At 34.1% G+C, this 72089-nt stretch overlaps 1 protein-coding gene across 5 annotated transcripts; it reads left to right on the top strand.

Annotated features, from left to right (window-relative positions):
* The first annotated feature begins 245 nt into the window (after positions 1-245).
* LOC118194402 (phosphatidate cytidylyltransferase, mitochondrial) lies at positions 246-30392 on the top strand. 5 transcript variants are annotated; one of them, XM_085808330.1, is made up of 8 exons: positions 246-554; positions 980-1162; positions 1812-1904; positions 12840-12988; positions 20587-20633; positions 22255-22416; positions 27274-27336; positions 30255-30392. In XM_085808330.1, the coding sequence occupies exons 1-8, from the start codon at positions 438-440 to the stop codon at positions 30320-30322; spliced, it is 882 nt and encodes a 293-aa protein (XP_085664456.1). In that variant the 5' UTR covers positions 246-437; the 3' UTR covers positions 30323-30392. The 5 variants fall into 5 exon arrangements, with proteins under 5 accessions (XP_085664456.1, XP_035221452.1, XP_035221448.1 ...); XM_035365557.2 differs by lacking the exon at positions 20587-20633 and adding an exon at positions 19979-20124 and having other exon boundaries at positions 248-554; positions 12840-12990; positions 22251-22416; XM_085808329.1 differs by having other exon boundaries at positions 248-554; positions 12840-12989; positions 20589-20633; positions 22251-22416.
* The last annotated feature ends 41697 nt before the right edge of the window (positions 30393-72089 follow it).

Below are 72089 nucleotides of genomic sequence, written 5' to 3' on the forward strand. Positions count from 1 at the left end.
TCATTAAAAATGTTACGTAAATTATTTATTGACATATTTCATGAAATTAACAAAAATCTTCCCAGAAGACTACACTCAGTCAGTTCTCGCTCTGCTATTTTCTAAGCAAAACTAGTGATGACAAAACTTTCCAGTCATGTAATATACTCAGAAAGTGCGGGACGGTGTGGAGATACGCTACCGGGAAATTTCGAAAAACAATATGGCCCTGTTCCAAAACATGGCACTTTGTTAAGTGAAATTTCTTTCATACATTCAGTTGGCAACACTGTTCATTGTTTACATGTATTTCGAATCCTTCTTTGAAACATTCCAGAGACTGGTGATTATGCCTCTGTGATTTTATTTGTTTATACATTGCTTTCGTTTTTATAGTTACTGAATGGTAACCGACTATCATTATGGGAAAGCAGAATAGTTAAAACAAACTGTTGATAATGGCTGTCACTACAAAATTGCTAGAACAAATTGTCTCCAAATTTCCTCAGCAATTCTCTCTGGTTTTTGCTTATGGCTCCGCTGTTTTTCCTCAAAATAAAGAACTACTTCGTCAGGTAAGAATTGAATAGAGTTAAAAAAATTTTTCTGAAGATACCTGGATGGTTTAATCCTAGTATCCGTTGCACACGGGATTTGGCTACTTTTTGCGACTTTTATGATGAGCAATAAAAACGGGACATATACGATAAGTAGTAAATGGGTATTCAAAGAATATATATAGTTATGCATAGTATATACTATGTATATAGTGTATAGTATACTATCACTATATATACATAGACGTTCTTTTGGTAATTTTTGGTGTTGGCGATAATTTTTAAAATCGCGCCAAGGCTGCACCGTATACTAGGATTTTACCAAATGAATTTTTATAAGATATGCGTTCTGTAATGTTTTCATGCCATTAATTTTTAGTTTAAGGTCTGGATGGAGCATTATGTATAAAAATCTTTAAATGTAGAAACTTAAATTTCTTTAGGGAAATATGATCGATTTCATCTTTTCTGTGGACGACCCTGTTAAATGGCATCAGCTAAACCTTAAAATTAACAGCAAGCATTATTCTTTGGCTAAATTTGGAGGCGCTGAATTCATTCGAAGTGTTCAAGAGAATTTTGGAGCAAATGTATATTTCAATACCATGGTTGAAGTAGAAAATAAGGTATGCTTTTTTCTCCTTCCTCATAAGATTATTAACTCAAAAACTGCATCCATCTATCTGTTGAATACAATATTTTAAAACTTTCAAAGTTTTGAAATGAATGTTCTGAAAGTAGGAATAGTCATGCTCAGGTGTTAGATGCTATATCAGTTTCATTTTTTCTCTTTCCCTTGTCCATTAGTTGATGTTTAATGAAGCAATATAATTAGTCAACATGTTTTAATATACTTTTGCATTAGTGCCTGTAAAGTGCGGCAAGTTCTGTTTTTAAATGATAGCCTGGTTCCCAAGAAGTAACTCACTAAAAGAGGGGGGGAATGAATGTATGCCAGATATGAAAACCATTTGTGAAGTTCGATTCAAGCAAATTTTAATGAAATTTTAATTTTTAATTTGTTTGAAACTAAGCATATTAAAATTTTACAAAGCTTTACATGATTTTCATTTATCGAAACACATATTGTATTGTCTTAATGTACAAAGATAATTGCTTCCTCTTATGTAAAAATTAACCATCATTATAGATTCCATTTACCTTCAGTAAAATTGTTTTTACATTTTACTCGTATGGAATCAACTCTGCAAATCTCCTTCAATCTTTTAAAACATGTTTAAAAGTATTAATAGAATTTATTGTACTTTATTACAGTTGATCAAGTATGGAGTTGTTAGTACTAACCATCTGGTAGAAGACTTATTAGATTGGCAAACATTGTATGTAAGTGGAAGATTACACAAACCAGTGAGTATTTTCTGTTTCAGTATCATTGACAATTATTTGAATCAAAATTTAATTGCCTTTAATTTTGCTGTTAGGATTTTTGATACTTTCAGATTATCCTTACTCCCAACCAAAGAGTGAAGAATTGACTGGTGGCTTTGGAGAGCATTTGCAAACTCATTGCTGAGTTAAAACCAGTGTGTAAACTCCTTGGAGAGAAATGTTTGTCTGAGTATCCTTACATCTATTTCAGTGATACATCTAGTGTCGCTTATTTTTGTACATTCTTTTTCCATAGAAAATGTGAACATTTCTTGAAAGTAATCACACTAGTCAGTAGCTGTTTAGAAATAATGGCAGTTCTTCTACACAGAATTTCACTGACATATATTGCTTTGTCTAACAATAAATAAAGCAAATGATTATTGTACACAAGATAGGCTATCTTCGAACCAGTTTTCAACCACCATTCTAACACACTGCTTGCTATTTTTGACATTGTGTTTCTATAAAACTTGGCCATTTAAGAAATGCAACTTTATAGAATGTGGATTTTTGCATTCTTTATGGTTAGGCAAAACATGTTTCTGAACAAATATAATGCTTTCTTTTTCGTCAGTTCATAAACTCCACAGTACCATGACAATTCATTATGTCAAAAACAAATGTATCCAATGAAAGAAGGCTGACTTTCAAAAGTATAAATCCAAATATACTCAAACACAACCCGGATATCTAGGTTGTCACATAAATAATTTTTGGCAACTTAATTGGTTGCTATTTAAATGCTTTTTGATGACCTGATGCATTGTGTTATTAATACTTTTTCGTGACTCTTCAGTCAGGGTACAAATAATCAGCAACTACTGAATTTTTCAGATTTCCCTTGCTGTATACTAAAAATAAGGAATATCTTAATGCTCCATTTGGTTTTTGTTGCAAAATTTCAGTATCTTGAAAGTCTGCTTTATATGATCCATTCCATTTTTTTAATTATATATTATTCCCATTAGCAATATTGTACTGGTGATATAAAATTTACGAAGAAACTATTGTTATTAAAATATATGCTGGTTATAATTTAATTATATATATTTTTATTATCCTAATTTAGCTTATGTAAACATAGCAAAATTGTAGCAACAGGACATTTTAAATGTAGCCATATAAAGAGACACCAGCTAAAAATGATGTGTGAATCTGTGTGAGAGACTCATGCACACTGGTGCCTGTATAACCTTCTAACCAGCCAGGCTTTTCACTAAGAAAGCACAAATTTCCCAAAACTACTATGAGAAAAATTTAATTTCTTGATTTTAATATAAAAATTACGTATCCAGGTATATCGAGGTATATTTGTGTACTTTTAATATATTGCCTTACTTTCTTTGCCATGTTTTAGTTTTAATACACACACACACACATATATATATGTTCTTAAAGATATTACAAAAAATATTCTAGGCATAAATCTCAGTGCATTCAGTTGTCATTATATTTCCCATATGTAATGTGACAACAAGCCAATTTCCTTTTAAAAGTCATCAGTGAAGGAACCTCTTCATTTGAGCAGATAATCCTCATGTACTTTGCTGTAATCAAACCAAATGAAAACCAAGACTTCAACATGACTAATTTCATATTGTGTTTGGATTTCATCATCATCATTGCAATTTTTAATTGTTCACTGGATCTGTGCATAATTTTTTTGGGGTAGAGTAGACTTTAAAGTACCCCTTGTATTATGGTGAAGTTGTTTGATTTATCGCCAAGTTGTTGTTTCATTTCTGGTAGCCTGAGTAGTTGAATGTTATGGAAACCCTACTGTGACGTAATTGGGTGCATGATTCTGTGAAATTTTGAATCATGGGAAGTTTTGTAAGCGTTTTTGTGGTGTGTGTTGGTTTGATTCTTTAGACGGTAGAATGGCCGAATGTAATAAGATTAATTTGAAGTTTCTGTACGATTTGGAGCGAAAGGGGAAAAGAGCTTTAATTGACTGGTGTGTAAATAAAGGTTTACTTAGTAGCCATTATAAGTGTCCTGTACGTAGTAAGGATATGCGTCTAGTCGAATGTAAAATCCTTTTAGATGGATTTGAATGGGTTTGTAGGAAGAAATGTTCAGATGGTCACTGTATGAAGCATTCGATCGGAAAGAGTACTTGGTTTGAAAAAAGTCATTTGAGTATGATTGATATTTTGATTTTTACGTGGCTCTGGGTGTACGAAGCGAACTCGAAAATCATGGTAAGTGAATATTTTCTTTTGGTAGGGCTTAAATGTATAATTTTTTTTTTCTTTTGGATGTTATTTTATCATTTGGTTTGAAGTGTATTTTATTGAGATTATGTATTTTTTGTTTGCCTATATCGTAGAATTTGGTGTTCCTTTGACTTTTTAAGTGAAAATATATCAATGTGTACATGGACGAAGTAAAGGGAGTGCACAATGCAAGTTTGTGCAATTCTGGGACTTTTTTAAAGTAAAAATAGGTCGACGTGTATGTGGATAAAGTTAAAAGAGTGCGCAATGCCCTTTTTGTGCAATTCAGGGTTTTTTTTTTAAGTGAAAATAGGTCGACGTGTACATGGATAAAGTCAAAGGAGTGCACAATGCCATTTTTTTGCAATTCGGGGAATTTTTTTTAAGTGAAAATAAGTTGATGTGTACATGGATACCGAGTTTGTGCAATTGTTTGTCTTGTTATTTTGGCTGCCAAAAATCGCCGTTTTGCAAGTCAAAATGACGAGTCAAAGAATTGCACAAAATTGGTATCCATGTACCGCCAAGTTTTGCCAGGGGGTACCTTAAACTAAACTTTTCCTTTTTTTTTTTTTAACAAGTTGCGTTAAAAAGACGTGCCACGCACGTTGAGATGCTTTTGTCTCAAACCATGAGCAACGTTAACACCACATCGATAGGCATTTATCGCAAAAAGGAAAATAATGTGGTGCACACGTCACCTAACAACGGATTGTTTATTTCTTGAGTTACAGCTCTGGATTGCACTCACAGACATGGAGTGGTGTAAATGAGACACTTTACTGCTTGTTATATTGTAGTGTAAGGCACTGCAACTGTAAATTTTAGTCGTAGCGCAAATGGTTAATCACTCAAAATTAAAATTTATTATTATTATTTTTTTTTTTCTGTTTTCTGCATTTATCAGTTCTGAAATATCATCCTTTTAGCCTTTCAAACAAGTTTATTAATTTACCATTAGTCAGCATTTCTTTTATCCTTAACACATGTAAAATACATTTTTTACCATAAGGCGAAATAGGAAGGCTGTTAAATGACTTATCGCTTTTTAAGAGAATTCTCTAATTTTACTGATTTTTCCATTGTTACTATATTTTTCCAATCATTCCTTTCAACTGATTGCCAGCTCTTTCCATATTTACTATGTTTTTCGAAGCCAGCTCAGTTAATAGAGATGTTGGTTAATAGAGGCCCAATTAATAGAGCCTCTTTTGTATTGTATCATAATCTAAACAGTATATGTATTCTAAATAATATGTAACTGTGTACTAATATATCCATCTTTTTTTTGAACAAACATGGGCACTCTTTTTGAAACAGAATCTGTCAAAAGCTTCAACCTTTCTAGTCATAAATACTAGAATTTTTCTTTCACAGTTGCTGGAAGTTCCCCTGTTATGTTATCGAGTAAACATTCTCAGAAAATTTAGCTCTCATCTTATTTTTATGGGAATTAAAGTCTAGGCTTCTTACAGGTCATTCTGTAATGTTTGCAGTTTCCATTTAAAATCAGCCTGCAATTAAAAATTATGGCATATTTCCATTCTACTATAATTTTAGTTTAGTCCCCAGCATGTTGACCAGTAGACTTAAGGATTCAGAATGAAGTTATTGTTACTTGAAATATTTCAGGTAACCTGAAATTATCGTTGAATGTCATTAGTAAATGCTTGTAATAGCCTAATCAGAAAGTGTAATTTTATTCTTTTTGTCTAGTATATGGTACCTTTTTAATGCAGATTTGTAAATGATAGGTTGGTATTCATTATGTTATGATGTAATGTGGGGTTTCCCTTTGCCTCATTTTTCCAGGGCAGCCCCCTTTTTTGATAAAATATTCCACTGTCCACTTTTTAAAATGATCTTTCTGGTAGGGAAAATAATTGCTTCTGGTACATTTTACTTTAGTACAGCCAACAGTAATCTTTTTTAGCATAGCCATAGTTAATCCATGAAGAACTCTTGACAAGTTTTCAGAGCCTTTACTTACTGTTCTTCAGTTAATAATTAATCAAATTTATGACCAGTTGTGCATTTATTGTGTATGAATTTAGGAACTTTAATAGTTTTGCAATTTCGTTAAATTTCAAAATAAAATTGTTTTAAGTAACAGCAAGACAAGATGGCTTTCTTCCATGCTTGCAGTCCAGGAAGTTATTGACAGTTTTCTTGTGCTGAAATTAAATTTTCTGATTTAGTTTCCACTAACATCATAAGTATTAAGTATGATATACTAAACTATGTCTTTGAAAATTCACTGTCAGATGCACTCTTACATTCACTTTCCAACCAGTTAAAAACTAGAAAGGGAGCAAATCCTAAATTAATCTCTCAAATACTTCATTGAGAAGGAAGGGAGAAAGGAAAAAGAAGGGAAAAAACTTATATTGGGAATATTGAAAATTTTTAATTAAAGCAAAATCTTTCATTTGTATTTAATAAGAAAATTTAAGAATACAGTTTTTAGAAATACATTTGTGCTGCAGTAAAAGAAGTTCATAATCAAAATTATGAACCATCTTAAGGTTTATTTTCTCCATATAAAATGTTAGAGTGAAGTTCAAGTTTTTAAAATTTTTTCAGGCTTTCTTACCAGCAAATGTAAATGGAAAAAAATTTTAAAAATTAAAACAGACAAACAATACTTCTTATGGATTGCTACTGTGTGTATGCAGCAAAACCATTTATTATAGTTGCATTAAGTAGATCTCATTTATTGTCCACAAATCTTAAAGCATGGAATACTTAAATACTTAATTCTATCCGTGAAATTTATATCAGTCAGTTTTTTTTCAACAAATGAGGATTTCTTTTCTTAACAAATACTTTCTTTAGACATTAATAAAGCTGATCTTCCTAAAATTTTGATTTAAAATATAATTTTTTTTTTTTAATTTTTTTTTTTTTAGCATAGGATTCAAGAAATTTTTATACTGTATATTCATGAAAAGAGCATGATCAAATTTTATTGTGAATGAGAACTTATTTGATATGTTTTCAAATGTAAAAAATATTGCAAAAGCAAATTTAAAGTGTGGTATAAATTCAGATATCAGAGTGTTAGTGAAAATGGTGTGAAATATTCTCTCATTTTTATGCAATATTTAGTGGTATGCAAAAATAACTTCAGTATGTGCTGCTTTTGGTGTTTTTAATGAAAAGTAATAACCAAGTTGAATAAAGTCACCATGAATTTCTGTAAATAATCAGAAAAAACTGTCATGTTTTACTTTTGATCCTTAAACTGTGTATATTTGTTACTTGCATTAATTTAAAACACTGTTAACCTAACTTGTATACAAAGGGAGAGATATTATAATTGCTGTATCTTTATATATATAGATATATAGATATTATAAGCAAAGTTGTAAGTACAATGTATATATATATATATATATTATATTATTATAAGAAAGGTTGTAATATATATATATATATACTAAAAAAAGAAGCATTGAACAACAAACAAGAGGAATAAATGAAAAATCTGCGTGGTAGAAATATCTGGTGTTTGTAACATTTGGTGCAGCAGCTGCGACCTGGTGGTGTTTTCGTAATGCTGTGGCATAGATAAAAGGAGATTTTGGACCTGCTCATAAAACTAAACCTGATTGTTTCCCATAAGCTGCATCAATCTGTAAGATTTCTTTACTGATATTTCCTGATTCGTCATATTCCAAAACTTCTCCGTAGGTCTGGAATCTGTATTAATGATGCCACATCAGTATATACATATTATTATCCTGTAGACATTTTTTACCTAAGAAATGGTAAGTGGACATAAGAATCAAAACACATAAACAATTGTGCTTTATTATGGATATGTAGCAATCATGTGTTTTTACTTACTGATTTGACTGTGTGGCATGCAACAAATTTATCTTAGAAAGGGCCAATACAATCCTTTTTTCAAATTGCTGTTGTATAGTAGTCAACATAAGCCCTAGAATGTTTGTTTAAACCAAACTGATTGGTAAATAGAAATCCAGTAATTTCTGGATATGAGAAGTATTCCCAAACTGTCTGGGACACTGTTTGTTTCCCTGTAAACTTAATGATATAATAACTGAGTTCTTTGATTCATCTTTAACATATTATCTGCTGATCATCTGGAACATTACACTGGAGAGGTGGCTTAGACCTGGGCAATGTTACCATACATGGATCATCTCAAACACTCAAGTTAAATTTCCATTCTTCAGAAAAAATAATTTTCCCCATTGTTTTGTCATCAGTTTTGCATATTTTTTTAGCCTACTTAAGACACTGTAATCTTTGAAAAACAAAGGCTTTTGGATCATGCAGTGACCCCATAAGCTTCTTTGAAATAGATGCTTGCACACAATACTGCTGCTTATATTCACTCCATACTCTGCATCCCATGCAAGTCTAAAATCTTCTGTTGCCTCTTTTCTGTTTCTGAGTGGCAGACAAGAAAGATATTAGTTTTATAATGGTGTAATTTATTTTTTGTTTCTCTTTCTATCCAAGGTTTCACTTTAATGGAATTTCATAAAACATTGAATTGGTCATAAAAAGAATGATTATTGTATGGAATATAGTATAAATAAATACAAATTGTATTTTACCAGATTAACCCTTTGACGCGCGCGATATTGTTTTTATAATTTTTTTAACTAAAAACTCTAGAAATTGAATATTATGGTCCTAGAGACAAATAATATATGAATTAGAAAAAGTCTACTCTTGTCCATTGTTCTGTGGATGGTGGTCGCACTGTGAAACCACCGCGCGTCTAGGACTTTGAAACTTACTGAGGTAGTAGGGTGGGAAAACTTACATTTATCCATGGGTGTTTCTAATAAATGACGAAATTTACGAATTTAAAAAAAAAAAAAAAAAAATATGTAAGAATTGCATTATATACAATTTTTTTACATTATTTTACAAAGTAAATCGTTAGAAAAATTAAAAAATAAACATTTATGTAATTTTTCTGTAGCAGTGAAAATATAAGTACCTACATAATAAGGCAGTTTGGCTAAACGGATAAAAACGCTCGGTAAAATAAGGATAAAAAAATACTGTTTTTTTTTTTTTTTTTTTTTTTTTTTTTTTTATTTCAAAAAACAAATTTTTTTCGTGACACTGTTCAAAGCATGTTTTGTCTTTTTGGTACGTTGCATAGACCCATATTGCATGTTTTTTCGTCCATGTATCTTCTATGAGGTTTCTTCCTTGTGCCACAAAATATACACTTCCTGGATCTAAATTTCACTTGTATATGGCCAGCATTATTTAGTTTCTTTTCATCTGGCACATGAAATTTGTGGTTTTTTATGTTAATGGGGGGGGGGGCTTGGTCTTTTTGGCTTTGGTATGGATCATTCGTTTTCCATTCATACTTATTTTATTCGTATTTCGTTCCAAAATATTCAGAAAATATTTTTAATTTAAATAAAACTTTACATGCTTTCTATTTTCAATTATAGCAAAGTATAATTGCATTAAATTTAAACTACAGGAAATAATTTATAAAATCACAATACTAGCTTGGGGAGCAAGTGTGTTGAGGTCAGAGAAAAGTGTCTGGAAAAAAATACTTGGCAGGTGCATGTATTGTTTAGTAATAAAATAACTGTGTGGTTTCAAAACCCCTTATCTATATCTGGGTAAAAATAAACATTCCCATTTGAGAAGCAAGGACATGCCATTGTAAAGAGCAGTGGTTTCAAGGCACAACCACTGAGCCTCTAGAGCATTGTGACACAATGCTGTAGTGGCGCAGTGGTCGCGCCCTGAAACCACATAGCAAATGCCATACATATAGAGGGGTATTTTTAATATGCAGTTTAATTATTGGTATTTTTTATTGTTTATGATAGAAATCATGATGTGCGATGAATAACTTTTGAAATTTAAAGTTGCTTATATTAATAAACGGAAGTTATTTTGTCTCTTGAAAACGAATTTTAAAAGGCATCCGATTTGAAGTACTAAGACCTAAAACATGTATGATTCTGTAGTCATTTTGTGTTATTTAGAGGTAAAAGATCAGTAATCAATCAATCAAAAATTTCGGAAAGAAGAGGAGAAAAAAATTTGATAATTGGTGGTTTCAGGGCGCGAACACAACGTGTGAAAGGGAACTTCAGTTTACACATTGCTGATTTCATTTAACTTTTTCGAAAAAATTTGCTGGAAACCACGTGAATTTGACTTGGTAGGGATTTGGCTGTTCATTCTTCTCGTATATTCGCAATAATATCACTGCATAGCTATAATGATGTGATATAAATAGGTATCATATTTGGCACACAATTACGACTGGCACTTGTTAACCAAAAAGAATTGTTTATTCATTAATGAATGGACTTTGGCTAGGGGGGAAAAAAAAGAGGAGCAGGCTTAAGCTTGAACATATTGGAAACTATTATAAAGACTTATTTTAAAGATTCCCATTGTCCTGAGTTTTGTATCCAAAGAATGGTTGTCTCCATGTGTAATGTGGATACAAGCTAGTTTTCCTTAGAAAATCTGCAAAGGTACCTCTCCCCTTAAGGCAGGTTGCCCTTGTGTACTTTGCCATAATCAAATAAACCAAACCAAATGAATATGTATCCAAACATTAAAAGAAAAAGAGGAACTTATTAAATAGGTCTATAAATCTGAGAAATGCACTGATGACTCTAAATTGTGAATTTTCTGTTATATATATTTTTATATGTGCATTTTTTTAATTGAGTACATTTGTAGTTTATTGTTACTTTTTAACAGAAATTTATGATATGCATGTTTATTATATCTGTAACTTTTATTTAAAGGTCAGTGTGTCTTTTTAATCTATATAATTTTTAATATTTGCTTTTTTCACAAAATGCTTTGGATTTTGAAGTAAAAATTTGGACATGTCCCAGTTAAACGGGAAGAAACTTTGGTAACCCCAGTTTAATATTGACAACTCCCTGACAGACACTATTGTATTGCTTCCGGGATATACCTTTGTTAATCCTTCTGATATTGCCCTTGCAAGCAAATACAGGCAAAAGTCGTTAATCCGGACTCATCGGGACTTCAGCGATTCCGGATTATCGATTTTTCCGGATTATAGATCATCAATTTAAATCTGGTAAGATGGCATGCAGAAATTATAAAATTAAAAATATGAAACCATAATTTATGAAATAAAGAACAATTATGATCTAAAGGGTATCAAAATTTACAAAAAGAAAAAGCTTAATATTTATTTGTTTACTTTATTAAACATTTCTTTCAATGTAAGTTGTTTAAGTTGCTTCATTTCATGTGATAATACTTTCTCTTTAATTCTATTAAACAGACATAATTTCTTGTTTAGTTACAAAGTTCCGCTGTTCAAGTCCTATAACTGCTGAGTCGAGAATACCAACTAATTTTTCGATCGAAATTTTTTCATTTTCAATAACCTCTGCGTCACTTTCTTCACTATCGGAAGCGAATTATAATGACGAGGAACTTGATTTAAATCATATAAAAGACGGAGTACATCGAGATGAAATACTACATTTAGTAAGAAATTATAAGCCAAATAAAATAAAAACATCTGCCGTGAAGATAAGGATAGTGCTGACAGATGAACTTCCAATTCATTGCACGCCGCGTCGTTTCCCTCCCCTCGCAGAGCAGCGTGAAATTGATAAACATATTTCAGAATGATTAGATAATCAAAGGATATGCCTTTATCCATTTTTTGCAGCAATTCCACTTTCTGTTTAAGGGACTTCGAAACATACTTTCGCTTTGTAGATCCTTCACATATTAGTAAATATATATCGGAAATTCTATTTGACATAACCGAAAGTTCAAGCTTACTTTTATAAAATTGCTCTAACAGTCTGCAAAAAATAATAAGCCGGATCCAATTCGAAGATTAAGGAACAATGCAATCTGCAACATTAACTGAATAAGATAATTTTAGTTTAGCTTATACCGTCCGTTATACATTAAATGCGCATTTGTAAACGTATTTTGCGCACGCGCACATGCAAATTTGCAGCCGTAAAGGTCTTACGCGCATGCGTGTCCGGATTATAGATCATTCCGGATTATGGGTGTCTAAAATTAACGACTTTTGACTGTACTTCATACTTCATACCAGAAGCACTTTTTGACCCTCTCTCCTACTTGCACGATCCATTTAGATAACAGTGCTAATTTGATAAGATGACTTTTCTCCTGTAATTTAACATTGCCATGTATAAAAGCGGTATGCAAATTCTTATTTGAAGGACATATAAATATTTTGAGGAAACCAACTTTTTTAATTATACCTCTTTTTCCTTGCTGTTCATGCATTTGTGTGTTTCAATTTTAAAACTCTTGAGAATCAGTATAGTTTAGCCTCTGATTTTTATTTACATTATCTTTTGTGCAATATATCTTTGACAGTGAGTTTCATTGGTTTTTCAGAGTCCTTACAGTTTTGTTACAAAATATATATTAGGACAACTTAGAGCATTTTTTCAATTATTAAAAAAAAAAAAAAAAAAAAAACATAGAGTTAGTTGTTAGATAAATATGAGACAGTAAAGTTGTGTCTTTTAATATGTGTAATATATTCAATGTATCTTAATACATGAGAAACAGCCTATAGTAAGTGTTCCAAAAGCTGAAAATTTATATAAATTCAGGTTTACTCAAGAAGTAGTTTTTAAAGCTTTTTATAAAATGCTAATAATTTTGTTTTTAACAGGTAAAAATCATAAGTAATTCAAACAATGAAGATTTAACGAGGGCTTTACATACTAATCTGCAGAGTGCTCTTCATGCTTCCCTTCTTTCTTTGCCAGAAACTTTCTCTGAAGAACAGTTATACCATAAAATCAGTGAACTATCTTATAATGGTAAAAATTTATTTGTGAATTCCTAATTATATGTGTGTATATATTGTCAAATCTGTAAATTTGTTTTTGAACAAGAACATTAAAAATGCACGATCATATTATTTTAAAGATGCTTTTTAAATTTATCGTATATCATTAGAAATTAAGTTAGTAATCCACTGGTTTATACTTTACAGATGCATTTTGTTTCTTTATGCGTATTCTAGTGTTAATTGCATATCAGCATTCCTTTTGCATGCTGCATGCTTTAAATTGGCTGTTTTGAATTATCTTGTTTCATTGTAAATTATGCCAATTTGAAAAGCATCATTTTAACATAGATTAATTTCATTGCTATATTATTAAATTATTTTTTACTTTCTATTTGATATTCAGTTGAAGTTAAGTGAACAGATGTCACCACCAGGAATGGCTAATTCCATAAAATGCTTCTTTATTAGAAATCCTGTCATAGATATACTAAAATCATTTAGAAAATAGTTTCCAAATGTATTTAGTGCTCTGAGAATTTTTGCATAGTTGCAAATATGGAATCAGTTAGGAATTTTTATACATTAAAGCTTAAAGATATATCTTTGCTTTACAATATTTCAGGAACAACACAATGTATAGCTATGATATCTGCAGAGCATGTAATTGCATCTAAAATTAGTAAAGCTTAATTAATTCAAAGCTTTGTTATACTGAAAGACATAAAATTTATTTGTGCCAAAAATTTAATAATTTTCCTTCATTTCAGATAATAGGAGTATACATGTATGTATGCTAGTGTATTAGCATTATTTAACAAAAAAGATTTTATGTGTTTGTTAGGATATTTTTCATAAGTATTCACATTCGGAGGTGCATGTATGTTTTTATATCATAAACATAGTGTATGGATACTTAATTTTTCCCTCTAGATTATTAAAGAATTTCAAGCCTGTCTTGATGTTTATTATCTTGGTATCACAGGAAATTCTTAGATAATTTTTTTCTTTCCAATTGCCAATTTTCTACTTATTGATTATAGAATTAGACTGTAAATTTATATTGATAAGGGTTGAATTTATCACTTTTTTTTTTTTTTTTTTTTTAACTACGAGTGTAGACTACATATGCAATGTTCAGAGCTACGTTCAGCATTTATAAAAAAAATTCAAAGTGCCCTGCATTTTATTTTAGAAATGAACTCGTATTGTGACCCATTTAGTCAAAGGTATTCTTAGTAAAGTTGCAATTATCTTGTTCTTACCAAAAGGAAAATAAATGAAAAAACAATTTGGAGGTGATTTTATGCTTTACGGTATAGTCAATTAATGCATTTAGTCTTTTCATGCAGACGTGCCAGTGTAATTTTTTAAGCTTTGAAATGTTTCAAAAATGCAGCATTAATGTACAAAATCTTCTTTGTTTGTGGAAACATTTTGCATGTAGTGAAGCTTCATGCTTGCTGTACATGATTAATTTCTGACTAGTGCAATGTTTACATATTTTATTTTTAAGGCTTTAATCTGATCATGTTGTCTGTTAAGGCTGTAAATTTATATGTTAACAGGCGGTCTTTATTCGATTATGTCAATTTCCCTTTGATAAGTATTCTAAGAGGTGTGATTTCAAAAGTGATATGTTAAATGCTATTTGAATTTCTAAAAATGTGATTTTGAAGTAAGCTTAAACTTTTTAAAGATTCTGTATGTTTCCTTTTCTACATTAAAAAAAAAAAAAAGAAGAAATTAATCAAGAGTAATCACTATTTCATGTCTGTGATTTTTATTTAAGAGCAGCAACACAATTACAAAACAGATCAACACTATTTAATGTTTTTATCATAATTCACCATCAGTTGTAGTTGTGGAATATGGGGACTTTTCACAATTCTGTAATGTTGTCAGAAAAGTACAGGAGTAGAAAACAGAAGTAGAGTCAAACTTTTCGATTCGTGAATTTAATTCATTCCCAAAGACTGTTCATAAACTGAAATAATTTTCCTTTTAGGAATGGATGTAAAATGGACTTAATTTGTTCCTGACTCACAGATGATGTCGTATTTAAATTTTATAACAGTACTTTCTGCACAAATTGATTACACAAAATTATAACCAAACATAAAAATGTGTATAATCCAAAATGGAAATCATTAAATATAAAACAGAAAAGATACACATAATATTAAGCAGATAGAAGAGTTGAAAATTGAATTTGAGTTTACTGTATCAGTGAAGAAGAGTGGACAGCATAAATGGAAAATGATGAGGAAACCTTATCATTTGAATGAAAAATTCTCTTCCGTAGAAACATGAGATATTATTTTTAAGAGGCACCTTTGCTTCTCCTCTCTCTTTTTTATTTTTTCATCTTTTTGTCTCTACATGTTACTTGAACTTACTGAGTCTCTGTTTTTCCAGCATCTCTCCTATATGATTTGTTTCTGCCTATAGTTTTTAATGTTCCCAAACTGAGACAGCATTCTCATTAGAAATGCTTATGCTTTAGCTTGCTACTGTTTTGTCTGGATGATGTCATTACTTGAAAACTTTGCATCCTACCTCCCTTTGTACAAATTTTCTGATGAGAGAACTATGATCATTTTCTTTATTTATTCTTCATTTTAAAACATTTTGTCTACAGTCACCTATTATTGCTACTTTTGAAACTGTAGTTCTTTTTTGTTATGCCCATTTTTTATGCTGCTCTAGTTACTTCTTCATGTCTTTATTAACTTCCTAACAAATTGTTTTGCCTAGATAATAGATCATAGATAACAAAAGACGTCTTAAATTCTCAAATGCTCACAGTCTCTGCCTGCGATGCAATCTAACAATTTCCTTTAAGGTGAATTTATGGTGTTGTGTGTCACATGTTTGTAACAGGCTTTGTTAGGGAGACTTAAGCAACTGAAAATTAAAAAATAAAGTTTCCTAGGGACTCTGGATGCCATTACATGTATTAAAAGTTAATTAAGGTTAATTATATGCATGAATGTTTATTACATTACTTTAAAACACCTTTGAAAATCGTGTGTTGTGGACTTGAATGTTTATAACTCGAGACTGTTCATCATCTGAAGCACTTCTCCATGAAGTGAGGCATTTGTGATCCGAGGTTTTGCTGTATTCTTTTGGTAAGCATACAAAAATCTGATGAATGCAGGCTGAAATAGAGTTTCAGTGAACATCTGTAGAAACATCTTAATTGGTGAAAGGTTGTTCACTTTTTTGGGGGGGGAGGAGGCTAAATACATCTTTCTGTTCACGTTCTGGTGATTTATCTACTTATGTGACTTTGACATAGCACATTAGGGCTACACATTAGCTTAAGAGGTGAGATGTTTTTATGAAGGTATTTGTAGGTGAAACAGGCTCATAATTATGTTACACATGGAAAAATCTATGAAAATGCACATAAGACCACTTCCTTCATTGAGATTTGAACCAGGGATTGAACTACCAGTATTCAGTGATCTTATCCACTCAGCCATTGGTGAACTTTTTTTGAGTAGTGCTAAATGAGAATGAAGTTAAGGATTTTTCCTAGTCTGAAAGCAGTTCATTTATTTTGTTTATATATAGTTGCAGATTTCTCTCCCTTTTTCATGTTATTTTGAATAGACAATGTTTGACAATGTTGACATGACAATGTTTTGAGATATAAAACTACACAGTATGTTACAATATATCATTGCAAAATTCTTCATTAAAAAAAAATTGCTTTTTTTTAACCTAATCTGCTTTTGACATAAAAACAGTTACATAGTATGATTATCTTTATATTTGTCAAGACAAATTTGATAAATCATCGTCATTTAATTAATTATGGTATGTGAATTTATTTAAGGATCAGAAAAAGCTTTGGATGTAAATGATTATCTAAAAATTGTTTAGTTATATTAGCAGTGTTTACAAACTGCTTTATGCCCATTTTTTATGCTGCTCTAGTTACTTCTTCATGTCTTTATTAACTTCCTAACAAATTGTTTTGCCTAGATAATAGATCATAGATAACAAAAGACATTTCATAACATTTGATTAATTAACATAAAGTATAATTGAAATGGTTTTAGGAAAACAGGTTTCTTTTTCTCCTAGAATTGTTCAGACACCATCTGCATTTTTGCCCTTCTTAGGAATACATCAGTTTAATTAGCATTTGGCAATCAAGAAACAAACAAATAAGAACTGTCCAACTTCTAGGTAGATATTATCTATGTTCTGTTGCAGTTCCTATTGTAATCTCATTGATTAGCTCTCAAGTAGAGGAAGAAATGGTTTTCAGGCTTTTACCTGATTCTGAGTCAGTTTCCAAAATGAGGTTAAACATGCTGTAGATTCAAAAAGACATTTCTGAAAATGTCTCCTAGGAAATTTCACAAAGTTCCAGCCAAAAATGGTTATTTTGGAGGGTTTCAGTATCCTTTAAAACTATGTGTGGTCTATCAAATTGGGCATATAAAATTATCGTTTAAAAATCAGGCATAAAATTATCGTTTAAAAATCAGGCGTTAGTTTCAAAATATTTTTTAACAGTAACAAGGTATTATTTTAAACTGTTCTTTCAGATAAATGCTCAAAAATATATTTTTATGCTTGATGAGAATTATTATTGATTATTTTGTTTTATTTATTTAAATATTTCATACATTTTTGCCAAGAATGGCTTATTTTTAGAACTCTAATATTTTTTTCTAATTTCCAAGTCCAACCTCTTAATAAGGTTTCACTATAGTACTCATTGCTACTTTCTAAATATTTGCAGCCTTAGTTTCAACACTTAATAAAACTGCCAGGTTCTTAGCATGCTTTTGATTGTATACGTGATATTGGGTACATTTTCAAAATTGCATTACATGCGCATAGGACATACATGATTGAATAAAGATTACACTCTTGACATTTAACCATCATTTCAGTAAGTAATATCTCTAAAGAGCTCTAAAAATATAAGCATTGGCCACATAATTTTTTTGTTTCTTTTAAACTGCTTCTTTGTATTATTATTAATGAAGAGAACAAACAGTACTCAGTAATAATGATCCTTAAATGTATAGTTTTCACTTAGTTACAAACTATGAGTTGGCAAATTTTCTTGGGGTGCAGATAATCAGAAAGTACTTATTCATTCTTTATAAAAGAAAATAAGGAATTTTAAATCTTCAGAAATGAATGTATATAAATAAAGCACATATTATTTTCTTAAAGTTTAATATGCATAATTTGAGAACATTTAATTTTCTATGAAGTTCAACCATGCAGAAAAGTTAAAAAGTGCATTTTCCCTCCTCACCATGTCTTGAGAACTCATCATAGTCAGATGAAAAGGAGAAGCATTATACATTTACATTAATGTATATCATTTTGATGTGTAGTTACCATTCTGCAGTTATTTTTAAGCAACGTTTTATGTAATTCATTTATTTACATTCATGCACTTGTTTATAACTTGAGCACAATTCTACATACTGTTAACATCTCAGAATATTAACACTATTAAAAGTGACCACAGGTAGTCTGACCATTCAGTGAATATATTATTTTTATGCTATAATCATAGCGATAAACTATTTGTAAGCATTGTGAACTCTGTACTAATGATCTAAATTTCTAATTCAAAACCAGTACTATCAAAACTGTGCCCCTTACTTATCCAAACAGTAATTATATCATGGTACTAGTTCTAAATTATTACCTCAAATGATATAATGATTGCAATACAAGATTTTGCATGTCACATGAACTAACATTCTGATATCACACATTAGAATGGCATGAAACATTGTAGCACTTGTTATAAAAAATTTTCTAGAAGGAGGAAAGACCCAGAATCATATATACTTATCTTTATAGCATGAAACATATCCATAAATCAGTCTTTAGCCTTTTATGCATTTTTAGCTTGAACAAACTATGTAGCTTTTAATACATCTTTTGAAATTATGTTTCTGAAGTGGATTTGGCTATCTTAAAATAGTAACTATTCTAAGTACTGATGAATCTACTCACTCATAAAATATGGTCTACAGATTATTCCCAAAGGGTAAAAAGTATTACAAGCCATATAATTCATTCATTGTGATTATTTGAAAACAAAAGGAAAAAAATTAATAATTTTGCAAATTTGTGCCTATTTTTTTATATTTTTAATGTTGTTTGCATTAATTATATATATAACAATGTGTTAATTACTAATGGGAAAACTTGGAAATTTTTGTACTTATGTAATAAATGTCATTGAGTAATGTCTAAGCCTTGGAGCTTTTTGTTATGAATTTTCTCCTTCAAAGGATTTTATTTCATATAGGTTATATATTTTGATGATTCAATTTCATTTCAACCTCTAAATCATTATATAATCTGATTAAATGATTCATATGCTATTTCATATAATATTTATATACTATTTCTTTCATAAATTTAAGCTAACATTTTGTGTGCTATCTGCAAATTTTAAAAAGGCTGATAAATTTTAATAATTATGTACCCTTTTTGTCTGTTTTCAGTTGAGATATCTATTTTTTAAATGAAATGTGGTAATCATTAAAACATAGTTTTAAGCATTTGTAATGTTTATCTCACATTCTTATTTGACACTTTGATTGTTGTTGGCACAAGCTGGCACGCAAAGTTTGTTCACAGTACACTGCAATCATCGTTAGGTGCTTTAAGTGAGTATTGTTTTGATGTTGCTGGTGCCTTTAGATATTCAATTTTTCACAGTCAGTTATTCAAAAGCTTCAATAAATGTCTTTAGGTATAAGGCATTTATTTAGTTACACTTTTAGTTATTTGTACTTTTACATGAAAATTTATGTGGAAAAAAACATATTGTTTGGTGCTGAAGGTCCATCTTTTTCATGTGTTTTGTATCAGATTTGACTACAATGAAAATATTAGTTCTGTATTAAACTCTATTAAAACTCTAGAAAGCATGCATATTGAAAACTGTTAAAATACTGCAGACTTAAAACCAGTTCTGTATGGGTGAAAATTTTTGTGTAATTTTTACAATGAAGGTGATTTCAGAATGTATTTTGGAGAAGACAAAAGGAAAATTGAGAACATAGTGAAAAATCAGATTTCATACTTCCATCATTTATACTGTGATCATTTGAAGATGATGCCTCTTGTTCACTGGAATCAGACTCAACATATATTTGAGGTGAAACCGTGTTTTGTTTTTCTCTTTTAAATAATATTTTGCTTCTTAATTTTTATCAGATGTACATGTATTGGTACTTACGGAAAATCCCGTTGACCGTTTTTGCCTATTAAAGGAAAGATGCCAAACTGCGCAATTTTTCGGCAAAAATGGAAAAGTCTTCTTCAAACACGGGTTCGGTGTAGCCTTGATTACATCTGTTAGTTATTATTCTTGAGTAAAGACTCCTTTTTTCCCCTCTATCACGGATTTTTGAAAAAAAAATAATTAAACTTGGGAACCTGCTTATTACAGAATAGCATGCTGTTAAATATTTCCAAAGTTATAGAAAATTTCATTATAGTCATTTTTATTTATTATTATTATATTCATTCTTATTTATTCTTTATAATAATGAGTTTGAAAGAAAAATAAGAATAGAACATTTTTTCTTATATTTAGTAAATGTTTTTTTTTTTTTTTTGGTTTGGTGCGAGTGGCGCCATCTCTTGTGGTCGACGAGATTTTCCGTAAGTACCTATATATTTAAATTTGGATTCAGAACAAGTTATTTAATCAAAAAGTTAATATAATTCTTAAATATTAAAAAATTGAAAATTGACTTTTAAATTTGTTTGCTAATAAATTATTCTAGTTGCATATTTGTAGCATAATAATTGAGTGATCAGTATGTGCTTGAGGCTCATTGAAATTAAAAAATATGTCAACTTTCGATTAACCAGGCCCCTCTAAAAAATTTGTTTATTTGTTGAGGAACAACGGACAAATTACCATAGCACGCCATCAACATAAATGAAATTGTTTATGAAAAATATAAAAAGAAAAATAAGCATGTATAGAATAACAGCAGTGATAATAGGTTATAGATTATATCATAATGTTTAAAAATTGTTTCTATTCACAACTGTTCCTCTTCTGGAATATATAAACATTTTTAAATAATCTTTTGAAAGTAAACTGCTCAAATTTTAGAATAAACCAATTGTAAGGCATAATTCCTGTGTTTAGTGGTGCACCATCTTAAAAAAGTGTAAGTGGTAAGTACTCTTATATTGGCTTCAGCTCATTCATCCTATCCATGGTTTGTTATTTCTGACACATCTTCCTCAATTCCTGCAAATTTTCATCTAAATTCAATGTTAAAAAAAAAAAAAAAACTGTCAAAAAACATAATTCCCTACTTATTTGTTCATATGAGTTAAAACTTGATATATTTTCATATTCTCTTGTAAATATTAGTCTTTGATGCCATTTATAACTTAGCTTTATTTTTGCTTTGAATATTGATTTAATTTATATAACCAGATGAAATTTTCTCCAGATTAATGTGCATGAAAAAGTTAATATTAATCTTTGTATGATAGTTTTTGAAACAAAGGGCAACACAAAGTAACCTGACATTCTGTACCTGTCTGATACCTGACATTCTGTACCTGTCTGATACCTGACATTCTGTACAATGGTATCTGGTCTCTTTTTCTTACTGGCTTACCTCTGGAATCTCTATTATGGGAGCACAGAGTACACTGTCTCGTTGGATTTGATTTTTTTTTTTTTTTTCAGTAACAGGAATAACATCTGAAAAATGCTTTGAGGTTAACCTGAGTAGTAAAGGACTAATGCTAGGTCATCCTTATGTGCCAGAAAACTCTTATATTCCTTTTTTTTTAATGCAATTATTCTTCTTTATGCATTACTCAACCACAAGCCGACTTATACTATGAAGCAGGGAAAACATGTGACCAGTCCTGCCAAAAGAACTGCGAAACCAACTAAACTTGGCAAACTGCCAATCAAAGCTGAATATTTCCTTTCATTTCCTCCAGGCTGAGTAAAACCAAGATAAAACAAATCGTACTGACAAATTCTGATTCGCTCGAGTTTTCTCGGGACAATAATTAACTGTAATATGTACGAACCCGAGATAACTCGGGATAATAAGGCAAGCGGTTAATGATAACTATTGTAGATGTGTAATACTCTACGTGTGAGTATATATATTGTTCCTATGTCATAAAATTTGATAGCTTGATTATGGACTTAAAAATAAAAAGACCTTCATTGTAGTCAATGTTCAATCACCATATTTAAATTTTAGTGAGCAATAAATTCACTTTTTCTTCCAGCAAGATTGTAGCTCTACTACTACACTGCATCATTTAAACTTCTTACCAAAGAGAGTTCAACACAATTTATTACTGAGATGGAACAGAGATGGTAGATACAGAGATATGGAAGATGTTCTTCAGGTACTTGCATGTGCTTCAGAATGCAGTGAGATAGTAAAGAATGGTATGTAATAGAATCTTTTAAATACACTTTGTACAATATTTTTTCAAAAGTAACTATCCGGTTATGTATGGCAGTAGTTTGATAATGGGTTTTTATTTTGCTTGGTTTTGTTTTGCGAAGCTTTAAAAAATATCTTGTGTATCTGATCAAGCTCGTCACTGACAGAATATTCTTTATTGTAAAATACTTTTTTTTCCTTCAAATTTCTGAAAAATATGAGTTTTTATTTTGTGTAATAGCATGGGCTTCTAGTGAAGTTTTTTATGTCCAATATCAGGCAAACGGATGGAGGCACTCCTGTTGCAGAGAAGTTTTCCTTCTTAATAATACATATTCTTTGTATAAAACAAATTCATTTTGATATGGTATACACAGAATTTGATGACATTATGATGAGCAGTAAATGGGTCATTTTGGTGTTGGCGACAATTTTCAAAATCGTACCAAGGTTGCAGTGTAAACTAGGATTTTTAATAAGTGCTTTATTTATCATTTTGCGGCAAAATAAAAAAATAATAATCAGTCATATAGCCTATTCATTTAATATAACTATATTCACCAAAATATTGTTGATTATTGTAATTCAATTTTCAAGTAATTAGCATTGTTCATACCTTTTAATGTGGCTTCTTCCCTCTAAATTTATTTGTTATTAGTTAATAATACTTCTAAATTTCAGATAATTTTCTCTGGCATAATCCTGAAACTAATCCTAGCAGTATGATGACATAATATCATGAAATTGAATGCACATATTTTTTGCTTATGTATGCTGCTAAATAAATATGAAATACCTGAATTTATTGTAAAATATCATTAAATATACTTCTATCTAGGTTCGATGACTGAGCTACCCGTTGCAAATGGGTTAAACCTCCCAGTGTTAAGGGTTTGGCTTTGAAATTTCTGAGTTCGACAAAATATCATGAATAAATGGTATTTTCTTGTTTGTAATTCTATAACGACTGTCTCACTTTGTACCTTGACTTGTTTTCTTCCAATATACATCCAACCTGAAATTGAATACATTAGAAGCAGGCAGAAATTTTCATGTGTTGTGAATAGGAAAGCCATCTTTCTAGATCGAATGTTATGTCTATAACCCTTAGAGGGTCAAATCAAATTTTTGACTCAAGAATTAATCTAAAACTTTCACTATCATTGTTAATGAGTTAAAGTGCTTTTTAAAGTTTTTAGCTTACTATATGCTTCACTGAAACTAAGTTATGAAATAGCTAAATTAATGCATTGTTCAAAATATTCTTCATCACATTCTTCTCCTCCTCCCTTTTTTTAGTTTGTTTATAATGAAGCGTGTTTTTTATTAGTCCAAAGGGACTTTATCCCTGAAGGACTATTGTTTTCGTTTTTGCGATTTTGCGTTGAATGTCCATTTCACTTTTCAAACTGTTGCCAGGCCCACCAGCGGCCGAGCGGTAAAGACGCTGAACACTGGTAGTTCGGTCTGAGGTTCGAATCACGCAAACGGGCTGGCTGCATGGGCGTTTTCGTGGTTTTCCCCATGCGTAACGTGTATACAAGCCAGTTTCCCTTAGAAAGTCCTCCACGAAAGGCATTCCTCCCTTTAGGCAGATAGCCCTCGTGTGCTTTGCCATAATTAAATACACACTCAAACTGTTGCCACCAACTGTTAGAGTTCTGCAGTCCTGTTTGTATTTGAAGAAATTAAATAATAAAAAATCTGCATAAATGTATGTATATTTCTCACATAGAGCCATCGAATTTTGAATGACGTAATCCTCCTACAAATATGGGCATGTGGAAAACCAAATTTGAAATTTGTTTCATTATCGATTTCATATTTTGTAAAACTTTAACGAATTTTTGATTAACAAATTGAAGAATTTCAAAGCGAGCAATGGGAACACTCTACGAGGGGGGGGGAACCTTTTTATCTCAGGCGCGCGGAACTGTGTATCAGAAATTTTAAAGATATGCTCATTTTAAAATTATTTTGCGACATTGCTATTGAACTGAATTTTATGATTTAATTGCAAAGAACATGATATTTAGTAAATAAAGGTAACGCATAAAATGTTAAAAAAATGCCACTTTGGACGTAATTTAAAATCTGAAACCTTTCAGATTTTTTTATTTCTGTTATGTTTGATTCATCACAATCTACTCCTGGTATCTCCAGATGTGTTCAGTAGCTAAACTAGTATTTGGATTAAGTTTATTTTTAAATTTTTGTAAATTAGTTTCAAATTCATTATCAACTTTAATATTTGATGCACTAAAGTAAATTTTGTAAAACATTTTATAATTATTTCCTGCTAAACTTCTTTCCCTACAGTTTAATTTGCTGGATTGTATCTGAAATAGTAGTTTCTGTTGCAAATATTGAAGCTTTCATTCTTAAAGTTATTGATTTTTAAAACTTTTTTCTTATAAGGTGCCTTAAATGAGCAAATGATACATTGATCTAAAAGCTGTATTATTGATATAGTATTGTGAGTAAAAGAATAATTTTTGCCTTTATTTTTTTAATCACTTAATATAACCTATCAACCACTGTATCTTTAAATCACCTCAGATTTATGATTGTGTGTCCAGTGAAGTGATCATTTAGGTAAGTTGAACTCTTAAAGCAATGGAATCGAGATGTTTTGGTAGTCAGAAGTGATTTCTCTTTATCGTCAGCTATATTAACACTATGCAACAGATATATTGCTCTGTAAAAAATTTACCACCTTTAACATTTTGCATGGAAGTTTGAAGCACATGGAAGAATTAACACTATTACACATATTTATAAAGCATGCGCTTTATGCTGAAAGGTTATTGTGCACAAGTTCTAAAGCAGTTTCATGAGCTTTTTCTTGAACTGTGGATCCCAAAACAGAAATGATTTTTCTCTTTGCATTAGAAAACCATTCATACGTTACTATATCAACTGCTAAACTTTTTGGTCTGAGAAATTTGTTTTTTCCATTTCCTATTTTGCTGCATTCTTTCATTTGCCAATGCCATATTTTATTGCAAATGTCTTTATGCTGTGATAATCTTTACTAGCTGTTTCAATAGCGTTTTTTTTTTTTTTTTTTTTTTTTTTTTTCTGATGATAGTGCTTTGCACTTTGAGTTTATATTTACTCTTTATGGGAAAGAGCTTTTTAAAGTTTTAAAAAACCTGAACTAAACTGCGGTAATATCAGGTTTTGATGAAAGTTTCCCGCCACCACAAATATGGTATGCTCAAACAGTTCGCATTGACGTGTTTTATCATATTTTGTCAAATGATTTTTGGCAGTTGAAAGAAAGAGACTAGCTTTAGAAGTTCTAAAATTTGTAAAAAAATATTGTTATCATTATGTACAAGGTGTCTGAAATGGAACTATCATGGTAACAGATTAGAACCATCATTTAATTCCAGTTCTGTTACAAAAAGTCAGCTACAGAATGTCACCAAACCATGTGGCCGGCTTTAGTTACTAATGTATATCATATGACACTGTGAAGGATCGGTAAAGTTAAAAAATAAGGACTATTACATTTAAGAAGCAGAGCAGTCTGGCTGGCCTACTGATGTTGATGAGGCCTGCTTGAGAGAACTTGTGGAAGATGATCGGTATGCAACCACTTGAGAGCTTGCTAAGGAGTTAGACGTTTGTGCCATGTCTATTAGTCACACTATGCATCGCATAAACTTGACATACAAGTTCAATTGCTGGATGCCTCATGAGTTAGTTGACTCAAGCAGATAAGGACAGACGTGTTCGAGCCTCCACTAATCTGCTGAAATACGAACACAAGGACAAAATTTGTATTGGATCGTCACTTGTGATGAAAAATGGATTTACTTCGACAATACAGGCAAAAATGGGGGGTGGTTGGTCTGTGACCAGTGAGGCATTGGCAATGTCGCTAACCACAATTTGACTAGCAAAAATATCATGCTTTGTATCTGGTGGGAGTGCTATGGTATTATCCACAAAGAGTATCTGGAGAAAAGTAAAACCCTCGACAGTAAGTGTAAAGCGAGATGCTAGTCCGTTGTTGACACTACTATCAAGGAAAAACATCAAACTGAGTTCAGTACAAAGAGGTAATGTTCCATCAAGATAATACAAAACCACATGTGTCTGCATTCACCAGCTGGACTCTGTATGGACTCAAATGGGATCTCGAATGCCACACCCACCATATAGCCCCAACATTGCTCCTAAGACTTCTTGTTTTCACATCTATATCTTGATGATGCTATCTTTCATTCTGCACAGGATGTCCAAAATGAGGTTGATCTGTTTTCGGACTCGCGGCCACCAATTTTCTTTGTCGAAGTCTTTGAAAAACTACTAAAACGTTTGCAGAAAATCATAAATTTGGGTCGTGATTTTACCTGCACTAAAAGTACTGCTTTCATGTCTGAAATGGAACTATTGTCATATCAAAGTAGAACCATCATTTACTTCCAGTTCTGTTACAAAAAGTCAGCTACAGAATGTCACCAATGTTTTTTGGCAGAAAACTTTCATTACAACCAGATACTAGCATGTCCTTTTTTAACCATAGAAGCATTATTTATGCTGTATTATTATCAATGAGCGGGCTACTGTTTGAAGGAAAACAATTGTAACAATTTGCAGTAATGTAACTTTTAAATGAAAGGTTTTGAGTTTTTTTTATTAATTTGGAAAAATCTAGTTAAATTGAGGGAAATCCAGTTATTGCACTTTCTAAAAAGTACTGTGTTCATTTGGATAGTAAGTAGAAGTCAGTGTCATTAGTGGGGGCAGGGATTCGTCACTTTTCTCAACTCAATTTGTAAAACTTATTTAAGGATTATTGTCAGTTTGTTATATTGTTATAATTATTTTTAATGTAATATTTTCAGCTATTAAAGACATTGTCTGGTGGCCTAGTATAACCCAATCTGCCAAAGGAATCATAACAGCAGGTATGCCTTAGAATTTTGCATTGAACCAAAGTATAATTTTATATTATTTATTTATGAATACTTGGAACAAGGTCCTTTCATTAAAGAAAGCAGTGGTTATGATAATTATGGTGCTTTATCTTAAATCGGCTCCTTTTTTCTAGAGTTCAGTTTAAAACTTTTGTGTTTTTAAAACTTTTCTCTCAACCTCAAGATTTTTTTCCTTTTTGTATCTAAATTAACTTTACTTTCCTGTATAAAATATCTTTGTATAATAAACTGTATACTATATGTGCAGTCAAGAAATGATTATATTTTTGAAAAATCTTTTAGTCTATTGCTAGCTTGCAAATGGTTTCATGGAGAAGTAAGTCAATTCAGAGTACGTAAATACAGTAATCAGTTTTACACGGTTCCTTATAAAGTATTAAAATGTCATAGCAAGAGAATATAAACAATTACTGTTATTTTATATACACATAAAAACTCACTTCTGTGTTATATCCCTCCTTTACAAAGCAACAATTAAATCTTCCAATTCTTCCATTAAAGCATCTGGTAGATTGCATCATTGATAGTGTAGATAAAAAGGTTTAACCAAATATAAAATTACCTCAGAGCAGAGTATTTGCAGAGTAAAGCTTAAGTTACGAAAATGTTTCCAATGAAGAAAAAAATTATTTTTGAATAGTAAAAAAACAAAAATGTGTAGTATGTTGCATAGATAGTTATTTTGTATATATTGGATGTTTTTAACCTAATACAACAAATATTAAGGGGTGAAAGAACACACTTTTTACCACAGAATGTCTGGGCACAAGTGCTGTGGTGATGCACTAGAGGGCACATACCATTTTGGGATGCACATTTGATGCAAGAGAAGAAAGGAGAGGCACAAAACATTGAAACAAAGCTTTAATGAAGACAGACAAACATCAATAATAGCTTAACATGATGAAATAAAACAATTAGAATTGCATTAATAACAGAATAGTACAATGAATGAAAGGTACAAATGAAATCATATGTTCACACATAAAAAACTATTGAAATAAAATACACTTACGAAAGCTGTTCAGAATTGTGACCAGATCTATGCAAGTCATGTATTGGTGATATGAGGATTCCATTGTGGTCAGGAAATTATCAGGTATATCATAGTCTCCAAGTTTCTGCATATGCTTTCTCCAAGTTTCTGTAGCAGCTACTGAAAATCTGGCAATGAGATTTTCATTAGACTCAATGGGAGTCTTATATATGAAGGATTTTAGCTGTCCTTTTAGAATTGCCACCCAGATGGTCTAGTGGTTAGTGGAGCCAATTATGATACCAAAGGGCGTAGGTTTGAATACCGGAGAAGGCGTGGTTGTAACTGTCCATCCCTTCATAGGAGGTAATGGTGGCAGCCTGTTAGGTGCTTTCATAATAAAATGGCCACTGCTTTTGACCTTAGGATTTGCCAATGTCAAAAAAAGGCAAAATGGTGCCTGCCGTTCGAAAAAAAAAAGTCTCCTTAGAAGTAAATTGAGATTAGACAAATTGGGTAGTTGAGGATAAGTTGATGTGTTCCTTTCAGCCACCTGCATGCATGAACAGAAACATGGCATGCATGTAATTATAAACCACCTTGCTGAAATGCATTGATGGCTATCATGCTAGAACCACATTTTTCTGGTGGATGGAAGATGGTGCATGCTGCTACAGTTCTGGCAGCACTTGGAGGAATACCTAGTAACTCATCCTATTTGGGGGCCCACCAGCGGCCGAGCGGTAAAGTCGCCGAACACTGGTAGTTTGGTCTGAGGTTCGAATCCCGCGAACAGGCTGGCTGCATGGGCGTTTTTGTGGTTTTCCCCATGTGTAAAGTGTATACGAGCCAGTTTCCCTTACAAAGTCCTCCACGAAGGCATCCCTCCCCTTAGGCAGATAGGCCTCGAGGCTTTGCCATAATCACACACACACATCCTATTTGGATTCTCTGAAAATAGGTATGGGCCACTGATGTAGTAATTAGAGATACTTGCCTACACATTCACTGTGAGGAGTAATTGTTAGGAATATGGATATGATTGCACAGATTACCGCTGGCCTGAGTATGCACATTGTGTGGGTGCTGAAAATGCCATCATGGGAAAATGTGGCTTCATCCATGAGCAACAAATTTGCTGGAAATTCCAGATCTAATCCACCCTTTTTTAGGAACCTTAAGGTGAATTCATGCACAGAATAATTTTGCCATATGTGCAACCCTTGCATGTGTTGATATAATCACTGAGTGCATTAAGCTCAGTGTACCATGATTTGTGATATAGCTGTGTGACAGCCTACAACTATAGTGTTAATGTCAGGCTGCTGCCCTACCTGATGGATAATCTCTTCAGATATGGTTGATAATGAAACACTTCTGGCATGATCTGTGTTGACCATGTTAGTATAAAAATTTTCACTTTCAGAGAATTAGCAGAGCAAATACACAAACATCCCATGATTGGGAATGCACCTGTTGGAGGAGCATTGTCTTTAAAGCCTTTCTGCATGCCATTTTATTACTGTTGGCCACACTGCATAAAATGCACATCTACTTTTTCCTCAGTAATATATTGATTCATTCCCAGTAGCTACTGAACTTGTCTCCAAAAACCTCAGCTTTTATATCACTGCTCTTATACTTAACTGTGATATGCACTTGAAATTTTACATTGTGTAACATTCTTTACGTTCTTGGAAACTTTACATTCTGTAACATTCTTCACTGCACTTGAAACTTTACATTCTGTAATGAAAAGCTTTTGGTGTGTTTATCATCCATTAATGTTTCTTACATTAGTTTAGAAACATCCTGTGTGTTATTAAACATTAATGTTATTAGTATTTTTTAATGCAAAAATAGATTTCATGTGCTATTTTGATAATAAATTGATGCTGTTTTATGTTCATAGGATTTCTGAAGTCTGTAAAGTACAGCACAAGGAAAGTGCAAAAAATGCTGAAGTCATTGAAAAAATAAACTTGTAAAATTAAAATAACTATTATTTATTGTATATTTGCTAGATTTTATAAAAGCATCATATTTATTATTTTTCAGTGTCATATTTATTATTTTAGCTGCAATATTTTTCAGATTCCCTTTTCTTTCTATGAAAGTAGATTCTTCATTAAATAGTTTATAGGATCTTAACTGTGTAATATTAAATGAAATGTCCTTCAAAACATAGTAGACCGACAAGCAAGATATTATTCCTTCAAATGTAAATACAACAAATTCCTGTGAATGTTTTAAATAGATCTTGAATTTAAACAGAAGGTACCCCTTGTGTGTACAAACCAAATTCCATCATTTGCAGGTAGTGAAATAACATAAAACTGAATTTACACTTTAAAAGTATTGCAGCCGGACAGTGCACAAATTTGTTCTAATGGTCATGGTTTAGTTGATTATAGCAAGGCACACTTGGGCTATCTGCCTTGGGGGAGGTATGCTTTCATGGAGGACTTTCTAAGGGAAACTGGTTGATACATGTTACACATGAGTAACCATGAAAAATGTTCATTAAGGCAGCCTGTTTGCCTGCAGTCAAACCCAGGTCTCAGCCACTGGTGAACCACATTTGGTCTAACTAAGCAGACTCAACCTTTAATGGCATCATTTAATGTTGGCTGGCAAGCAGCTAATGGCAGAATGTTAATTGGTATAAACCTGCAAGTATCACTGCCAAAAGCCATACATCTAAAAAATTGTAAACACTCATTAACCTCATTTGTATCCTGGTGAGGACTAATGGAAAAAAGATGTTATAGTAAACATTGAAGTATTAAAAATTGGTTAATTAATATACAATATTCCTATAAGTTTGTCGAAACATTAAATTCTTAAGAAACTGAAAATGAACTCTTTACTTGATTGTTGTGTAGTCTCGTGTAAGTTAGTTCTAGGTTTCATCTTACAGAAATCTCATAATGGATAAATTAAATGGAGACTGCCTTGTCTGATTCAAATATAAATATTAGAAATATTATTAATAATACGAGAACCTATTGATCAAAACAGCAGAGTGTAAAAGAACTGGATTAAACCAATATATAAGCAGAGTATGAGAAGCCTTCAATTAAAATCATTTGTTAATTAACCTTGAAAATAATTACATTGTAATGCAGGGTAAATAAAAAAACTGTATCCAGCTGCAAATTAAGTTCATGATTTTAAAAAAAATTAATAAATTATGAAAGATTTTTAAAACATGAAAAATCCAGTGTTAATTTAACAAATGATTACTATTGGAGAAGTCAGACGACAAGGATTGGCATAATATTTGTAAATTTTTGTAGGACTAGTTTTGATGGTGTAACTAAGAACCAACTGCCTCAGCTGCCTAAGTGCAAATAAACAAGATAAGAAACGGTGATAAGATAAGCTACTGGTGCCATCTATTGCTAAAACAAGAAAATTAAAACATAATTTTCTTAAAGGCTGAAGATAAAGATGGATTAGAATTAAGGTCGTTAACTAGAACAGAAAATCTAATTCACCAATGGAAGATGTTATTTGAAGGATTTTAGCTGCAGAAAAATAGAAGGTGTGATTTTCGGACCAATGGTGCTGGGCAACAGAGGATTTGAGGAATGTAAATTAAAGCACATTGACAAGGAATCCTGTAAATACCCCAGGAAATCATATCCAGATTGGGGTCCTTAAGTATGGAACTGGGAATTTTATTGCTAGGTCCACTTCAAATCATGTCATAAGATTAAACAGAAGTTAGCTTCATTTTATTAGTTTGTTTTCCATACACTTGAGGTTTGCTCCTCCAAATTGGCTCTTGATCAAGAACTATTTCATTTAAAAGTAGTTGCTGTAGACAAAGGCTTTTCACCTAACATTATTAACCAAGCAATTAAAAAATTCCTATTTTTCAACATGTCAAATGGCACACTCTTGTTTTTAAGAGATTATGAGAATTCTGTTGTCATTCCTTTCTTTCCATCGTTTAGCTATAAAATTCGATGTACTTTACAGAAATTTAACTTTCAAATCTTTTTTTCTCCTATCAATAAAATTCCCAGTTCCATACTTAAGGATCTTATTCTGGATATGGATTCCTTTATTATTTACAGGATTCCTTGGCAGTGTGGTTTAATTTATACTTTGGACAAACTAAGAGAGCCGCAAAATTTCATGTTAAAGAACACAAGGCATCTAATTCAGAAGTCAAACAACAAAAATCAGCGTTATACCTACAAAATTTTCACAGGTATAAAATTTTGTAGGTATAACACTGATTTTTGTTGTTTGACTTCTGAATTAGTATTTATTCGGCGTGTTATTGTGTCTTAATTAACACAAGGCATGTATTAGGAAAAGGAAACAGAGAAATCCTCTGTTGCCCAGCACTGTTACTCCAAAAATCAGTTAATTTCTGAAAATCAAATCATAACGAACTTTTTTATTCATTATTATATTTTCTGTTGATTAAAAAATGAAAGTGAAGTTTGTGAGCTTTAACTTTTAGCTTTTTTTTTTTTTTTTTTTTTTTTTTTTTTTTTTTTTTTTTTTAATTTATTTATTTATTTGATAACTTATTGAAACTATAAGTGTTTAAATCCTATTCATTAAGTCCTGGAAGTTACAAAATGAAGCAACTAGAAAAGGCAATAAATGAAAATAGAATTGCTGAAATAATGCTTTTTGTGACAGTTAATGAAATGACAAATATATACAAATTAATTTAATATCATATTCAGTAAGAACAATTGTATTAAATGCTGTATTCAAAATAATGAATCTTAAAATTTTAAATCCAGATAACTAGAAGTATTGTTTGAGACAATGTTCCAACAATTTATAGGAAACATTTTAGTGTGGCACTAAAATTATTTAAATATTATTTTAAAAAACAGAGATGATGCACTAGCCTAGACCTTCAATCATGTATAGAAGTCTGTACTAATTATTTTGGGAGTTAACCTAAAGTTTTTAGAAAATGCTTCAAAAATATTTTGTATTTATTTGTTGTTTCAAAAATAAGTTTCCCATTTTTGTTAAAAAGTGTGATTAAATTTTTTTAACATGAAAGTTTAATTAAAATCTTATATTTGTTATAATGCATAATACGTTATTCTAAAATCTAGTGTACGCATCTAAACATCTCAGACAATATATATTGTGTTGTGGTAAATGACAGAGTAAAAATGTCTATAATATTTTACTGTGTGATTTGCTATAAAACAGAATTTAAGTTTAGTAAAAGTAAAAATGTCTATACCATGATACCCATTCTGTGATGTAAATAATATGTTGTGTAATAAAATGTAACATAACTCAGTAAATGGTTCAGTTGGTGTAAAACTAACTATTAGAGGAACAGGCTTGTTTAGTTAAGAAAAATATTAATTATTTATTTTGTAAGAAAAACACCTATGATTTTATAGAATCTGCTTATGACTTTAGCAGGTGACAGGACACTCAATTTAGTAAATAAAAAAAATCTGCAGACATACCCTTAGTTTTTCATATAATGGGTCAGATTGCCCACTTTCCCAAAAATACTACAGTACAAAGTCTGTAATCCAGACTCGTCGGGACTTCAGCGATTTTGGATTATAGATCATCAATTTAAATCTGGTAAGATCACATGCAGAAATTATACAATTAAAAATATGAAACCATAATTTATGAAATAAGAGCAATTATGATCTAAAGGGTATCAAAATTAACAAAAAAAAAAGCTTAATATTTATTTGTTTACTTTATTAAACATTTCTTTCAATGCAAGTTGTTTAAGTTGCTTCGTTTTTTGTGCTAATACTCTTTAATTCTATAAACAGACATAATTTCTTGTTCAGTTACAAAGTTCCTTCTATTGGAAGCGGTATTTTATGGATTTAGAATCATACTACAGATTTCGTCATCCGTCGATTGATGATTGGGTCATTGTCGTCGCAATGAAAAACTTCTGTTATATCATCTTCATTTATTATCACTTCTCCACATTTCTTTACAAAATTCAATAACTGTAAAATTTCACCTTTAGTTTGCGATGTCTGAAAACCTTCAAATTCACGGTTATCATCTTCATCGCCCCCTCACCAAGAAATATGGTAGCTGGCCATAAATTATGCCAAGTATTTTTTAACACGTATCTGGAGACACATCCTCCCAATGTGTGCGTAAAGCATACAAAAAAAAAGTTTGTGGCTTTGATGTCCGGATCATAGATTATTCCAGATAATGGACATCCGGATTACAGACTTTGTACTGTATTACCAAAATTTTACATGTAAGGTTCACAAAATTTATATAAAGGTTGTCTTAATTAAACAGGTTGCTTCAGTTCTTTAATTTCAGTTTTGTCAGAGAATGTTTTACTTGTATGTCGAAGAGAAATTCTTTTTGCGGAAACTTCTATTTCAAGGCTATTTTCCAAAACCACATCTAAAAAGAGAAAAGGGATTTAGTTTAGAGAATATAGTAGATGTGACAGTGTTCAGGACCTGTCCTTTTCCTCAGGACATCAGGATGGTCAGTCATAGCCATCTAATTTACCTTTTTTCTTCTACAGCCAGCATAAAAGCACATGTTCCAAAGAAGTCTTCTAGGCTTTGAATGTCCCCCCCCCGATCCTCTTCTGCTCGGCAACATTTTCTTTCTCAGGGAGGAAACTGTTCCCCATTCTCATCCGGCAAACTAAAGAGGGTCACCAAATAACAAAAGCATCAGTGGTGCCTCTTTAGGAAAGCACTTGACCAGCCCCTCAGCCAACTTTCCATCTTTTTTGAAAATAACACATTCCTTTCACTACCCTAGTCACCAGCCTTCAATTACTAGGAAGACAAGCTGGAAACTCCAATTTTCAACCCCCTCTAATGGTGGTTCCTTTGCAGTATAGCAGCATACAATTTCTAGCCTTTCTTCAGGGTCCTATTTCTACCACACAATAATATTTTTCAAAACATTTGGAAATAAAAAGTCACCTTGAAGGGAATAACTCCCCTTCCAATGGATGACAGATAAATTCAGGAATTCAGACGCTGCTTACAGCTTAGGTAAAATATTTTTGAACCATTTTATATACCAGATAAAGTTACAAACTGTTGAAATTACCACCTCAGTCAGAAAATAAAGATTGAATAATTTTACAGGAAGGAGGGGGGGGGGGGAATTAAAAAAATTAAATTAGCAAAACAATTAAGTTTAAACACCAATCAGTGCAGCATAAAATCAAAATTTTAAATTAATAAACCTTAAGGGTCATACCAAACAAACAACAATTAATCAAAAGAATAAAACCAGACTTAAACTAAAATAAGTTTTCAAACAAAAGTTAAATTAGTTACTTAAGTTTCTCCTTAATCTATTAATCTTTACCAAATTTCAGTAAATCAGTTACAACTGAATTCAAAACATTTAGTAACCACTTTAAGCAAAATGATCTACAAAAATTGAACATTAATTAAATTAAGTAACAAGTTACACTGTAAGGATCTTAAGTTTTACTAACGTTTATTTTATTTTAAATCTTTACTATCACTTCTTATTTTCTACTTCCGGCCAGAATTATAAGCGTGAAGGAGTTTATGCAAAGTTGTCTGGCGAACGCCAAGTATTTAAGTGTGGCCTTTTTGCCAAGCAGGAGAGAGGAAGCCGTGAGTTCGAAGCAGGCCGCTTACCTTAGAAGTTACGCAGTTGCTACTTTGCCTTCCAGGCCAGAGGTTTTAATCCTCTTGATAAATTAAACGTATTGTAGTGTTCACAGTCTCTGTGCTACATACGCTTTCTGTTATTATAAGGCCAATCTTATTCTAAAGTTAAATTAGAGTTTAGTTTTATTTTGATATCTTTTAAGTTAGACCCCGAGTGGAGGGTCATTGTATTCCGAAGTACGGAAGTCATTGTATATAAAGAAAAAAATAAAGGGTTTTGTATACCCTTCGTCTGTATCCTGTCTACTTACTACAATTAGTGAACATAGCTTTAGTAAGCTCTCTGTTCTAGTCAGGTCATTGTATGTTTCCGAAGAAGGTAAGAAGAAACATTGAACCTGATAGTGGCGCCCGACGAAGAATAACCATGGCCGAGTTTCAAGAAGAACCTGTGCTGCCTGCAGAAACAGCTCAGAATCCAGAAATGCCAGCTGCCGCCCTGGAAGGATTTGGGTATATTGTCCAGACCATGCGCGCTTCGATGAAACCAGAAGCAACGTTTAATGGAAACTCACAGGTAACCAGTTTTTTGGAAAAATTGGATGACCACTTCATGCTCTACCCCGTGCACGAGTTTCAAAAAGTTACCTTAGCTACCAGCGCTTTGAGGGGCCAAGCGCTTAACTGGTTCAAATGTATCGGCAGAAGTCTCTTGGGTCAAGCAGGAAGTCCCACCTATACCTACGAAAATTTCAAGACTGCCCTACTAAAAGCCTTCCCTGTTGTAAGGGATCGTGCGAAATTAGAAACAGAACTTTTCAGTATATATCAACAAAGAATGGAAAACGTGTCGAGTTTTATTTTAAGAAAAATTCACGTTTTCAAGCTCTTGTATGGAAACCGTCCGGATCCTGAAATAATTCAAGTGATTTTGCCGAGGTTACTACCCCAAGTGCAAGACTTTATTGAATTGAGAAATCCGACTACACTGGAAAAATTATTTGAGCTAGCAATCCAGTTTGAAAGTAGAAGAACGGCGGACGTCGAAAGAAGACGCCAATATCAACAGCGAAACCAATTTGGTACGCCAAGACTACAGCAAACTCAAGCACATGGCTACGGTGAAAAAGCGAATCAGTGGGCAAGGAAACCCGAGCATTCAAAAACAGCCGGCGAACGTCGACAGTTCAATAGCAACCCAGGAAAAAAGTCTCAAGGCCAGTGGAGAAAGAAGGAAAGCACCGAAAGGAAAAATAATTTAAACTAAAACGGATTTCTGCTGACGAGAGGGTGCGGAAATCCGAAGGCCACGAAAACCCCTCTTCCTACAAGTTAAATACAGTAATGGTGAAAAATTTAACTCTTCCGAAGATTGAAGTCTTGGTAAATAATATCCCGGCCACCGCACTCCTGGATACCGGCGCGCAGTGTTCCTGTGTGGCAGAAGTCTTTTTTAGAAAGTATTTTCGCAAATACCGCATATATAATGCGGATAATACAACAGTATTAGCGGCGCAAGGAGAACAATGTAAGTGCGTAGGTAAAGTACCTTTGTACATCCGTATCAAGGACGAACAAGTAAAGGTGATGTTTTTTATAGTAAAGAATTTGCAAGCACACTTAATACTAGGAATAGACTTTCTTTCAGACGCACAAGCTACACTGGATTTTAATGAAGCGTCTCTTAAGCTGACGATGAAACCAGTGCGTGTAGAAAAGGTTGAACCGCCAAGGGTAAATCTCGACCACCTGCCTAATGACGAGCAAGATAGAATCCGACAAGTGGTAAGTGAATTTGCTTCCTTATTTAGTGATATTCCAGGATTTACCCAGGTTACTAACCATAGTATTGACACCGGAGATGCATTGCCGGTTCGTCAAAAACCATACCGGTATGATAAGAATAAGGAAAAAATTATAGAATGGCATATTACCGATATGCTACGTAAAAAGATCGTAACGCCTATCTCAAGTAGTTATGCTAGTCCGGTGGTTTTATGTAAGAAAAATAATGATTATCCTTTGGAGCATCCAAAAAGGTGGAGATTCGCTATTGATTACCGTAAATTAAATTCCATAACGAAATATCCGGTATATCCGTTACCGATTATAGAAGAAATTTTAAGGAACATAAAATCAACCAAATTTATGACAACTTTAGACTTAACGAATGGTTATTTTCAAATAGGGATCAGGCCTGAGGACGTGCCTAAGACTGCTTTTATAACCAAGTCTGGCACTTATGCATTTTTGCGAATGCCGTTTGGCCTTTCAGGCGCCCCAGCAACATTTCAGCGATGCATGGACATTGTGTTAAGACCTGTTCTCGGAAAGTCCACATTTATCTATTTAGACGATATCATTATTACTAGTGATAATCTAGACCAACATGTACAGGATTTAAGACAGGTGTTTTCTTTATTAAATGAGGCCGGTCTAAAAGTTAATGTCGAAAAATGCAAATTTGCAGCCCCTGAATTAAAATATTTAGGTTACAAAATATCGCAAAAAGGGATCGAGACAGATGAATCAAAAATAATCGCTGTACAAAAGTATCCGACTCCAAACACGGCAAAGAAGCTCTCTTCTTTTCTAGGACTTTGTTCATATTATAGGTCCTTTATAAAAGATTTTGCGGCTATCGCTGAGCCATTGTTAAAATTAAAAAGGAAAAAGGCAAGATTCTCGTGGACGGCCGAAGCCAATAGTGCTTTCGAAAAATTAAAACAAGCATTAACGCAAGCCCCTGTGTTGAAATTTCCTGAAAAGGATGAAAATTTAGAAATTTCAGCGGATGCTTCGGATTATGCGGTAGGAGCGGTACTTTCGCAAAATCAGCAGCCAGTAGCATTTTTTAGCCGAACTTTAAATCAAACACAAAGAAACTATTCCGCGACCGAGAGAGAGGCACTTGCAGTTCTGTTAGCAGTGCAAAAGTTCCGAGTCTATTTTGGAAAGGCGCCGATAACAGTATATTCTGATCATGCGGCGGTAACTAGATTGTACTCTGGAAAAAATTTATCCCCAAGGTTAATAAGATGGGCACTCAAGCTGCAAGAATATAATCTGGTAATCAAGCATACCCCCGGAAAGGAAAATATCGTAGCAGATGCCCTGTCACGAATTAAATTAGACGAACAGGGTAATACCGTAAAAGTTGCAATGCTGACAGCGTGTACAATAAATTCCCGAGAAACTGTAATAACCGAACTGGGTAAGGATCCTGAGTTTGGAAGTATTTATGAGTATTTGAAGGATCCTGAAAATTTTAGCCACCAAGATATTGTGGCGATAAGAAATAGGGCGGCCCATTACGAACTAATAGATGGTCTATTATTTTATACAAAAACTACGAATTCCAACAACGAATTTCGACCTGTTATCCCAGCTAGTCTTAGATTAAATATCCTGCAAGAGCTCCATGACAGCCCTTTAGCTTCTCATGCTGGTATTCGAAAAACTACTCAACGCGTACGCGAGGCAGTCTACTTTCCTGAACTGCAAAAGTTAACAAGGGCGTATGTCCAGTCCTGCCCAACATGTCAAGCCGTTAATTATATTAATTTCCGCCCGGCCGGGTTTCTAAATAGTATTAAATCCGAATTTCCAAATGAAATAATCGGTATCGATTTATTGGGCCCTTTCCCAAAAAGTCAGTTAAACAAAAGTCGCTATCTCCTTGTTATAGTTGATCATTTTAGTAAATGGACCGAAATTGTTCCCTTAAAACGAGCCTCCGCGAAATTAGTTACCGATTCTATTTTAAATAAATATATTTTAAAATACGGGGCGCCCCTAAAAGTTATATCGGATAATGGTCCTCAATTTGTAAGTAATATATTTGAAGACATGTGCCAAAAACTGGGCATACGTCATTTAAAAATGGTCCCGTATCGGCCGCAATCAAATATAGCGGAACGGGTCAACAGAAATATAGTGAAAATTATCCGTAGTTATGTTAAAAATTTTCATAAAAGCTGGGATAACTATGTCAATGAATTTGCTTTCGCCCTTAGGACCGCAAAACATGATACAACGGGAAAAACTCCTGCTGAGTTATTTCTAGGCAGAAAGATTATAACACCGTTAGATAAACTATTTTATGTGCAACAAAGAGCCCCAGAATTTAAAATGGGTGATATAGAAAAACTAATAAAAGAAGCAAAAAAGAATACAGAAGTAGCACAAAGAAAACAAAAATTGTATTATGACTTGAAACGACGGGGAGTAACTTATAAAGTAGGGGATGAAGTACTAAAAATTAAGCATTCACTTTCTTCAGCACCAGAAGATAAAACTGCCAAATTTTTCCCACGCTTTGAAGGACCATATGTTATAGAAAAAATAACTCACGCTGTTGTAGTATTAAAGGCAAGAAATGGTGAAACCTGTTCCGCAAACATTGACCAGATAAAACCATTCTATGACCGTAATAAAATGCAAATCTTTTCAGATCTTTTGCAGGATCCGGTACGGCAGACACCGCAGGTACAAGTTCCAGAGGTGGGAAAACGACAAGTACAAGGGCAAGCCAATGAGAGACAGAAGCAAGTGAAAAGAAAATTGCCCCGCGGAAAAATTGAAGGTACAAAGAAAAAGAAGCCGTTCCACCGTCCAAAAAACAGAGTTCACGAACACCCCCAGAATGAAGAAGGGAGAAGGACGACGTATGTGGAAAAGACCGGGAGAAAGGACGGCAACTATAACCCGGCTGTGAAACGGAAGATTGACTCATCCGACAGAACTCTCCGCAGCAAAAGTCGCCGAACTGCGGAAGGGCCATCAGCGGCGGAGGAAAAAGTACAAGAAAAATTTGAACGGCCAACAACGAGGTCCAAGCAGGATCACGACAGAAGTTTCCCGGTTCCACCAAGACCAGCTGCCTTCAAACGGCCAAGACCACAAGCAGAGGACAGAAGGAAGGTGTTCAAGGGTGGCCGTAGTGGTGAAAAACGGAAGCTTCCAGAGGAAAGCACTGAAGGGCGAGCCCGTACAAGAAGGAGGATCAACCAAGCTACGGTCTGCAGCACCTTTAAAGACTGGGCCCAGAAAAGGATGTCTGAATATTACAAAGATAAGTAAAATTTTGTGTTACTTTACAAACTTAAGTTAATCTTTCATTCTTACTGCAAGTGGCAGATTTGAAGAAGTTTTACCTCATGCGAGGTCTACCTTTATCGCCAAAAGGGCGAGAAATGAGTTGTGACCGATTTTCTTATTATGTTTTTCAATTACTCGCGCGTAAAACTAAAGTTGATGTATAATAGCGTTGTATAAAGACTTAAATATTGTAAAAAGTTATTGTATAAATTTTATTTAAAACATTCTAACAAGAAAGAAGTTTTAGTCTGAAAGACTTTTTGAAATGTAGTATTATTTCAATGTAGAAAGAATTGGCACTTGCTTTGAAAAGAATAGAAGTTAACAATGTACTACTAATGTATGTTTTCAAATGTGTAAAATTAACGGCATCTTGATATGTTCTTGTATACATGTGAACTGTTATTTTGAATGTTTAGAAATAACGTGATATGGTAAAAGTGAAAGTAATGTTAAAAAATTTGTTATTCGTGTGACTGTAAAGATTAAATCATGGTGAATATGTGTTAAAGGTTGAATGATGTAGTTAGGCTCTCTGACGCTACACTTTAGAGTTAGCCACTTTCAGAATAGTACCTCAGGGTCTAGAGTTGAAATTAGGGTGTGTTAAGAGGTCTCGTATGTTGAATTTTAACACGTTAGTGTTTTGATTGTAGGAGGAAGTGTTGAACACATAGACAGAAACACATTCGTGTTTGGTGTTTTTACAACACATGTCAGAGAGCACGGGGAGAGATAATTAAAATAGTCATGAATGAAATAAGAATGTTAAGAAAAGTATATTCTATATGTTATTTGCAATGTCATTCTGTAACATTTCATTAAACTAGTTTTCCTTCCAGATCTCTGGAAGGAACCAGAATTGAATAAAGCTCCTGTTTTGATGCAGTACAGATGAAAAAGAAAAAAGATTGTTGTATATTCCGGGAGCTGCTATTGTAACAAATTTCTTTCTTTTAAAATTTTCTAGTTTCTAGCTAAGTTATGTTTGTAAAAGTTTGGCCTCGCGTTAGTTTCTAGAGCTAAAAGTTTTCAACAAGGTCGTTTTAGACCTCAGTTTCAAACTAATTAACTCTGGCGGGAAGTATGTAAGGATCTTAAGTTTTACTAACGTTTATTTTATTTTAAATCTTTACTATCACTTCTTATTTTCTACTTCCGGCCAGAATTATAAGCGTGAAGGAGTTTATGCAAAGTTGTCTGGCGAACGCCAAGTATTTAAGTGTGGCCTTTTTGCCAAGCAGAAGAGAGGAAGCCGTGAGTTCGAAGCAGGCCGCTTACCTTAGAAGTTACGCAGTTGCTACTTTGCCTTCCAGGCCAGAGGTTTTAATCCTCTTGATAAATTAAACGTATTGTAGTGTTCACAGTCTCTGTGCTACATACGCTTTCTGTTATTATAAGGCCAATCTTATTCTAAAGTTAAATTAGAGTTTAGTTTTATTTTGATATCTTTTAAGTTAGACCCCGAGTGGAGGGTCATTGTATTCCGAAGTACGGAAGTCATTGTATATAAAGAAAAAAATAAAGGGTTTTGTATACCCTTCGTCTGTATCCTGTCTACTTACTACAATTAGTGAACATAGCTTTAGTAAGCTCTCTGTTCTAGTCAGGTCATTGTATGTTTCCGAAGAAGGTAAGAAGAAACATTGAACCTGATAACACAATGTATTTCGCTCACTGATAGCACTTGGCAAAAGCTGCTTCTGGGTTATTTATGTTCATTTCTTCCATCAGTTTCAAAGGCATGATCATGTCTGCAAATTTTGTTTTCTGATGACAATATTTTATACCATAAGTAACAATAATGTGTCTTCCTCAAGGTGTAATAAACGGTGAGTATTAACAAGCTTAATTACAATTATATTGTAATTCTAGTTAATATACATATACAGTATAATTATAACTACAGGTATAATTTTTATTGTAGTTGTTATTACAAATTATGCAATTACAATTACATCATAATTATAGCATTTATAATAGACTTACTTTGTATTTGAATTAATTGTGCTTGCAATTCTATTGTAAACGGTATTTTTAATGGAATGCTTTGCAATGAAAAATGTAGGAAAAAGAAGAATTTTGGGAGTACTGTTAGGTTCCTTGTTACATTATATATTATTGTTTTTAGTTTAATTATCTCTAAAGCAGATAGCGTGTTCAACTTCCATCACTCCATTACATTGCTAATTCATAGTTAAACGTTAAAATATTAATGTTATTAAAATACTAGTTTTCTACTTTGAATTAAACAGAGTATTTGATTTTTAAATAGCTAAACAGTAATCGACTGCCTTTGAAATCATCCTCAATGAACTGAAAAATGACGCTATGCCAAATGTTCCTCGAAAACCAGCAAAAAAATATCTATGAATATGCCACTTCACCAAAACATTAAATAGCCAAGGAATTAATGAATAGGATTTCAACGCTTGGATATAGTTTCAATAAAATATCAAATAAATAAATTTTAGCTAAAAGTTAAAGCTTTCAAATTTTACTTTCATTTTTCAATCAATAGAAAATGTAATAATGAATAAAAAATGTTGTTTATGACCTGCATTAGAAGACCTCTTTTTTGATAAAAACAATCATGCTTGTAGACTAGTTTCAGACTGCATCATGAATGTTGACTGTGTCTTCAAGTATAAATTTATGCGAAGTTACATTTTCGCCACGGAAGAAATTTCGCAACACCTCCAGTTTCATTTATTTCTCTTTTATGCATATGCACAGATGTTCTTCACTATTTTAGGCATGGTGAAACTACATGTGGCTCTTTGCCTGTCTAAATATGGCTCACATACGAGGGTGACACAAAAGTCTGGCAAAGCGGAATGAAGCCATGGACTTATTTCTTATAAGGTCCATGAAGGAAGCATGGTAACGTCACCCCGCTGCTTGTAGACACAAGTTTGAGGCAAGGAACTGTGCAGCAAAAGAAACTGCAGGTTTATATTTTGTCCGTAATAAGGGGAATTGTATTGATGTATCAGCGGAAAAGTGTAGTTAACGAGAACGTAATTTCTAGTGGTGATCTTGGGGGTTGGTCTGTGCCCACAGTAAAGATATGTGTAAATCCGATTTGTACTTCAGGCGGAAACCCAAGGTCCTGTTACTGCTTTTAATCGGTTTACTAAGTTCCGTCATAGACAACAGCGTTGCGATTGTCCTTTTACGAAGTCAGCACCTGAAAACTTGAGCAGAGAGTTCGTCGTATAATTGTAGAGAACAAGTTGACGATATGCGCCAAAATTCATGCCTCCATGGGGATTGGCATGAGTGAAGTACAAAAGATGTTGCAAAGTCACTTGACTGTTTGGAAATATTTGGCTGATAGATTTTCTCCCACGAACTGACAAAGGTGGAAAACCAGGCCTGCGTGTATTGGTGTACGAAAATGTTTAAATATTTCATTAAGGGCATTTCGATGGAGTCTACGATATCGTAGCAGGCGTAGGTCTCTTGAGAATGATCTCCACTAACAAAAGCCAGCAAGGGACATAAATACTAACAAACGGTTGCCTCCCTCGTTCTTCAGTTTAATTAACTATGTTGTGACGATATTCCTAGATAGGCGTCTTACTGTGATTGCCGTACAGCACAGACAGTGCAAAGGTTTGTTTACCTGTGACCTTTGGAAGATTCGAGTAAATTGGCCGTGAAGTCAAATCATTGTTCGCTATGACATAGCACTAAGTCATACCGTAGTACGGACAGTGGAGACTTTCCTCATCTCGAAAAAAGACTCATGCAAAAAAACAGTTGGCAAATACCTCACAACTTGGGACTTTTTAAAATTTTCTAAACTGAAGGAACTGTTGAGTATAGCGGTAGTTGTTATTTCTTGTCTAGTGCATTGAGAATATGCCTTCCGACACTTGGAACCACTGCATTCAGGAATGTGTGAATGGATATCGAACTGTATCATATGCAGTGGGATTTTCCGGCGTATAAGATGCACTTTTTTGTAGACATTTTTGAGAGATAAAACTTTGTTACTGATCATTCTAATGAATTTGCAGTATTTTAAATATAAAGTAATACAAATACAAAGTAATACTTTCTGCAAATATCCAATCTATCTGGGAAAGAACACCTTTTAATCTCCTTCGTCAAAACCCAGACACTCATACACTAAGTGAAGAGTCACCTGAAACCTTCTAAATCAGCATCTGAGTCGTCATACAACAAACTGTCCTCTGTACCATCCAGTGCATTAATAATGCCACACATCTTAAACGATTTAACCACTGTCTCTGTTTTCACAGCATCCCATGAAGCTTTGACCCATTCACAAACGACGTATCGACGCAATAAGTATCGACTTATAAGACGCAGTATCGTCTATAATCGTCTTATAAGACAGTATCGTCTTATAAGACGCATTTTCGCCACGGAAGAAATTTCTTATAAGACGCACCCCGATTTTCAGACCTATTTTCAAAGAAAAAATTGCGTCTTATACGCCGGCAAATATGGTACTTAAAAATATATAATGTGCAATCTTCGGATCTGCCACGTTTCATTTTTTGCTTTTTCAAAAACTTTCAGTATTACTCATACAAAACTCCATATTAAAACAAACTTCACTTCGCTGCGGCACACCATTTTAATAATTAGTAATTCAATTTTCTGGGTTTCTTCGGTTAATTCCAGCGACGCTGCTAGACGATATCTGCTAGTCATAAATATCCTGATAAGTCTGCAAAATATTATTTGCTTATGGAAAGAAGTAAAATTTTTTGTTTGATTTTATTCAGGTAATATTATATATACTGTCATAGATACAAATATTGAATTTTGAAAAGCAAAAAATTTTTCGCGCGTAACTGTCATCCATTATTTTGCGGCAACTAGAAATATAATTCTTTCTAATAATTCTCGTATTTACTAGACTGAAACTCAACGATATACACTCATGTCCATAAATTAAGGATAATGCAAAATCAGGCAAAGGAAGAGTTAGAAGCAAAACAAATTTGACTTATTTTTAAAGCTTATTTATTAAACAAAAGGTAAAGAGCAAAAAAAGATGCTATACGTGTGATATTGTTAAAAAAATTAGCGATTTTTTCTCCCTGGAGCAAATTACAAAAAAAAAAAAAAAAAAAAAAAAAAAAAAAAAATTACATGGTTGGTATGATTGTTAATACATTGTATGTCTTCCAGACGATGTAATACAGTCCGTACAACGCCTAGGCATGCTGAGTATCAAATTATCGATCTGATCTTGGGGGATATTACACCACTCAAAAAGCAATGCTCTCCGAAGTTCCGGTAGACATGTAGGAGGAGGTTGACGGGCTGCAACTCGTCGGCCAAGCATATCCCACACGTGCTCTATTGGACTCAAGTCTGGTGAGAATGCTGGCCAATCCATACGGGTGATATCCTCCGATTGAATGCATCCACTTACGATGTTTGCACGGTGAGGACGGGCGTTGTCATCCATAAACACAAATTGTGCGCCCCGAAACAAGCGTACATGTTGTTCCAGAATGACGTCCCGATAGATTTGGCTTGTCATGGTTCCAATTTGAACATGCAGGTCAGTTCGGGAACCCAGAATAATTCCACCCCAAACGAGCACTCCTGCACCACCGTAACGGTGTCGTTCAATGATGTTTTCTTGGTATTAACGGGTACCTGGAGCTCTCTATATGAAAGTCCGGCGAGAATCAGACTGCAAGCTAAACCTGGACTCGTCGGAAAGCATCACACAAGCCCACTGTTGCGGTGTCCACAATGCATGCTGTATACTCCAGGCTAACCGCAGGCGACAGTGAGTTTCAGTACATGGAACGCTTCTGACAGGTCTACGAGCATATATACCAATCTGCCCTAAGCGTCTGTACACGGTCTGCCTTGATATTGTCGTACCAGTGGCTGAAGAAATCTGACGAGACAGGTCTGAGGCTGTGCTCCGCCTGTTTCTTTTGGCAGTAACTGCCAAATACCGGTCCTCATTCGGCGTTGTAACTCTGGGGCGACCTCTGCTGTTACGTCTACGCACATTATCATCATCTTGGAATCGTTGCCAAAGCCTGGAGATGACACTCTGGGCAATTCCAAGTTCGTCTGATACTTCCAGTTGGGTACGCCCACATTCCAGACGGCCGATAATTCTACCACGTAAAAAATCATCCAAATGCCTCCTTTGTGTCATAACTATTCGGTTATTGCACTGAAATGCTTATAAAGCGCCTGCGAACAATTTTATTTCTTTGCCTGTATTCCTTATATATCACTCTCTTACACTCTCGTCATTGTGACGTACCATCGGTATCATCTGGTTACTTCCTGAAATTTGCATATGATTCTTGAAGATGTGTGTAGTGATTTTACAGGTGATATATTTATTTTAGAGTTCGATTTTCGCGTGACTCCGAATCATCCTTAATTTATGGACATGAGTGTACTACTGTGGATCAATGTTTCAGCAGTTGACACTGCGACAAACTGACCTCTTCCTCAGCGCATATGTTCACGCACCACGGGGCCTTCCACGGTCAAAAAAGCAGATATCAGGGCACTTGCAGGCCATGGCCCACTCAGGCTGCAGCGTCACTGAGTTTAGTTTAAATTAACGTTCTTTACAACGAGTAAAGCTGGTTTAAATTGTATAATTTAGGCCAATTTATCCGCTCTAGTTTTGCATGTTACAGATGGTTCTCTTTATCAAAAAGGTCTTTGAAGAATAACTTCCTAATTGTAACCAGGAGAGAGGATAAGCATTTTCTCGTCGTGTGAAATCTCAACCGTTATTGTGACTGATCTCATTTGCCTGACCTCATCTTGAACAAGCCCACGAAATTCATCGTGGCAAGGAGTACAAGATTACGCCTGTCGTTGGCTAGAGCCTTGGGCACAGTACGATTTTGCTCAGCTCCACCCCAGTTTTGAAGGAAAACACCCCAGGGTGGATCCGAGGGTTCCCTCCTCCTCCATACGAGAAGACATTTACGAACACCCATGCCTTCTCCTGGAGTCGAACCTTGATTCTGCGGTTCGGTCGTCAGATTCACTAACCTCTCTATTCCGCCCAGTTGGGCGCCGCGACCGTTCCTAACTTCTGCTATCCGGTATTTCTAAAATATAACTCGCTCGACGCGACTGCACTGCTTAAATTTTGATTAATTTCCTAAAGAGGAACATCAGTCTGTGACTTGGGCCGGCTACGGCAATTTCGGCTCTCTATGCGATCAATACAGCTGTTGTCTGTTAAATTAAATATATTAATAATTCAAGTGAAATTATAGCTTTATTTAGTTGTAATTTGCAGGAAAATGTTAGTTGGTGCCCTTGGGCGCTGCTTATGTTATCTATGCTAATGGGCCTTACACGCCTGGGACCAATTTAGAATCGCGCACACTGTGTGCAACATCTCGCATAGTCCCGTATTTTGCATAATACAAGAACTGTATCTTTAGCTACTTTAAAAAAAGGGGGAACTATAAAGTTTGATTTCGGCAGCAAAAATTTACGTCCGTATGTAACAAATTTTTGCAACATGCTAAATATTAGTTAAGAAAATTTTCTCATTTCTATGAAGCAGTTAGTAATTTCTTTAGACGGACTTTTCTTCACGTTAGCAATTTAAAAACGTTGAAGCGTATCTAAACGGTACCGCCATCTATTGAACAAAAGATCAAATAAAAGTATCGTCCATTTATCTGCCCTTTCTTTCAGAAGAACTGACCGTTTTTTTAGGTTACAATGGGGTAATATTCCTAACGTGACTCCGTCTGCCAATAAGTTATTTAATGCTGCAAATAAAAATAATAAAATTGTATACCTGGAATAGTAAAAAATTAATTTTTCCATGAGGTTTATTTATAAAAATAGTTTTAGTAATTATAATTTCTATCATTAAAAATAGTTTTAGTAAGTATACTTTTTAACATTAATTTATATTTCATGTAAATTTTCATGACTATTTCTTTCGGTATCTCTAATAAGTAATCTGTGTTACTTCATATGTATAAATACTGGAACTCAGCATAGATTTTAACGTAAAATATAAATTGTTGGGCAAACACAGCAGAATTTTCTTATATTTTTTTCATTGTCCTTCCCCCTTCCCAATTTTCTTTTAATGAATTTAAAAGTATAAGCCAGGTTTGATGCACAAATTTCACTTTTGTCAGTTTATAAGTGTTAAGAATTTTAGTTCTTACTTTTGTGTAAAATAGAATATACTAACCACTTTTAAAATTTCTAAGTGGGCCCAACTGTATAGGGGTTAGCGTCGCTGACTGCGTGCCGAAGGGCCTGGGTTCGCGTCCTGGAGAAGGCATTCTCGGTGCGGTATGGCGGCACTCCATAATTATGTGGCGAGCCGAAAGTCCTTTCCTGTGGTTTGCGCTCTTTGCCTCGAGGATTTCGTGGGCTTGGTCTTATCTTACTATTAGACAAGTGAGCATATAACCAACTTAATTTCAACTTAATTTCTTTTCTTTCATTTCTTAAGAGGCATTTATGTATATATATATAGAAAAATGAAGTTCAGTTGTAAACGGAAAGCTAAACCACGCGCTGAAAACTGCAGTAATTCAGTGGTAAAAATTTGAAATCAAACCAAAAAGACACACTCTGTAATTCTTGCAACTTTGTCCAAAAGCATTGTTTTGGAGATGGCGGAATTGTCCTTTGGAGAGTGATGGGCATGAGAAGCCTTGCACGTTTTCCAAGTATATTCAGTTACTCATGATCGTTATTGTGTCTACGTTTCCTTCTTTACATGCATTGTTTTTGGGTTGCTGTGAAAACTTAGCGCCTGTTAACACTTTACCGAACCATCAGAATAGAAATCGTCACTTAGTTAATGGCACTAACTACTTAGAGTTTTTTCTATTAAATCAAATTGCGCCATTGGCATATCACGTATCATTTTAAAATTTTAGGGGCGCATGAGCACCGCGCCTGCAAGCGAAATTCTGGTCAAGGTGGCAAATGTTGGAGAAGATAGAGAAATACATTAAATTGGTCAAAATTAGTATTTGAAGCACATAAAGCCGAATTTGTAGCTAGAGTAGGTGCGACGCATACATGCAGCGAATATAATGAGAGGCACAAGACTGACTGGTAAGAGCAATGAAACGTGTGAGTGCAAGTCGTACAGGAGGGCCCGTGATCTTGAGGTGCTCTGTGATTGGTGCATGATTTCAAAGTTCGCAAATACACAATTCAGGGAATTGTAAACAGTTCAAAAAGTAAAGTCCTTGGCATCATAACAGTCCTTACTCACAAACAGTAAGACATGAGCTAGATAAAATACGTAATCTATGTACATTAATTAACTTTATCACTACCACCACTTGGAATTGTGGTGTATGGTCCGTAGTCTCTTCACAACACTATCTTGGGTTGGGTCGTAATTCGCGAGAGCTCTGATTGCATCATAAGAGGAATTTTGAATGCTTGTAAAGAAATTACGAGAATTCATAAGAATCTGGTCGTGTATTGGCGGTAATTTGCTGGTTTCTCACAAACCTAGGCGCGTCAGTCATAGAACGGAGAATTTTGTTCTGCAAAATGCTTCCTTTCTGTTTTATTTGCAGTGGCCGATACCGGGACGGCGTAAAGTAAGATCGGTCTGATCAGAGTTACATACAGTGTGCGTTTAATTCTGAGATCTAGCTTCGACTTCCTTCCCAGGAGAGGATAAAACGCCGCAAACGCAGCATTAGCCTTGTTGGCGACATAGGTAATGTGATCTTTGAAGGATAAGGTCGAATCAACGTGCACTCCTAAATATTTGTATGAATTTGCAGAGGGGATGGAAATATTATTAATTCTGATGTCCACATCCACAGGAGCTAGTCGACCCATCGCCTATTAATCGGCTTTTTATCGCCAGTGCCTATCAACCGATAGCCTATTTAATCCGCTTCTTTTCGCCAACGCATACCGATCAATAGCCTATTAATCCGGTTTTTTTCGCCAACGCCTACTGAACGGTAGCCTATTAATCGCTTTTTTTCACGGGGCTACCTAAAAATAGCCTATCAAACGGTAGCCATGGCGATAAACAATTGCCATTTGCTATATCATCTGCATTTTATTATTAGTATTGAGGTACATTACTCACTTGCGTTAAGTGCGTTGCTTCGTAAATCCCACGTTTTCACACAAAAGTAGCTGCGGAAATCAAGTCCTAAGAAACAAAACGAAAATGAGCACAGAATTAAACCTGGGAAATCGAAGTCTCCTTTTCTTAAAGTTTGCGACGGTCCATAAGTCAGAATTGCACAGTGGGTGGGGCGCTGCAGGTCACATGACTATTTTTCTTCTGTAAAATTTATATTACTACTAAGATCTTTACTGCTTCAAAAAGCTGCTTTCAGTTTATGCATCGGGGATTTTGCGTTCTGAATTTTAGAAATACACTGAATAATTTTTTCCATGAAGACGATGATATTTTCGTCGGGTTGAGTATTGCAGATGATTTTGTGAGGTTTTGTTTTTTTGCTGTAGGATTGACTTTGTCAATCTCGGGAATGCATTTATGCTGGGAGGTGGTGGGCGCTTTTCTTTACGGACCTCGAGGTTTCTTTCAAATTTGGAGAATTTCTTCTGGTATTCCTTACAGCCCCTGTAACTGCTGACGTGGCTTTCCCCACAGAAAAAGCACGTCGGTTTCTCCTCTGGCTTCTCGTCACAATTACTTATTTACAGCAACGTACTTGGCTGGAATAAGTGCTGCGTATGGCCGTAAGCCTGACATCTGTAACACTGAGATGGCCCTTTTTCTTGGGGAGTATTTTTCTATGCGAGTGTTTATGCTGAACATGTTGTTGAGATGCATTTCCATCCTTATTTCTCTTAAGTTCCAAGAAGAAAATCGGCAATTTTTCTGTTTCGCCTCGTCTAGTTCGTGAGAAGTGCTTCACTTTGATAATTGGAAATTTGCGCCTCTCAAGGCCCGCGAATATCGCTTCTTCAGTGATAGTTTCTGGCATGTTCTTCATAACTGCACGTACAATCTTTTCGCTCGACATCTGGTACATATGGAATGGGACTTCCTGCGTCTCAAGCCTTTTCATTACGATTCTGTAGTCATCTACTGTTTTCGTATAAACATGTATGGGATTCGATTTCATTTAGGCCTCGTGCTCTTCTTTACAGCTTTCTCTGATAATTCTATTTAGTCTTAGCCAATCTACAGCTTTGTGAGGAATTACAATAAGTGGGGACGTCTCCGCTGGGGAAGTTCCTCCTTCAGCAATTTCAGCTCCGGTGGCTTCTAAGCTTTCTTGAATTTCTCGATTTTCTTGAATTATGTCCATCGGTCCAGGGCTATTTCTTGGTTTAACTGGGTTTCTGGGCATTTTCCATTCGCTTTCTTCAGGCTGCTTCATTTCTTCATCCTTTTCATTCGGTTTGATTTTCCTAGCGGCTGGTAAATCCTGCAGGTAAGGTTTTCCTGTTAGAATTGCAAGTATCCTATCAACTCCATGGATACTCATCATTTACAGCATTTTATCCATGTCAGGTTTTGCTTTTTCCCTCGTTACTTCCTTGGCAGCGAGCTCCGTCAGACAAGGTTCTGACGGATTTCTTTTTACTTTTCTCCTTCTTATGGTCTGCCGGGCTTTTCAGAAACTCATTTTTTCTCGGGAAATTCGGTTGTGATTTTGTTGAAAACTCAGAATCCAGGTAGTCACTCATATCATCATCATTGAGATCAGGAGGCCTGTAAAAGGACATTTTGTCACCCGAAGGTAACGCTAATCAAAGGTATCAAACTATTGGAATGTTCAGTAACACTGCGCTGACCGCCTACTGCGTCAACCACTGAACGCACTAATAATAATGATGTGCGTAGCGCGGTACAGAATGTTTATATGCTGGCGGGCCCTAACCATCCATAGACATTGGCCACTACTAAGGCGGAAAGCGGTGGTCACTTAATTATGGAAGCACCTAATAGGTGGGCCACCGTTGCCTGCTATCATGGAGATGAACAAATTACATCTATACCTTCGGTACGGCAGTCAGTTCGAGTCTAGGCGGTTTGTAAAATACACTGTTTCGTTAATGATGCTGGTATTCCCATAGCAAGCAGAGGCATAATTAAAGAAGAGACGACAGCAAGCAGTTCATTTTGTTTGAAATTTCTAAATGCTAAATAAAATCGATGATTCAATGCAAAGCCCTGTATTTAAAGTAAATAATAAGGATTTTATTATTCAATTGTTAAAAAGTAATAATTCCTTTTTTTGCTATTCCAAGTTTATAGAAATGCGCCACATGCATGCCATGTACTCTTTATACATAGGAAACATTGCACTCCTTACCGCGTGGAAGCACGTCCGACTGGCAATCGGAAGGTCATAGCTCGTTTTCACGTTTTGTGCACCGACAAGCACCTAATTCGTTCGCAACATAATATGACTTACAAATATGAACAAGCAGGGGATAATATTAACGTTAACTATATATTTCCCTTTCTGTAGTATTGTATATATTTGATTTCTAATCCTAATCGCATACTTTTTAAAGTAAAACAAAATTTTATAATAGTTTGCAAAAATACCAATACTTTGAAAATAATTAGAGAGAATCTGCGCATTGAGATGAGTTGTCAACTTCATTAAAAAGTGTATACTTTCTCCTCTTAACCTTTTCACCGCATTAATCGAATTAAAGTTTCTCCCCTCCTCCCAAAACTTAAAAAATATCTATGCAAATCATAAAATTAATATTTTGTCTCCATCTTCTAAGCGCATCCAAATTATCTCCATCCTATGAATCATTTGAAAGCACTGTGTCTCTGTTTTATTAGAATTAAATAAAGACTGAATTTAGCCAAATTAATAAACACTGAAGGTATTTACTTCTCGCTTAACATTTGAGATTAGTGGAAAGCTGATCTAGGGATTAATTATTGAAGTCATAGGAATTGTGCGGTAAAAGTTAATCAAAGCTCCACGGGAATATCTCAAAATTCGGTAAAAGGTATTGAACAGTAAAGGGGTAATTTTCTTATTTACCTATACTAACGGGCAATTACTTTTTATAATTTATTCTTTAAAATAAAAAGATTAAGTACTGTAATACATATTTTGAAGAATATGAATTCTGTCATCAACAAAATGCAATGAATCCTTGCAATGAATTTAATATCCAAACTAAATTACATATAAATTTAAACAAAAGTTACTTATTGTTCACCGTTGCTTATTTTAATCCTCAACAGCACTAGAACAGCCTTGTTTAAAACTCAGAAGGATTAAATGATGTCACCAGAGTTTCATACTGCAGACGACTGACTTTGTGTATTGTTATATTCAGTACGTTATGGAGCTTAAAGGAGAGTCAGGAAGATGAGACAAAAATAATCTTATTTGCTGTTATTCCTAAGCGATGTAAAAAGGCCTATATGCTTCGAAAATGTTAAGCGCTTTATTTAACTTTTCCCAAATTACTGCAAAAGCCAAAATATTATAAGAGTTCAGATTACAAATCTCCTCCGGAGAAATCGTTGTAGCAGGAATTTGTTTCCTGTTTTGATACATAGAATTCTAAATACGTCATCAATCTTCTCAGATGGCGCCTTGTGCGTCATCTTCTTCTCATTACGGTAGCCATTTATAGCCTAGTGGTGAAATTTAATCGGTTATGCCCGCATTATTGATTGTTTGAAGTGTTTTTTCTCCTTTTTTCTTTTCGTTTTTACCAAAAACATTATTATACTAATATTAATTATAATATTACTAACAATTATAAAACATAACCGTAATAATACATTAAACTTAACCACACAATATAGGAGTTTAACAAGTCGCTTTGTAAAAAAGCGTTAAGAATCATTTACTTTCTTTAGATTCTTGTCCGCAATGAGTTGTTAAGAAGCTGTTTCAGTGAACACAAAGTTTTGCTGTAAATTGCCTAAATAAATATTGCAGTTCATTTTGAATAAAATCGGTTTATAAAACTAAAACTGTTTTAAGATGCATCTTTATGGAAGCAATGCAAACTGGCTGCATCGCAGCCCTGTTTATGATTCTTCTGAGATTCTCAGTTTTAAGTACAGAAGGTGTTTCTCGTTTACATTTCTGACTGGAATCTTTTCGCATAAAATGCTTTACAATGAGGAGAAACGGTGATTAAAAATAGAAAGATTAGTTTTTCATTTTGACCTTACCCGCTCCTCCCGATTGTTTAGATTTCATAAAATAGGGATTAAAAAAAAAAAAAAAAAAAAAAAGAATTACGTAACAATTTACTTGAATTGAAATTAATATAATGTTTCGGACTTATGTGACTTGTATAAGAGTAAAAATAGAAGGATGATAACCAGCAACATAGCTTGAGTTTTTGTCCGAGACTTATCTAACTTTGAATTAAATATTGGATGAAATCATGAGGGAAGATAGCGTATTATTGTCATAGTAATATGGTGAAAAAAATGTGGTTGAAAGGAAAGGATGGAGTCTTTTTTTTATTAATAGCACCAGGCCCGTTCCTGGGGGGTGTCTGAGTGCAGGTTTTTTGAGCGCCCCTATATAATTTGAAAGGTATAATTTAATCTTTTATTTGGCCTTCGGACAGAAAAGGCCTTTATTTCCGCCTTTTGGACAAAAAATCATTCGATAATGTAATTGTGCTTCCACTTTACAGGATACCGACCGAATTCGGCGCCCCTAAATTTTGCCGCTCGGATGCGGGGCATTCGCTGCATACCCAACAGCAGGATTTCTTAAACTTTTTTCTGTCACGACCCTTAGGACCCCATAATATTTACAAAATTTTTGTGGGACCCCATAAGTATTGCGCAAATCCGAAACACGCGTGAGTAAAAGTGTCAATTTTTTCACTTGTACTGTAATATACTATTGTAGTTTTAGATCATAAACTTTAATTTCTAATTTTAAGACATAGAAAAATGCGAAAATTTTAAATAAGTAACAGACGAAATGACAGCGCCACGTGCAAAGCAAGGAAAGTGAACGTTTATATTATAAAAAGAATGAGTGGAAACGTTTCCGTTTCTTTTTTTTTCTTTGTCTGTATTGTCTTATCTTTATCTATTTTTAGATACATTGTGTATAAATATTTGGTAATTGAAAATTATTATAATAAGAAATATCAAAACTGCTAAAATGTTTAGCGACCCCCTGCTGCGACTCCCAGGTCCCGCGACCCACAGTTTAAGAAACCCTGCAGAAAGAAGAACCTTACAGGAACGGGTCTGAGTAGCACATCTCTGAAAATACCGTAGTGCTTCAGCAAGAAATATGCTTTCGAAAGAATTTCCTTCACGTTCTTTTGTTTTAACAGGCACTCGCGGTTTCAATGAAGGAACTCGTGGCGTCATCTGGTATTGAAGAAACGAAATAAAATTTTTCAGGGAAACCATCGCTATCTAGAGTTTTTATCGTCAACACAAAAATTTTCATTTGTTTATTAGTAAAAAATGAATTATTCTAAGAATTTAAATAAAATTATGTCTTTATGAAACATTTTCCATGCCTTTTACGAAAGCTTATAATACAAAACAATTTTATTCTTTAATTGAAATTTTTAAGTCTTACAATTATAAGATGACCTTCAGGATTCAATAAAGCATTACACTAAATTATCTTGCTCTTTAATTTAACATACATTGTTTAACAACAGAATAAATTTTTTAAACTACAAAGGGACTGAGATCATTAATTAATATTCTCGGCATAATAGATAGTTAGTTTCTCAACAGCTAGTCCTCTCGTTTTATACAGACAAACATAATCTTTTTTACTGTAAGAAAAGATTATGTTTGTCTGTATAAAACGAGAACTCAGTGGCTCATGAACTTTTTATTTAAACCACCTTTTCAAAATGCTTCCTTTCTTAGAAATTAGCAGGAGAAGAAATTAAATGCAGAATTAAAAAAACCAAATTCATCAGTTAAAAATCAATCAAATTCATCAATTAAAAATCAAATCCATCTCCGTTTCCCTCTATTCTTTTTTTTTTTTTTAATTTTTTAATTCAGTTTCATACACGTATTCTATAAAACAGTATGTATAATTTGTATTGAAACATTTTGAAAGCTTCTTCATAAATCCTCTTCGTAACAAATTCTCGTTAGGTCTCGAATTCAACAGCAAGAGTAAAATGAAGCATAACAAGTTTATAGCAGTTATTTCTTACAACGAATGTATGTTGAGATTAGTAAATTGAGTTTCACTAACAGCTAATTTTATTTTGACGCTTGTAGTTTTGGAAAGCATTCTTTCAGTTAAGAAGTATTTGTTTAAACATTTCAAAGCAGACTTTCGCAGGTATTAGTATTTTATCGGGCAAAGAAATTTGATAAAAATGTGAAGATCCATATTATTTTATTCTGAAGTGCCCAAACGGATATTCTTTAATCTAAAAGCTTTAGGTTAAGAAGAGTCCCGAAGCCGGAAAATCTCTTTAGGGCTAAGTGATGTAGAAGGTAATTCTAGTTTCCTAATAAGACGTACAGCTAAACAAAAGTAAAATGTCAACTCATATTGCATGGATTTTGCTGTTTTGAAGTTGTAGGAAGGTTTAGTTCAATAAAAGATTATAGTAAAATTAAGAATCATTTCTGTAAATTTCTAGGATGTTTTGAAAGATTTTGAAAATATTTTAGAAACACTCATTCTGTAATAATATGTTACATTTTTTTTTACTCATATTTTCCAAAACAAAATTTCTTTCCTTAAAAATGGACGGCATTCCATTGATATATGTCCAGGTAGTTTCGGAATATTCGAGAAAGTGCAATTCGGAATATTCATATAATGTGCAATAACTTTTTTTTTTTAATTGAAAATTAGGCTTTTCTTGAAATTTTGCTTTTGACGAAATAGTGTTTTCTATAAATTCTTTCCAGCTTCAAACGACTTCCAGTCTTTTAGAACATTTTAGAACAAATAATTTTTAATTGCTAAGAATAACTAAGATGAATGAATATTACTTTGATTAAGAGCTAATTCAACTTCCACATCGATGAACATTATGAAAAATGCGTCCTTGTGATTGGTTACAACGCAATAAATAAAACAGGCGAGATATGCACGAAGTATTTTTGTGGATTTGTTTTCGCTGAGTAATAATGTCAGATGAAAAAATTTACATGCATTTTTATGAATTGATCTTTCTGGTTTATACAATTATAAAACTGTGCAGAGCGCTGATTGTTCCTTGTTTATTCCCATACTTAATTTTTACACTGTAATCATTGAGCAATATTATGGTTTAAGACATCGCTATCAACATTCATCAGTATCCAATAATAAAGTATGTAAAAAACTTAGCTTGTAGGGTTTATATTTATTTTAACTAACATTTATTTTAAGTTTAAACTATCTTTCCTGTCAAGCCTTATTTTCCCCTGAAATTGCCAATGCCAGAGTATGTAAATTTTAGTAGAACGCGCAAGGATTCAAATTGTCAGCGGAAGTAATCTGAGTTAAATAGAAGGGAAACGAGTTCGAAAGTGTGCTTTCTTGCTTCACGAGCGTGGAGGTGGCTAGTTAGAAATTGAAGAACCACGCGTTTCGGCCTGTGTGCTTGCCTCGGCAGATTGTTAATCTTTCAACGTAATATTCAGAAGTTTGCTGAATTATCAGCGGTATCTTAGAACGCGGTGAGGTTAGTTACGTTTAGAGAGCCTCGTAGTTAGTCACTTGTTACTATTCCTTTCTTAGTTTCTTATTTTTAGTTTACCGCCGGGTCGGCGTAGTTTGTGAGCGTCAAGAGCACGCATTTGTAATTTCTAAAGTTGAATAAAAAGGGATTTAAACCCTTCTCAAGACTTTGTTTACTTTCCAGTTCTTAGCAGTCACCACTATTGTTGCGTGCAGGTTGGAAGCGCGCAACATTACATTGGCGCCCGAACACTTGTCGAACTGAAATGGCCGAAAATTGGATGGAAGCTGCGGGACAACAACAAGAAATGGCAAGCCAATTGGAAGGATTTGGATACCTGGTCCAGACGATGAGAGCGTCAATCAAGCCAAACGTCAATTTCGACGGAAAAATTCGGTGGCGATATTTCTAGAAGGCCTTGAAAATCACTTCCAGCTCTACCCTGTGCCTGAAAGACAAAAGGTTGCCATCGCCACATCTGAACTGAGAGGACAGGCCTCGCTATGGTGGAATAATATAGGCAAATTTTTATTGGGGGAATTCGGAGGCCAGACATATACATTTGAAAATTTCAAAAAATCGTTATTAAAGGCCTTCCCCATAGTGAAAGATCGAGCAAGGCTAGAAGCCGAACTGTATAGTTTTTATCAACGGAATATAGAAGAGTTGACCGACTTTATTCTGCGAAAAATTAAGCTGACGGATATGCTGTATGGGAAGAAACCCGACGCGGAGATTATTGAAATAATCTTACCAAGATTGTTACCTGCTGTTCAAGACTACTTCGAAATTAGAAACCCAAGCACATTGCAGGAGCTCTTCGAATTGGCGGTCAAGTTTCAAAATCGCAGAATAGCGGGAAAAGCTAGAGGGGCATCGTATTCTCAAAGTATCCGAAGGCAATCTTCAAATGAGCAGACCAGAAATGAAAACCGCTCTTATGGGGGAAAGAGCTATCAAGCTAACTCATCGAAGCTCGAAGGTCAAGGCCCAAAAAGGAAATTTGAAAACAACCGTCCGCGTACCAGAAGGCAGAAGTTGAAAGGAAAGCTTTAAACGAGTAGAGGGGCCTGTAAAAGCGAGGGTCCAGACCCCGGAAGTCTTGAAAAACCCTCAAGAAGACACTTAAATACGCTTATCGTAAAGAACTCACAATTACCAATTATACAAGTCCTAGTTGGCGATGTACCAGTAGAAGCCCTCATCGATACAGGAGCAGAAGGTAATTTTATGAGTGATATTTTTTTTAAGAAGAATTTTAATAGGTTTCAATTATTTAAAAATAAAAACACAGAAATCATAGCAGCGCAAGGACAAACTTGTCATTGTGTTGGAAAACTATCTTTAAAAATACAAGTTCAGAACAAAAGCCTTAAAGTATTAATTTTTGTAGTAAAAAACTTGCAAAATCCACTTATTTTAGGTATGGAGTTTTTAAGGGCCGCGAGGGCCAAACTCAATTTTCAGGAAAGTTCTATCGTGCTGGAGATGGATCGGAGGGTGGTGGAACCAGTGGAACAACCGCAAGTTGACATTAGCCATTTGAATGACCATGAAAGTCAAGCCATCCAGCAAGTGGTGAGTACTTTTTCAAACTTGTTTTCAGAACGGCCTGGTAGCTGTCAAATAGTTACGCATGAGATACAGTTAACTGCCGACAAACCCTGTAGGACTAAACCTTACCGCTATGATAAACAAAAAGAGCAAATCATAGAAAAACATATTCAGGAAATGTTAAAGAACAAAATAAGAACGCCCATAAAAAGAGAGTACGCGAGTCCAGTCGTACTATGTAGGAAAAAGAACGAGTTTCCTCCTTCGGATAAAAGGGCTTGGAGGTTTGCTATCGATTACAGAAAACTTAATAGTATTACTAACGCAAAAGGGTATAGAAACTCAAGATTCAAAAATAAAAGCAATCAAGAATTCCCACCTCCTAACACCGCCAAGAAACTTTCTTCTTTCCTTGGGTTATGTTCTTATTATCGGTCATTCATAAAAGACTTTGCTAATATTGTTGAACCCTTGTTAGTAATTAAAAGAAAGAAAAGTAAATTCACGTGGACAGCGGAAGCAAATACCGCATTTGAAAGGTTAAAAGAAGCGCTCATCAATGCCCCTGTTTTGAAATTCCCGGAGGGGGACGAAAACCTGGAAATTGCAGCAGATGTGTCGGATTATGCTGTGGGTGCGGTTCTTATGCAAAATGTCCATCCTTTGGCATTTTTTAGTAAAACGTTGAATCATACACAAAGAAATTATACAGCTACAGAGAGAGAAACATTAGCCGTATTAATGGTTGTACACAAATTTCGAGTTTATTTCGGCAAAGCGCCAGTAACAGTCTTTTCGGATCATGCAGCTGTTGGTAGACTTTACTCTGGGAAAAACCTAACGCCCAGGTTAATAAGATGGGCTTTAAAACTCCAAGAATATAATCTCATAGTCAAATATAAAGCGGGTAAGGAAAACAATGTAGCTGACGCACTTTCTGGTATAAAACTGGACGATGAAAGCAATGAACTTAAATGCGCTGTGTTGACTTCAAAAATTTTAGATTCTAGATATACCATTATTGCTGAATTGAAAGATGATCCTGAATTTGGAAGTATCTATGCATATTTGAAAGACCCCGAAAGCTTTGAGCACACAGATATCGATGCGATAAGAAATAGAGCAGAAAACTATGAAATAATAGATAATTTATTATTTTATACGAAAACAACAAACGAAAATCTCGAGTACAAACCAGTCATCCCAGCCTCGCTTCGATTAAGCATTTTGAAGTAATTACACGACGCGAAAACAGCGGGTCATTTAGGGGTCGGAAAGACTTAAAAAAGGGTACGCGAGGCGGTATATTTCCCGCAATTATACAAAATAGTAACTGCGTATGTCAGGTCCTGCAATCAATGTCAGTTAATAAATGATATTAATTACAGCCCGGCCGGGTACTTAAATAGCATTCGCGATACATTTCCGAATGAAATTTTAGGCATAGATCTTCTTGGTCCTTTCCCCCAGAGTGAGTTAAATAAAAATCGTTTTTTTTTTTTAGTAATTGTAGATCATTTTTCAAAATGGACAGAAATTGTTCCACTTAAACGCGCGGCAGCCAAAACAGTAGCAGTTGCATTCTTACACAGATACATTTTAAAATACGGTGCACCGATAAAATTCATTAGCGATAACGGTAAACAATTCGTTAGCCAAATATTTGAAAACACATGCACTGGACTTGGCATACGCCATATCAAAATGGTTCCGTATAGACCACAGGCAAACATAGCAGAAAGAGTTAATAAAAACATTGTAAGAATAATTCGAAGTTATGTTAGCACACATCACAAGCGCTGGGATGGCTACATAAATGAGTTAGCTTATGCTTTAAGAACGGCAAATCACGATACTACGGGAAAAACCCCAGCAGAATTACTTTTAGGACGGAAGTTAATTACGCCGTTAGATAAATTATTCTTTGTGCAACAAAGAGAGCAAGAATTTAAACAGAAAGATGTGCAAACACTTATTGACCAGGCGGTTAAAAGCTGGGATACGGCAAGAAATAGACAAAAGTTATATTATGATAGAAAACGCCGTGAAGCAGATTTTAAAGTTGGGGATAAAGTGTTGAAGCGGAAATTTTCTTTATCAAGTGCCCCAGACAATTTTACTGCAAAGTTAGCTCCAAAATTTGAAGGCCCCTATGTAATTCAGGAAATCAAGGGAGTCGTATTGTACCTTAAGAACGAGAGAGGGGAAATCTGTAAAGCAAGTCCCGACCAGGTGAAAAAATATTATAATCAAAATGATTTTGAAATCCTTAAAATTTTCTTGCAGGACTCAAGCGTAAAAGAAGTAGAAGGTCCAGAAGTAACGTCACCCGTTCCACCACCCAAGAAGCAGAGAACTGAAGAGAAACCTAGCACTTCTACAAGTCATGCGACGGTACCGAAAAGAAGAAATGAAAACGGTCAGACTCCAGCATTTAAGAAATACAAGAAAGCAAAGCCGCCGCGTAAAGAAACTTTGGTAAAGAGGAAAACACCACTTACAACGTATCGCAGTAGAAATTCTACATCGAGGAGAAGGCTTCCAGGGCCAGAGAGTCAGGTGCAAACAAGGCCGCCGTTCCCGAGAACGAAAAGACAGCAGGAGGAACGAAAAGACCACCACCAACAGAAGAAATTCAAGCATGATTCCAGACCGGAGGATGCCAAGACCAGCCGTCCAGGGGCAAAACGGAAAAGATAGCAACCCGACGACTACCACTCCAAGAGGCCAGCATGCAGAGGGCGAAAAAGAAAAAGCAACGTGGACGACACTCGAAGGACCCTAAGGAGACGACTGACGTCGATGAAACCTATAACGTGGGAGCAGTTCTGCCAGAAGAGGATGTCGGAGTTCCAATCATCGAAAACTCAAAGATAAGTTAAAATCTTCAATAAAATTTTTTTCTTTTGTTCCAAAATGGTATGCGCAAATACGAAGTTCAATGTTTTGACGGAAGTCAATGTGTCTCGGTTGAGACTTAGTTTTGTTTTACTTTATTTAGCTAAGGCAAAAGTATTATTTTCTTTAAGTATAAAATCTAAGAACAAGCAGTTTCTGTTGGTCGAAAGACTAATTCTGTTATGTTAAAGCCAAAATTTGGCTGAAGATAAAAATAACTTCGTATTCTTGTATTAATAAGAACTTTAGTTTCAGTGCCGCCAGCTTGGCGAAGAATGAGTAAAGTAAAAATTTATTTTTCTCTTATTCATTTTATGGTAAATTGTAAAAATCATATGTATTAAAATTTTGTAAATATACGTAAATACTTGAAAGTTATGCAAAAGTAGGATTTAGTCTAGAAGCATAAAATTTTAGATGCTAAAGGTAAATGCTCAAAAGCAATGAATTCAAGTTTAAGTATTAAACTGTAGATAAAATCATGCTTTAGAACGAAAGCCTGTATGTCTAAAGATGAATGAGGGGGAATTTAAAATGAATGTGTTTTGTAGGGTTCTTCACCTACACTTGAATTTTAAGAATGTTAAAGTAGCTCATCGAGTTGTAGAATGTCGAGTAAGGTGTGTCTATTTGGTCGTTGAATTCTAACAAATCATTGTGGTTAGGGGAAGTGTTGCAATACTAAAACACGAATATTCCCGTTTGACACCACACATGGTGGAGAGCCAGGGTAAAGTTAAATTCATGTTTGAATAATTAAATGAATGTGAATTAAGCAGTAACTAAGGAAAATAAATCGTTCAAAAACAAAAACTTATTCAGTGTCAAGAAAGTGTAAATTATAATGTATTTAGAAAGATACTGATACTTATTCCTTCCAGATGCTGGAAGGAAGAGAACAGATTGATTGCTGAAGTCCAGGAAAGGTTGCTGTAAGAAGAGAGAATTAAATAAGTATCTACAGAAATTTATTCTTTTGTGAAAAAAACAGTTTTTTTTTTTTTTTTTTTTTTTTTTTTTTTTTTTTGTAAAAGAGGCTCTTAAAATTTAGTTCAGAATTGTGGAAACTTTTCAGCAGGTCGTTTCTAGGACCTGCTTCCAAGTTTACCAAATTCTGACAGAGCAAATGTAGGGTTTATGTTTATTTTAACTAACATTTATTTTAAATTTAAACTATCTTTCCTGTCAAGCCTTATTTTCCCCTGAAATTGCCAATGCCAGAGTATGTAAATTTTAGTAGAACGCGCAAGGATTCAAATTGTCAGCGGAAGTAATCTGAGTTAAATAGAAGGGAAACGAGTTCGAAAGTGTGCTTTCTTGCTTCACGAGCGTGGAGGTGGCTAGTTAGAAATTGAAGAACCACGCGTTTCGGCCTGTGTGCTTGCCTCGGCAGATTGTTAATCTTTCAACGTAATATTCAGAAGTTTGCTGAATTATCAGCGGTATCTTAGAACGCGGTGAGGTTAGTTACGTTTAGAGAGCCTCGTAGTTAGTCACTTGTTACTATTCTTTTCTTAGTTTCTTATTTTTAGTTTACCGCCGGGTCGGCGTAGTTTGTGAGCGTCAAGAGCACGCATTTGTAATTTCTAAAGTTGAATAAAAAGGGATATAAACCCTTCTCAAGACTTTGTCTACTTTCCAGTTCTTAGCAGTCACCACTATTGTTGCGTGCAGGTTGGAAGCGCGCAACATTACAAGCTATAAAATAAAAATTTCATAATTTTTAATTTTTAGCATTTAACTAAACCATGTAACTTAAAATGTTTTTCACACAGTTTAGTTTGAGCGTTTAATATGGATAATCTAGAAAAAATAATAAAGAAAGAAAATTATCGGCTTTGAATGCAAGAAAATTAATCCTTTTAATCATCATAGCAGATATCGTCTTTTTTTTTTTTTTTTTTTTTTTTTCAAAGTCTGCAAAGTATCCCATGGCGTATGTTTACGATAAACATTTAAATTTCCTTTTCATTTAGAAATCTGATCTTTTTATCGCGTAAAATCATGAGACTGATAATAATGAAGGATTAAATCTTAATGAAGGATCGTTGGCAGCAATTGCACAATAATGAGGGGGGCGGGAACCTTTTGAAAAACTGCCGAATTCGATAAATTATTTCAGAAATTATGAAGCTCTTTCATTTGGAAGATTTTTTTTTTTAAATCTACCCTTAAAATTCAAAAATCAGTACTGATTAGTTTGCCCATTGCATGAGGATATGTGAGAAAATTAAATAAGTAACTAAATAAAAAATGTTTTTGAAATCTTGAAAAAATCCTCTTCAGTAATTTATTTTCATTATGCGTATGTAAGAGTGAAAAATTCCGGAAAAATCCGGTCAGCAGAAGAGGATCATCCAAATAAACAGACAAAGAAACTAAGCTAAGGAAAAACGTTTACGTATACTTTTCTTGTGTTATATAATATTTTATCGATTTAGATAACCAGCCCACCAGCGCTGAACACTGGTAGTTTGGTCCGAGGTTCGAATCCCGCGAACGGGCTGGCTGCATGGGTGTTTTCGTGGTTTTCCCCATGTGTAACGTGTATACGAGCCAGTTTCCCTTAGAAAGTCCTCCACGAAAGGCATCCTTCCCCTTAGGGAGATAGCCCTAGTGTGCTTTGCCATAATTAAATACACCACCACACCGAGTTAGATAACCAAAAAGATCGGCTTTATTATTAAAATACGTGATGACATGATTTTTGCTTGGGGAAGGATTACCATGGACCTCGTAAAATAATTGCGATCAAAAATATTTTTATTCCTAACTTAAAACAAACAGCAAAATTTAAATTGCATTCGAAATTGCTTTTTACTTGCTTGAAACAGACACAGTACAATGGTCTTAAATCTTACGAGTAGAGATACGAAATAAATTTACCAGCATTAGCTATTAAATGCAAGATATTTTTTGTGAACTTTTGAACACAAACTGGTGAAAATTAGGTGATTAGAGTAAAACTGGTTAAATTGTGTGACGATCGCCCTCCAGCGAGTTGTTGGACGGTCACATGTTCGGCATCTCCATCTTACACAATTGGCTGAAAACTGGCTAGAGGCAGCCAATTGTCTCCACAGCTTAAATCTTTTGATTTTGATAAGATTTTTATAAGACACTCCATTACTAAATCTGCCTATTCTGGTCCTCTGTACCCGTCTTTATGTTTCTGCCAGAATTTTTGAATCACGTTGTATAAATACATGCGTAGATAGATTGACAGAAGTATAGATATACATAATATTTATTATTTATTTGTCAAATGCCAGTTACATTGGCCGTTAGGCTATTAAACTCTTTGCTTGCCAATAGCGCTGAAATCTACAAGAAAAATTTGTCAGTGCATCACACTCGCCCAAATGTTCTGCCGTCATTGGCCGTCCACAATTACATAAATTGCATAAATATATTGCATATACATAAATATACTATATATACTATTTCCTGAAGTTAATATTTATATCCAGTCAAAAAATGACATTTATAAAAGGTAAAAAATAAATGGTATAATATTTTTTATCCAATATTTTACCAGAAGTTTATATGTTCCATCTTTAAATGCCTGTTCTAATTTTCATGAGCGAATTCTGAGAAACATTCAGAGGATACCTTTTTCTCAATAAAACCAAGTTATTCCTTTGCAATTTGTGTAGGTGGTGGGTTATTATTAAAGTAAAGCAGCTGAGTGCTATTTACCTTTAGAGGGTCTAATGGAAATTGTCTCATATTCTCCTTTCACATGAGAAATACTGAAGAAACAGCAACTAAAAAGAAAACAAAAAAAGAGGGGAAGATTCGGAGGCAGAAATTGAAACCGATACTAAAATACTAGCTTATTTTTTCAGTAATGCTGTCTAGTCGGTTGGTAGAGTGCAGTGATTTTTTTCATATTGTAATAAAATACATTTTTATTTGAGAGCTCGTGGCTACTTATAACTTTTTTCTATGGCTATTCTTGTTTACCTATTTTATGTATATATGTATATACACTTTTAAGGATTTATTTTCTCTTATCTTCTTTTTTTTTTTTTTTTTTTTTTTTTACTAATTGATTTAATTTTCTTTTATCTATAGCTTCAAATCGTAACTCTGAAAACACCCCGAGCTCTAAATTCGAATTAAAAGTTCCTTTCATATTTTTATTTCTATCTGACTTATTTCTCAAAATTTAAAATCGCATTTAACTCACTCGAGTTGCTAGACACATATTCTATTATAGCAGTGACTACTTAATATCGCCATATTTGTTGTACATTTGCCACTCTGCTGCATTATTCTCTAAGTAATACATATTCTTGTAATAATGTAAAATGTACTTGCTAACTGAAAACTTTAAATATTTTTTAAAGTTGACCTGTTTGTAATTTATTGGATGATTAGTTTGGTTATCTCAATATGGAAAAACACGTAAGGTTTTCTGCAATAAGGGAAAGGGATGCCTTCGTAGAGGACATTCTAAGAGAACTGGCTAGTATTCATGTCACACACGGGGAGGGCCCCGAAAAGCAACCATGCACCCAGCCCATTTGCATGAGTTCGAATACAGGACGAACTGCCAGGATTTAGCAGTCTTTAACCGCGCGGCCATTAGTGGGCCGTAGTTCATTAAAATTAAAAAAAAAAATATGGGAGACTGTTTTTTCTTTAAATTAATATTCATTATTTATTAGTTAATTCAATGTTCTCAAATGCTCTTTTGGTTACCAATTTATACTTTAAAATCTCTCAAACCTTTATAGTCTAACGATCTAAAATGTTTTTTTTTTTTTTTTTTTTTTTTTTTTGATAAAGCATTCTCGAAATGCGTTTAATTGTTTTAAAGTCAAATTAACATAGTATATAATTATTTTTAATTAATTTAATTTTTTTTTTTTATCTAACAGGTAGGTGATGAGCAAACAACATGTCTATAAAAGCTTTGATTGATGCTATCTAAAGTTGCGAAGTGAAGTACGAGATCTTAAAAAATTAATACCAGACGGACAGGTAAGCTATAAACCGTCAAGCTGTGGTTTCATAGCTTTCAAGCTTGAATGCAGAGTGATCGCCATATATATGATCCGTCCTTCACAAGTATAAATGCACGAAGCCAAAAGGCTCTAGTGTCTTTTTATGAAGATTGCGAGAAGAATTTAAAATCCCTGAATTTTTAGATACCTTTGAATCCGTAGATCTAAATTAGATTGCGTGTTGGAAGTAATAAATGGAAAACTGGAACATTCAACAGCTAAAGGAATTTTTTTATATACTCTGCAATTCTTTCGACAGGAGAAGGAAAAATATTGCTGAAAGGCAGCATATTTTTTATAATCTTGAAAAAAGATGTTTTTGAATTTTTTTATTTGTTATGTTTCCTAGTTACGGTTTATTTATTTCCTAATGAATGACCATGTTAAAATCATTATATGGGAGTTTGCACCGTTATATACACTATCATTTATTTCAGTAGAAATTTAATTTTTTTCCCATCATATGAAAATAAGCTCGGTGGATTCACAAATTATGAAATAAAATGAAGAGGAATATATTAGTAATTTAACAGCAAGAATATAAAAGTAGAATTTATGTCATTAGGTTTCCTATCACTTAAATACCTAACATTGTAAATGTTCAATAATACCTTTTCTTTCACGTAAATTCCACCTTTGCCCATTCCACGTTAGAGATGTGGTGAATTACTTAAGTGAAATGGTTAATGTAGTATACTAGTATATAGTTACTAGTATGGTTAATGTAGTATACTACACTGGTGTGCAAAAATTAAGGACGAGACGGTTTTTTTTCAATATAACTTTGTACAAAAGCTTTCCAATTTAATACCGTAAGATCCCCAATACGTAAGGACATGAGTAATGTAAGCAACACTTACTAAAAGAGAAATCAGAGGGATAAAAAGAAGCTTTATTGAAAAGGTAGCATGGAGCGCAATGCGACTGAAGGCCCAAACATCCCTGTGATGGGTGTCCAGCAAGAAACATCCGGTCTTTAATAGGGGATATGATCTCCCCTGACTGCTAGGCAGGTTTCACAGCCTCTGCCCATGCTGAGAATGAGGGTGTCAATGAGTTGTTGAGGCATTGCTGCCCATTCGCCTTGCAGCGCCAATCGAAGCTCCGGAATCGTTACTGGTGGTAAGGTACGAGCTGCCAAGCGTCTGCCTAGAAAATCCCATACATGCTCGATGGGATTGAGATCCGGAGATCGTGCCGGCCAATCCATACGTTCAATATCCTCACTCTCTAAGAGCTGTTCGGCAGCTACTGTGCGATGACATGGTGCATTGTCGTCCATGAAAAGGAACTGCGGACCCATAGCGCCTCTAAAAAGACGCACATATGGAAGAAGAATCTCGTTACAATAACGGGTCCCGTTGACTGAACCTGCGTCGAAGATGTGAAGATCTGTACGACTACCAAGCATGATGCCTCCCCAAACGAGAACACAGCCACCTCCATATCTGTCCCTTTCAATGATTTTCGAGGGTTGATTGCGGCTTCCCCAATCTCTCCAGATGAGTATGCAATGAGAATCGCTACTCAGACTGAATCTGCTCTCATCTGTAAAGAGTACTCGTCCCCATTCATTGTCTCTCCAATTCCGGTGTTCCCGGCACCACAGAGAAAGCCTTCTCCGATGGACAGGCGTTAGAGGTACACACCGTACAGGGCGTCGTGCAAACAGACCACCACCGTGAAGTCTTCTGGCCACGGTAAAACGCGATATCGGTCGTCCAGTCGCCTGTGTCGTGTGTCTAGCGATTTCTCCCGCTGTCTGCCGCCTGTTTCTTCTGGCCTGTAAGGCAATATACCGGTCATCTGAGGGTGTGGTTCCTCGTGGACGACCACTACTAAACCCCCAGATAGCTGTTCCTGTAGTTTGAAATTGTCTCCAAAGTCGTGAAACGATGCTGTGAGCAATTCCGAACTCTGCAGCCACACTTGTCACACTGCGGCCTTCCTCCAACTTCCCAATGATTCGACCTCAGGTAAAAGCATCCAGATGTCGTCTAACAGATTGATTATTCGCCATTTCTCGCTGAGGCAGTAACTCGGCGTGATTTTAACTGCTATACGGCGTGCAATCTCTTTGCCAGAAATACTGATCTTACACCGACAACATGCTTTATACTACTCAGACACTTCCCCATTACGTCTACCTGCATATCTGCGCATGTGCTACCGTACATCACCTTACTTAATCTCCTGATTGGTCTTTCTCTCCGCTCTGCCTCTTCGTTCAGCTGATATGCTAATTTTTTGACTTCTTCCTTAATTTTTGCACACCAGTGTATATGTATGGATAACGAAATTCTCCACAGTGAAAATGTAAATGGTTTCCTGAGTAAAACTGTAAGTGTTTGCTTCAACTGGTAAACTGCAATGTATTTTCTTGACATGTTAAATAAAAGTATACACACAGGACGCCATATATACTACTTTCACTGGCAAAAAATGACGCTTAAGATCACCAAACTGCTCGGAAAAATAAAAAAAGTTTTAGAACGGTCGCGGGGAGGAATGGATTTTGCTTTAAGGAAGTTGGCATACGTTTGCTGACTTCTAGGTTTAAAATTTGGTTTCAAATAAAACGCTATAAGCTGAATTACGTGCTTTATAACCGCAGAAATGATTTCAAGCCAGATACTGTGTCGAAACTCCAAATCCGATTCCAAAAGTCTGAAAAGTGAAACATGGCTTATAGAATATAAAATCTGAGCGGAATCACTACTTAACTGCTGTAATTGGAAAAATTAATTTTTTTCTTCCCACATGATTTCAAATAAAAAGGCGCAATGTGTTTCCAGTCATAAATAACGTTATATTCCCAAAGATTCGGTTAATCTGTAGAAGCAATCTTTATTTAATCCTCCTAAATCTGTAACACAGCGGAGTTCTAGCGCCATCTATCGAGTAAAAAAGGCAAATAAAATATAATTAAAAATCAGTGTTAAATAAATATTAATTTTAAATTATTTAGTTTTTCGGGGTTAAAAGTTTACTAAATCTCTTGCATCTAATTGTATTGTAGACTCGGTCAGTTTGAGACCATCGATTTTAAAGATTTAATAGTATCAGCATTGATATTACTATTCTTTTTTTTTTTTTCTTTAGTGCGATTCTAAGACATCAGAAATCTGAGGGGAATAGAATAATATATGGTACATTTTTTTGGGGTTAACTGAACCTCTAATCGTAGTTCAAAGACGCACGCCAACTTAATGACATTGAGAATCAGTATTGAAGTTAATATTTACTTTACGAAATCATATTAAAGTTACTGACTGATTTTATAAATTCTATTTAATTTTGCTGACTGATTTGTTTTACAAAGAGAGCCAGTGAATTATTTTTGCTCTATTTGCAAAGCAAAACTTCTATTATCTAATCTTTTTTAAACGCTAGGAATATTTTTTCTACTTTTTCTTTGGCAGCTCAAAAGGAAAAACATACTCTGTATTTCAGATATATTTCAAAAAATTAAAATTCGCATATTGTAAAAACAGAAATCTTAAGTTAAAAAATGTAATAGTTTCTACTGGCCATCTCGAATTCAAAATCTATATTTTGTATACCCGCTATGGTTGGCAATAAATGCTACGACATGCCTCAGTATCGAAAGTGAATGTAAATCTATGCTGTTTCCACACATTGCAAAAGTTCATTTGAAGTAGCTTTGGGTGCTGTGTGCTGGTCCATTAATTTGCCAGTCATCAACCAAATATGTTTAATGGCGGCATATCGGAAAAGCGAGCGTCTCAAAACAACAATGTGATCTGGTGGGCAATGAAGATTTGTTGAATGCTGTGTATTACGTGCGGTGGCGCATTGTCCTGTTGAAACTTGGTTGCATTTTCATATAAGGTTAAATCCCAAATAACAAATTTTATTAGCCGCATTTCTATAAGCATAGGCAAAACGGATATCTTCAAGGTCTAGCAGCACTGAAACATTCTAAATGATCAAATGCAG

The sequence above is a fragment of the Stegodyphus dumicola genome, chromosome X1, assembly GCF_044657685.1.
Source record: "Stegodyphus dumicola isolate Sdum_Otavi_A_Nest chromosome X1, ASM4465768v1".
Taxonomy (NCBI): Eukaryota; Metazoa; Arthropoda; class Arachnida; order Araneae; family Eresidae; genus Stegodyphus; species Stegodyphus dumicola.

Excerpts from the sequence above, each read along its gene's own strand:
- LOC118194402 (XM_035365557.2), top strand. The coding sequence starts at position 438 with ATGGCTGTCACTACAAAATTGCTAGAACAAATTGTCTCCAAATTTCCT. Across the intron at positions 555-979 it reads ATAAAGAACTACTTCGTCAG|GGAAATATGATCGATTTCAT; the intron begins GTAAGAATTGAA and ends AAATTTCTTTAG. Across the intron at positions 1,905-12,839 it reads GTGGAAGATTACACAAACCA|GTAAAAATCATAAGTAATTC; the intron begins GTGAGTATTTTC and ends TGTTTTTAACAG.